The 66,370-nt window shown below is 42.7% G+C and overlaps 5 protein-coding genes and 1 pseudogene across 9 annotated transcripts; 2 read left to right on the top strand and 4 right to left on the bottom strand.

The window, feature by feature from the left end:
- Positions 1-10,922: 10,922 nt before the first annotated feature.
- Positions 10,923-21,364, bottom strand: LOC136517690 (uncharacterized). Its single transcript, XM_066511321.1, is given in 26 exon segments — positions 10,923-11,636; positions 11,798-11,878; positions 11,945-12,090; positions 12,327-12,432; positions 12,521-12,613; positions 13,532-13,659; positions 13,743-13,837; positions 15,260-15,397; positions 15,497-15,617; positions 15,718-15,836; positions 15,916-15,998; positions 16,354-16,472; positions 16,575-16,634; positions 16,637-16,687; positions 16,764-16,907; positions 17,012-17,090; positions 17,171-17,281; positions 17,355-17,529; positions 17,910-18,025; positions 18,244-18,342; positions 18,721-18,788; positions 18,871-19,030; positions 19,120-19,253; positions 19,409-19,528; positions 19,645-19,810; positions 20,864-21,364. Coding segments are annotated over 24 exon segments (2,931 nt in total). The 5' UTR covers positions 21,173-21,364; the 3' UTR covers positions 10,923-11,636; positions 11,798-11,878; positions 11,945-11,953.
- Positions 21,365-21,634: 270 nt separating this feature from the next.
- LOC136515674 (auxin response factor 2-like) lies at positions 21,635-22,165 on the top strand. The gene is made up of 2 exons (XM_066509201.1): positions 21,635-22,024; positions 22,127-22,165. Exons 1-2 carry the CDS (start codon positions 21,635-21,637, stop codon positions 22,163-22,165), a joined length of 429 nt encoding a protein of 142 aa, XP_066365298.1.
- Positions 22,166-22,453: 288 nt separating this feature from the next.
- LOC136515673 (uncharacterized) lies at positions 22,454-23,161 on the bottom strand (annotated as a pseudogene).
- Positions 23,162-23,947: 786 nt separating this feature from the next.
- Positions 23,948-24,880, bottom strand: LOC136515672 (uncharacterized). Its single transcript, XM_066509200.1, has 2 exons — positions 24,563-24,880; positions 23,948-24,481 (listed from the first exon to the last, which is right to left on the bottom strand). The coding sequence occupies exons 1-2, from the start codon at positions 24,878-24,880 to the stop codon at positions 23,948-23,950; spliced, it is 852 nt and encodes a 283-aa protein (XP_066365297.1).
- Positions 24,881-28,145: 3,265 nt separating this feature from the next.
- On the top strand, positions 28,146-33,395 carry LOC136517659 (uncharacterized). 3 transcript variants are annotated; one of them, XM_066511285.1, is made up of 17 exons: positions 28,146-28,359; positions 28,606-28,744; positions 29,247-29,297; positions 29,384-29,559; positions 29,675-29,752; positions 29,861-29,972; positions 30,078-30,162; positions 30,232-30,283; positions 30,365-30,426; positions 30,517-30,632; positions 30,898-31,019; positions 31,239-31,301; positions 31,400-31,457; positions 31,872-31,945; positions 32,049-32,097; positions 32,247-32,326; positions 32,606-33,395. In XM_066511285.1, the coding sequence occupies exons 2-17, from the start codon at positions 28,624-28,626 to the stop codon at positions 32,666-32,668; spliced, it is 1,362 nt and encodes a 453-aa protein (XP_066367382.1). In that variant the 5' UTR covers positions 28,146-28,359; positions 28,606-28,623; the 3' UTR covers positions 32,669-33,395. The 3 variants fall into 3 exon arrangements, with proteins under 3 accessions (XP_066367382.1, XP_066367380.1, XP_066367381.1); XM_066511283.1 differs by lacking the exon at positions 32,606-33,395 and having other exon boundaries at positions 32,247-32,510; XM_066511284.1 differs by lacking the exon at positions 32,606-33,395 and having other exon boundaries at positions 28,601-28,744; positions 32,247-32,510.
- Positions 33,396-34,818: 1,423 nt separating this feature from the next.
- On the bottom strand, positions 34,819-62,613 carry LOC136518497 (serine/threonine-protein kinase TOR-like). Of its 3 annotated transcripts, XM_066512156.1 has the most exons (58): positions 62,186-62,613; positions 62,047-62,102; positions 61,085-61,423; positions 60,936-61,010; positions 60,330-60,502; positions 58,599-58,697; positions 58,179-58,338; positions 57,911-58,054; positions 57,663-57,835; positions 57,379-57,574; positions 57,114-57,311; positions 53,444-53,596; positions 52,180-52,301; positions 51,979-52,078; positions 51,812-51,907; positions 51,599-51,729; positions 50,679-50,781; positions 50,411-50,593; positions 50,242-50,334; positions 50,093-50,128; positions 49,167-49,268; positions 48,961-49,071; positions 47,673-47,835; positions 47,464-47,585; positions 47,286-47,338; positions 46,506-46,629; positions 46,149-46,331; positions 45,091-45,243; positions 44,874-45,026; positions 44,723-44,794; positions 44,510-44,644; positions 44,376-44,437; positions 44,179-44,276; positions 43,991-44,100; positions 43,734-43,907; positions 43,584-43,649; positions 42,270-42,338; positions 42,082-42,192; positions 41,863-42,003; positions 41,645-41,773; positions 41,384-41,549; positions 41,092-41,306; positions 40,001-40,207; positions 39,345-39,458; positions 39,083-39,274; positions 38,743-38,823; positions 38,585-38,659; positions 38,436-38,502; positions 38,136-38,296; positions 37,372-37,545; positions 37,158-37,286; positions 36,989-37,072; positions 36,851-36,912; positions 36,698-36,770; positions 36,160-36,294; positions 35,498-35,671; positions 35,142-35,407; positions 34,819-34,997 (listed from the first exon to the last, which is right to left on the bottom strand). In XM_066512156.1, exons 1-58 carry the CDS (start codon positions 62,229-62,231, stop codon positions 34,979-34,981), a joined length of 7,401 nt encoding a protein of 2,466 aa, XP_066368253.1. In that variant the 5' UTR covers positions 62,232-62,613; the 3' UTR covers positions 34,819-34,978. The 3 variants fall into 3 exon arrangements, with proteins under 3 accessions (XP_066368253.1, XP_066368254.1, XP_066368255.1); XM_066512157.1 differs by lacking the exon at positions 36,160-36,294; XM_066512158.1 differs by lacking the exon at positions 62,047-62,102.
- Between the last annotated feature and the right edge of the window lie 3,757 nt (positions 62,614-66,370).

The raw sequence follows: 66,370 nt of genomic DNA, 5'->3' as shown, positions 1-66,370 counted from the left end.
ATCACTTTTGTCCACTAGAAAGAATACCCATGTGTATCTAGTGTAGTCATCCACTATCACAAAGCCATATTTATTACCACCGATGCTAGTGTATTGTGTTGGCCCAAATAAATCCATGTGCAATAACTCAAATGCTTTACTAGTGCTCATCATGCTTTTCTTAGGATGGGTGTTTCCAACTTGTTTGCCGGCTTGACAAGAGCTACAAAGCTTATCCTTTTCAAACACAACATCTTTCAAGCCTTTAACTAAGTCATGCTTAATCAATCTATTCAATTGTTTTATTCCAACATGACCAAGCCTTCTATGCCATAACCAACCCATGCTAGACTTAGTGAACAAGCATGTAGACAATCTAGCTTCACTAGCATTGAAATCAACCAAGTATAGATTCTCATATCTAAAGCCTTTGAAGATCAAGTTAGAGCCATCTACACTTATGATTTCTACATCATCTACCCCAAATATGCATTTGAATCCAAGATCACACAATTGTGCCACGGATAGCAAATTGAAATTCAAGCTTTCTACTAGCAACACATTGGAAATGCTCATGTCATTTGATATTGCAATCTTACCAAGCCCTTTGACCTTGCCTTTGCCATTGTCACCAAATGTGATACTATCATAGCCATCATTGCCATTGGTGTTGATTGAGTTGAACATTCTTGCATCACCGGTCATGTGTTGAGTGCACCCACTATCAAGAACCCAATGCCTTCCTCCGGCTTTATAATTGACCTACAAAAGAAGATCAATTCTTTTTAGGTACCCAAACTTGCTTGGGTCCTTGAAGGTTAGTCACTAGGCTCTTTGGAACCCAAATGGCTTTCTTCTTTGAGCCCATCTATGGTTTACCAATGAACTTAGCCTTTACACCATTTGTACCCTTAGTAAGCATATAGCATGAATCAAGCTTAATGGAGGATACATTAGCATTTTTGCTCTTATTTTTGCATTCTTGCTCTTTGTGACCCACTTGCTTGCAACTAGTATAAAACCGACCATTGTTCTTCACAAAACTAGTCTTGTGAGGAGCAAAGGCCGCTTTGCCTTTCTTGGGGGTATAGCCCAATCCCTCTTTGTAGAGAGAAGCTCTTTGGCTACCCAAGCACATAAGCAAGCGGTCCTCACCACCATAAGCCTTAGCTAGGTTGTGAGTGAGCTTAGTGACCTCCTTCTTGAGGTTCTCATTCTCAACCACTAGTGAGGCATCACAAGTGAGACCATCACTACTAGATGAGGTAGAAGTGGAAGTGCTACAAGAAGGGTTAGTAGTAGAAATAATGATAGGCATAGATGGTGATGTATCAATTATATCACAAGTTAAACCTACATTGTAAGTTTCAACATGCTTCTTTTTATTTTGCTCTTTAAGCGAAGAAGAATGAGCTTTTTCAAGCTTTTTGTGAGCTTTGCCAAGCTTCTCATGGGCTTCCTCTAGCTTCTCATGAGTTGCTTTGAGCTCATCAAGGGCTTGCTTAAGGGCTTTTACTTCCTTATTCAAGCTCTTGCATTCCCTTTCTCTTAATGTCAAAGTGTTCTTTAGCATCTTCTAGCATGTCAAATAATTCGTCCTTAGTAGGTTCATCATCATCACTATCACTATCATTTTCATTTTCATGTTCATTATCATCAACATGTTCTTCATCACTTTCATCATCATAAGATTGTACCTTAGTGGCCTTAGCCATGAAGCATGATGAAGATTCAAAGAGAGAAGGCTTCTCATTGATGGCAATGCTTGCAAGAACCTTCTTCTTGGTGGTCTTGTTATCATCACTATCATCATCATCATCACTTGAGGAAGCGTCACTATCCCAAGTGACTACATATGAACCACCCTTCTTCTTCTTGAAGGCCATCTTGTCCTTCTTATCTTTCTTTTCCATCTTGTCCTTCTTCTTGTTCTTCTTGTTGTCATCATCATTGTCACTATTGTATGGGCATTGAGCAACAAGATGATCTTTGCTTCCACACTTGAAGCACCTTCTTGACTCTTCTTTGTTCTTGAATGAAGACTTCTTTCTTCTAGCACGATAGCCCTTCTTCACCATGAACTTGCCAAATCTCTTGACAAATAGAGCCATCCTTTCATCATCATCATCATCCCAAGATTCATCTTCTTCACTTGATGTTTCTTGCTTTGCTTTGCCCTTGGATGATGTGGCTTTGAATGCCACGCTCTTCTTCTTGTCATCTTTCTTGTCATCTTTCTTCTCCCTCTTTTCTTCCTTCTCATCATCATCTCTATAAGCATCATCGGTCATGATATCTCCCAAGATTTGGTTTGGTGTCATTGTGTTCAAACCGCTCCTCACTAGTAAGGTGACCAACATGCCAAATCTTGCGGGCAAACATCTCAACTACTTATTGGAGAAGTCCTTGTCCTCTATCTTCTCACCAAGTGCCTTGAGATCATTTACAATCACTTCCATCCGATGGAACATGTCCAGCACACTCTCATCTTCTTTCATCTTAAAGCTTGCAAACTTATCTTTAAGAATATATGCCTTTGCACCCTTCATGGCTTGAGTACCCTCAAATGATTCTTCCAATTTCTTCCAAGCTTCATGAGCCATCTCAATATTCTTGATTTTCTCAAATGTTCTTTTATCAATTGCATCATGAATAGCACTTAGAGCAATGTCATTGTTTTGGAGAAGTACTTCTTCGGCCACGGTGGGATTCTCCGGATCTTCAATCTCAATTTTTGTTTCTACTACCTTCCAAACCTTCCTATTGATTGACTTGATATAAGTTGTCATCTTGGCCTTCCAATAGGGATAGTTGGAGCCATCAAATTGGGGTGGCTTCTTGGTGTTGTTGATTTGAGTCATTTTAACACCGAAGGTTGTTAAGCCTCAAATAACGGTGACCTCGGCTCTGATACCACTTGAAAGGTCCTAATGGCTAGAGAGGGGGTGAATAGGCTAATAAAATTTCTACAACAACACTTAACAAAATGGTTAGACAATTATGAGGCGAAGCAAGTGTTGCGCTAGCCTATTCAAAATGCAAGCCACCTACCACAATTCTAGTTAGATAGTGTCGATTCACTCAAGAGGTATGACACAACTCTATGTTAGTGTGCTCTCAAAGGCTAACTAAAGGGCCACACCAACCAACCAAGCAAGCTCTCACAACTAGTTACACTAAAGAGCTTATCAACTAGTTTGCGATAATGTAAAGAGAGTGATCAAGAAGATTATACCACCGTGTAGATGAATGATCCAATCAATCACGTGGATGAATAACAATAAAGACCAATCACCTCGGAATCAATGATGAACACAATGATTTTTACCGAGGTTCACTTGCTTGCCGGCAAGCTAGTCCTCGTTGTGGTGATTCACTCACTTGGAGGTTCACGCGCTAATTGGCTTCACACGCCAAACCCTCAATAGGGTGCGGCACAACCAACACAAGATGAGGATCACACAAACCACGAGCAATCCACTAGAGTATCTTTTGGCTCTCCGCTGGGGAAAGGTCAAGAACCCCTCACAATCACCACGATCGGAGCCGGAGACAATCACCACCCTTCGCTCAACGATCCTCGCTGCTCCAAGCCGTCTAGGTGGCGGCAACCACCAAGAGTAACAAGCGAAATCCGCAGCGAAACACGGACACCAAGTGCCTCTAGATGCAAACACTCAAGCAATGCACTTGGATTCACTCCCAATCTCACTATGATGATGAATCAATGATGTAGATGAGTGGGAGGACTTTGGCTTAGCTCACAAGGTTGCTATGTCAATGAAAATGGCCAAAGATGGTGAGCTAAAGCCAGCCATGGGGCTTAAATAGAAGCCCCACAGAATAGAGCCGTTATACCCCTTCACTGGGCATAACACGGGCCGACCGGACACTCCGGTCCAACTGACCGGACGCTGCTCCTCAGCGTCCGGTCGCCCGATGGCGTCCACGTGTCTCCTGCGTTCAACAGTGAATGTTTGATCTCAACGGTCGACAAGTTGACCGAACGCTCCGACAGAGCTGACCGGACGCTGGACCCTCAGTGTCCGGTCGTTTACAGTAAGGGTCCAAAACATGATTTTGCCGACCGGACGTGTCCAGTCAAGCTTGACCGGACACAGCCCAGCGTCCGGTGCTTAACCCTAAGCACTGTGCCGATCGACAACATGACTGGACGCATCCCTTCAGCGTCCGGTCGCAGAGTGACCCAGCGTCTGGTCAGTTGACCGACGCCAGCGTCATTGCGACCAACTCCATTTCACCTCTAACTTCTTCACCCTTGCTCAAATGTGCCAACCACCAAGTGTATCACCTTGTGCACATGTGTTAGCATATTTTCACAAACATTTTCAAGGGTGTTAGCACTCCACTAGATCCTAAATGCATATGCAATGAGTTAGAGCATCTAGTGGCACTTTGATAACCACATTCCGATACGAGTTTCACCCCTCTTAATAGTATGGCTATCAAACCTAAATGTGGTCACACTCTCTAAGTGTCTTGATCACCAAAACAAAATAGCTCCTATGGATTATACCTTTGCCTTGAGCCTTTTGTTTTTCTCTTTCTTCTTTCCAAGTCCAAGCACTTGATCACCATTATGATATCATCATCATGTTATGGTCTTCATTTGCTTCACCACTTGGAGTGTGCTACCGATCTCATGATCACTTGATAAACTAGGTTAGCACTTAGGGTTTCATCAATTCACCAAAACCAAACTGGAGCTTTCAAGCGTCCAGTCAACGGATGCTCGCCACGTGTCACCACTGTTCAAACACAGTCGCTCAATCTCAACGGTCAAGTGATGACCGGACGTAGCTGCTCAAAGTGACCGGACGCAGGACCCCAGCGTCCGGTCGTTTCTAGTAAGGTTCCAGTCGCGACCGGACGCGTTCGGTCGGTCACGATCGGACGCAGCATCAGCGTCCGGTCCATCTCCAACTTCTCTATGTCGCCTACTTCACCATACATTAGCCTGACCGAACACATCGTGCTAGCGTCCGGTCACTTTCAGCGCCAGCGTCCGGTCGAAGACCAATGCCCACGCGCTCTCTGCTGCCACTGACCAGACGTAGGACCCCAGTGTCCGGTCACCATGTGACCAGCATCCGGTCCACTCTGTGAGACCCTGTCTTTTCTGTATAGGGCGCCAGTGGCACCGTCGAACTATCTGCACTCTACGGCCGGACACTCCGCCGGTGGAGTTTTGAACCTTTCTCGCCTTCGTTTCATCGTCGAGTTGACCCACATCAACTCCAACTTCATCTCCTTTGTAAATGTACCAACACCACCAAGTGTACACCACCATGTATATGTGTGTTAGCTTTTCACAAACATTTTCCAAAGGATTAGCCACTCAACTTGCCACGCCACTCAATCCTAGCAACGATGTAAAGTTAGATCACTCGAGTGGCACTAGATGACCGATATGCAAACAAGTTTGCCCCTCTTGATAGTATGGCCATCTATCCTAAACCCGGTCATCAACTCCTCTACACACCTATGACCAGTGAAATGAAATGCCCTAGGTTATACCTTTGTCTTGCACATTCCATTCCATCTCCTCCAATGTTGATGCAACACATGCACCAACATGATCAACAATGATACGATCCACTTCATATCATCACGTGATCATATTGGTTCATCAATCTTGACTTCACTTGCTTTTCACCATTGCCTTCGTCCATCGGCGCCAAGTCTTGCTTAAGCTTCACCGCCATGCGGTCCATCGCTCCAAAGCCTCCAACTTTCCCTTCATGCTTGCAACCGGTCCATCAAGCCAAGTTATGTCTTGATCTTCTCCACCTTGATCATATGACTCAATGTCCTGTCTCATTTGCAATGAGCTCCTTCATCATCACATGTGTGAGCTTTGCAACATCTCCAAGCCATTTTCACCTTCATGGCATATGTTGCTCACACACATGTACCTGTGGACGAATCACCTGTGTATCTCATATAAACACAATTAGTCCACCTAGGTTGTCACTCAATTACCAAAACCACACAAGGACCTTTCAAGGGGTCAGTCCGACAAGGTGAGGCGATGATTTTTGTCGCACAATGCCGGTGTCTCTTCTTTTGGCTTTTTAGGTGTGAGAGAAGAAGAGATGAGAGATTGGAGATGTTCTAACGAGAAAATTGCAATTATAGGACACCAAACAATGCGCTTCGTAATTATAGGACTCCAATCGTCGACTTCATTAAAATGACCCTTGAAACGTTGGCTTCTTATTTTAGATGACATTTGGCGTATTTCTTCACTTTGTTAATCAAAATACATGTATTTTGACCCTCTTATGACCCTTCTTCCCTTCTGCTTTTGTATCGTTGATCAATCGTACCAATTCATCTACCCGACGTTCCTTCTTCCCTCCAAGACCGACGCCGTTGTTCCTCCTTCCCCTCCTCCCGACATCGTCGTACCCTTCCCTTCCTCGACTCCCATGGATGGATCACCACCCAAAGATGATGATGGCCGCCCGATCACCATGGAGGGCCAATCAGTCGTAGCCCTAGCGGCCTCTGGCCTTGCTGCGCATGCTGAGGGCCTGGCGGCGCCAGCTAAAGGCCTGGCTACACCGACCGAGGTGGCTGATGGAGGTGTTTCGCCGGCAGTGGAGGCCTCTCCCAACGCCATGTCCAGTGCTCTAGCCCTAGCCAGAACGTTGTTGCCCACTGTTCCTATTCCGGCAATAGAGTACAACCTTCCTATTCTTGAAGTGCAAAGGTATTGGCCTTTATGCTTTCTGTTTTTTTACCACGATAGTAGTAGACAATATTTAAACTTGATATCACTTGTTTAGGTCCCAAGTAGATCATGTGGAAAATATGGAAATATTTGATTGGGATAGCATACAGATAGTGGAGACACATGATGACGAAGGTCATATTGCACTTATGAGTGAGAATCCGTGTGGGGGTATTAACCCCTATACCCTTACGGCTAAGCTTGGGCCGGCCCGGATCGGTGGGTCCGGTCCACCAAAAGACGACGTGCGGCCCGGCCAACCTGATCGGAGTCCCGCGCAAGGAGTCAAGGCGGATTTGGCGATCAAGCAAGATCCTGGTCGGTTAGAATAGGAATCCTTATCCGGCCACATATGGCAATTGTAACCGACTAGGATTAGTTTTCAGATCTATAACCCTGCCCCCGGACTATATAAGGCGGGCAGGGGACCCCTCTAAAATCATCTCTCATTGACATACAGCAATACAAATCAGACACAGGACGTAGGTATTACGCCTTCTTGGCGGCCGAACCTGGATAAAACCTCATGTCTGTCTTGCGTCACCGTCTTGTTTGGGGCTTGCGCATCTGTCTGCCGACAATCTACTACCTTGGGCATACCCCTAGGTAGACTGCCGACCATATTTCGTCGACAGTGGCGTGCCAGGTAGGGGGTGTGCGTACTGCTCTCCAAGCAAACAAGATGGTCATCATCTCTGGCTCCATGGCTACGCCGAACGGCCTCACGTTCACCGTCGGCCAGATCACCTGGACCACCGGCTCTGATGACTTCATCGCCATGACCACGGAGGAGGCGTGGATTCAGTCTGCACCGACCACTACTTCACCTGCATCGGCTACGGCTCCGACCACGGTGGATACGACTCCGACCACGGCGGATACGGCTCCGACCACGACGGATACGGCTCCGACCACGATGGATACGGCTTCGACCACGATGGATCTAGCTTCGACCACGGTACATCTGGCTCCGACCATGCCTACATCATCTTCAGCCACACCAACAACCGGTCATCCGCTTCCCCGCTACAAAGGGAAGCAGATCGACAACACCGACCTACTCGACTCCATCGATCGTGTCGGCACCAAACTCGCTGAAACCCTAGCTCTGGTAAGTACGATTCAAAGTCAACCTAATGAGCAGGTAACCGCTCCCCACAACAGATCTACCCGACCAGCTCGGACCAGTCGTCCTGCATGACTTGGGATAGATCTCGTGGTCATATCTACTCCTGAGGGGCGCTCCGCTCATCGCCGGCCAGCCTTCGCGATGGGTCTCCGACTCTCCGAGTACGAAGCCTCGACGGAGAACCACCAGGTCCAGCCCTACGGCCTGCGAAACACTGCCACCAGCTACGCGTATAACCAACAACGCCACTTGGATTTGTGTCTTACGCACCGACCTCGACTGAAGCCACGCAACTTCGTCAACACGGTCCGGATTGAAGATTATCAAGAAGGATCTGTCCACACAGTCCAAGATGGTGACTCCAGCTCCTCGTCTGGCATCACATCTAATGCATCCGTCCACACCGAGCTTCAGCATCATGAAGATGAAGGCGTCAAATACGATCTGGATATCCCAGACCACGCCCCGGGTTTCTCACAATTCCCGTCTTTCCCGCCAAGACGAGGGGATTTGATCCATGTTGTCAGCAATGACGAACCGCCAGTAGTTGGTGAAACAGAACAAGAAAGGACTGCACGCGAAGCACGCAATATTGACCGGTTTAATCGCCGACAAATCGAAGCTGAAGCAGACCAGGAGGCACGACGCATAAGGGTCCAACCACGTGACCTCAACGATGCTTTCGACAGGGTAGGGGACAAACAGGTCTTCAGGACTCCAAGTGCCAACGTAGCCATCGCCATGGCAACAATGCAACGGCTACCCAACACCCCGGAAACCCAGGCAGTTCGCGATGAAATACAAGCCTATCTGACGGCTGCTATGGCCCAGACCGTGGAGATTGTAAACCAAGCTCGGGCTCCATCCGTCTCAGTCGAGTCAAGCCACAGCCGCCAGCACCCAAGTCATTCATAGCCACTCAACCAACGTGGCTCGCGCAACAACGACCCATCAGACAACCGTCAAGGCGGAAACGGTGGCCATGATGGTGGCCAGGATGACAACCGCCGTCGGGACGACAACTGCCACGACGTCCGGGACAATAACCACCGGGACAACCGCGACAATCGCCACGATAACCATGGCCGCAGGGCTAATCCAGATGGCAATCGAGATCGCCGCGATGGCAATAACGGTCTCCGCCATTACCTCGGTGGACGCGATCTGTGCGCTCGCATCAACCAGAGGGCCGATGATCGAGCATCCCACGAAAGCTATCGCCGTATGGAATATGACACTGCCCACGGCCCGCCGGGTTTAAAGCAGTTTACTTCACACCTTCGCCAAGTCATATGGCCCAAGAATTTCAAGCTCGAGAAACTTCAGAAGTACGATGGCAAGGAAAACCCCGAATTTAAGATAATATAAGTGTAGCATAGTTGTTCTTTTCTTATGATAGAACCTGGTAACCTAAGTTCAAATCCTTTGACTTTTTTTACGAGGTTACTATCTTATAGGAAAAACATAAAATGGTTCAAGTTCTCGACTTCGCATAAATACTCATATATTTTCAAGACTTAGATGTTTATGAGCATATGAGTAGTTGCACATAAGGGTCATGTTTACATGTGTGCACTTATAGTGGTTAGTGTTACATGTTTGTGAGTGTCACAGTATGTACCATGTACTACATCCGTCCCCAAAAGAATGCAATTCTAGCACATCGTCACGTTTTAGTACCTTAAGTTTGACCAATTATACATAAAAAAATGTCCATATTTATGATACCAAATAAATACCATCAGATTAATTACGAAATATATTTTCATAATAAATTAATTTAAAGACATAACTGTGAATATTATTCACTAAAAACTTGGTCAAACGTGAACCATTTTTCATGGCACGGAACCCATAGTTGCATTCTCTTGAGGACGGATGTCGTAATTAGTAAAAAGTCAAAAGAACTGACTTAGAAGATGTTCTTATGTGAGAGCTTCGTCCGTCATCCATGAATTTGTCAGTCTCACAAACCATGTAGGGCATATTAAGGACCACTTAAAACCGGATATGTGGCTACCCACCGCGAGAATCAAGAAATCACGCCAAAAGCCTCATAAGAATCAATGATTTTTTCCACCACTAAAGGCACAGAGACCACCAGATTGAATTAGCCCTCGCGTTTCCCATGCCGCGGTCCCAAACATGGTTGTAGCCGGATGATAAATATATTATGTGCTCAATAGTTTTGTACATGCCCTTCCCAACATAAAACACAAAATGCTTTTTTTAGCTCAGTTGGTTAGAGCACCCGTTTAGTAAGGCTGTCTTCAATGGAAGACCCATTGCAGAATCCAAACCCAAAATGGATCTCCAACATAATACATATAGCCTCCAACAGAGTATCTATATAGAAGACCCATTTTTGGGTGCCGGGAGAGGCATAACCTAAATCTGAGTATCCTCTCCTGGAGACCCATTTACAGAAAGAGTGGTCTTTTGGGTCTTGTTGTTGGAGAAGACAAAAAATGTCTTGAACCCTTTGCTTGTAACGTTACCTAAAGAACGAATGGATCTTGTATTTTGGGTCGCGGTCGTTAGAGACAATCTAAGTGGGAGGTCTTGAGTTCAACTCTCAACAAAAGCATTTGCATTTTCTGGTTTTCATTCAAAATGGTACACGCTTTTTGGAAAATAGTTTGCGGATACAATTTCTCTTTTTTATATTTTTTAAAACTAAACTTGAACAGTTTCAATAATTTGAACGACCCCTTTCCACAGACTCTTTCTGACTTTGAACAATACATGCTTTGGAAAATTGCCTTTTTAATAATAAAATAAATTTATTGGTTGCAGATACAATTTCTCTGTTTCCTTTTTAATAAAGAAATTTAACTTGAACAATACCTATAATTTGAACGCGTCGTTTTGCAAATTTTTGCTAAATATAAAGCTACCAACCCCCTTTCCAGACTCTTTCCGTCTCTTGTAAAGGCACAGTGCAGAAATGTTGCAGATGTTGCAGAAATTTGTGCATCAGTCTGACTTACAGGCGAATGCACATCCAATACCTGCTCATTCTTGTTCCATCCAAAACCAAATAGACACAAATTGGCACATCAAACTTGATTGGCATTTTCATTGCAGCAGAAGTTGCAAAATTACATGTCATATATACTACACAGTCAAAATTTCGATAGACTTTACAGCCTTTGATTTGAAGGGCGGACCTGGTGCAAGCGGTAGAGTCTTACCGCCTGTGACCGGAAGGTCCCGGGTTCGAGTCGCGGTCTCCTCGCATTACACAGGCGAGGGTAAGGCTTGCCACTGACACCCTTTCCCAGATCCCGCACAGAGCGGGAGCTCTCTGCACTGGGTACGCCCTTTACAACCTTTTATTTTTCTTTTGGCAGCTGTGTATTAGTAGTCTAAACAAAACACATCTTTACTTGATTTCTCTTTTGGCAACTGTGTAGTTGTAGTATAAACACAACACATCTTGACTTGTTTACGAGTTAAGACTACATTGCTACATGTGCTCCCCCATTGCCAGCCTCTAAACACTGCCCTGGAACCTTTGCTTCTCTTGCCAGTTGGAAGACTACACATTTGGAAGTTGTGTTGGTGTGCAAATGATACAAGTCTTCCTTCTTGTGCATCAGTTTGTTCGGTCAGGTCTTCAGTTATACCCATGTCCGTGTTAGTTTACTGGAACTTTGGTGCCTTGACAAGGTACACACCCCTTACTAAACCTTTACCAACATCTCCAACTTCCTTAAGGATAGCTGTCGGCTCTGGCGCAGTTTCATCAGCCTCCTCTCTGCCACGCTTCTGTGACATGTAAAAAACTCATACAACTTAAAATACATCTGCATTTGTGCTACGCCAAATAAAAAAAGAGTTCTTCATGATAGAGTGCTTATTGGGAAAACAGACTAAAATATTGCTTGTCCGAAAAAAAAATGTTCTATGGTTCAAGCTGTCACTAATACCTTTGGGTTCTCCCATGTAAGACCCACAGCGTCTCCTCCAATTGATCCATACCACAGCTTGAAGGTCTTGGAGAATGCACACTGTAAGTAGATGTTAAATTTTATTCCAAATGGATGAACATATTTTCAAGAGATCAAGAGCTTTACCTTCAAGTCTCACAAGAAGTACGTAGTTGGGTCAAAGTTTACCAAAAGTTTCTCTCTTGCGTCGTGCAAACCTTTCACGGCCCCTTTGTTAAGTGGCATATAGGGGCAGAAATCTTTACTTGGTTTGCCCCAGACCACCAACTTACCTGTAAGGTTGTTAAAGTAGAACAAAAAAATATGAAGAATTGAAGGTAGGCTATTGTATCAAAAGATTAATTGAGTTCTGGTCGGCAAGAAATCTCAGCTAATTTCTGTTAATTGTAGAGGTGAAATTGATTATGCTTTATAGCTTTAGTATTTGGTAGTACATTTTTGCCGAAAGAATACTTCTGTAACAACATCAGGGAATTGGAAAGCAACTGTAGTTGATAGCGAAACTGACCATCGGGAGTCTTGGCAGGAAAAAGTACATGATGGGGACAACAAAGCTTCTCTTGATGGAGGAGAATAACAGCATCATAATTGCTCATAGGTGTTCGGAACAGGCACTATAGCATGCAAAGATTCATACTGAGTATGAAAAAAAAGATACTAAAATAAGATAAAGCCAATGAAGTAGTGGATGAACAAAATTACCTCCCATGTATATTCCCCTGATTGACCATGAAGTGTAAGATTTGTTAAAAGCTCCGCACTGCTTTTAGCATAAGCAGCTATCCATTTAAGAACCTATGTTTATAATGAACAGAAGATAAACAGAAAGAATAAACAACTCCATCTATAAAACAATATAAAAGGCAAGGTTCCAAAAGGCGCTAGGACACTGTCTAGCGCCTAAGGCGCCTAAGCGGAGATTAAACACGATTAAGTGTTTGTGTCTTTTCTTTTATTCTGCTGGGATGTAAATAAGTGCATCACTACACACATTCATCCCATCCTCGATACAACATAAGGCCCAGCAGGACGGCAGTACTATCTCCTTGGCCAGAAAACATTGTGGCCCAAGCCCATTCTATTCAAAGCCTTATCCACTGCCCTATCCAGCTGCAGCCTCCTGTTTCCCTCCCAGCACCACACGTCCGCACCTCTTTCCTCTTCCCAGCACAACTTTCCTCGCCCCAACGCCAGCCACACTTCGCACGCTGTGAGGCCTTGCGTCACCAGCCTCAGGTGGCCCGAGCACGTGCCAGGGAGGGTGCATGTGGGGTGGCAGGGCGGCACTGCGCCAGCAGCAGCTTGAGGAGCTCCAGCTCACACACTCCTGCCTGCTTGTGCTGCTGCACTCTCCTGCCACCCGTCCATGCCCACATGAGCCTGACTTGCTCCCGATTTTCCCCGATTCTGTGCTACTTACCTAGGCCGCCAGGGCTCCACCTTACGCTTAAGCGCGCCTAGGCGAGTGCTTAATTGTGTTATCGAACACCGATGATAGGCTAATATACATGCTATTCATGGTTAGAGTCTCAACATGAGTGTAACCATATCATATTCCAAGAACAAATCCAATACTACTGGGAAAAATGTCATTTATGCATGAGAAATGGAAATAGATTGCATTTTCAAAATTTCTACTTTACTACCAAAGCCTTGATGCACACTTGTTCAACAGCAAGAGTAATTTCAGCTGTAAAACAATAAAACACATACCGACTTGCTTGGTGACTGTTTTGTCCATGCTTCAGATGTTTTATCATATGGCGTAGCAAGAAACATTGCAGGCTCTATATCATGAGGCTTTTGCTCATAAGATTTTCTGCTCAGCATAAAGTTATCATGTAGTTGTATGAATCAATACATTAAGAGCTATAGAGCTAACTAAAAAAATGAGAGGGAGGGAGGGGAGAGAGAGAACTGACATTGATCTCCTTCTCATCCTTCAGGGTGAAGTCATTATTTATGTCAATAACCATGGGTGAAAAGGTCCAGTCAAAACTGGATAACAACCGCAAAAAACTGTGATTTTTTAGTGATTCGTCAGAGGACTTTGACACCTTTCATCGGTCATGATTATTAGGACTGGTAAAAGGTATAACCAACTGGGGAAGCTATGTCTTCGAAACTTTCTTGTATTTGGGTCGATGAACCTAGTTTCGTTCTAGAGAGTCTGATAAATGATGTAACAATGTTTACAAATCAATAAAGTGCGCCACATGGCATTCCCTAAAAAAAACTAGGAAAGTAGGATGGATGGAGGGAGAGAGTGGCACCGAAACCTAATCAGGTGATTAATAACCTTATGAGCCTTATAAGCCTTGTATGTTTAGGTATAAGAAACTAGATGTAATGGCTTCATTATCTAAGAGTAATTGTAACTTATAATCAGCAACATATCATCACATTTGCTATAACATGTATCAATAAACCAAAATGAATTCTCTCTATGTGAAAACATTCATTCATCTATACACTCAATATTGGGATTCACAAGAAGATACTATAATACAAGGGATGGTCAGACCACATGGCTCAAGTAGTATTAGGGTACTGAAAAGGGAAATTAGAACATGGTATAGGGATAGGGACGAAATAGTACTGGTGGGAGACTAGACTCATTCTTATCCAGAACAATGATAAGTGGACCCTGGGCCCTCCCAAATCCTTAACTCTGATAATCATTCCTAAGTCCTAACTAAATACTACCCCCATTCTCTTTTATAAGGCGCACACGCATATCAAGATTCAAACTTCAAAATCTTTGACTAATAATTTGAGTAACAATTTTTAATTATTATAACATAAACTTAATATAGTTAGATTTGTAATTAAATCTACTATCCAATTATCATAAGTTTAAAAGTATAAATAATATAGAATAAAATAAATTGATGGTCAAAATGTAATTTGGGAGACCATGTCATGTTAAGCTATGCCTTATGAAAGAGAACGGAGGGAGTATGACCTTAAATATTCATAATTCCCTTTCCTGGCCGAAACCCATTACCACATCCTCCTGGCTCAGACTCCAGCTGCTATGCACCTCTTCCACATATCTGATTAACTACTCCCTCCATTCCAAATTATAAGATGCTTTGGCTTTTCTAGATACATTGCTTTTACTATGTATCATCTAGAAAAGCCAAAACGTCTTATAATTTGGAATGGAGGGAGCAGATTACAATATGCAACTTGAGAAATGGGTTTTGGAGGGGGGAAATTGTGGCTTTCACAGGATGGATAAGAAATCTTCAAAAAACTGTTCACAATTTTCAGAACTACTAACCAAACCTTTTTTCAGCAGTCAAGAAATAACAAAGATAGCTGGTTGGAATGTAGCATTAGGCATCTGTCTATGACATAACAGAAAGAATGAAGCTGATAAAACGAGAAACAATGCAGATGGTAAACCAGAGGCTGACGAAGGTTCCAGAAGTTTACCAGAGAAACCCAGCAGCCCGAGAAGAAGGAGCATGGAACGGGAATGGCTTCAAAAATATATACGCAACTACCAACTCAACTGCCTCCTCTGAGATAAATGATGAAAATAGATGTGCAGAAATCCATCTTTTTGCTAGCCTTTTTTTGAAACAGAAAGAACAAATGCAAGCTTCATAAGCATGCTTCATAGTTTAAGATATGGGGTGTTTAAATAACATTCAGAACCTTGGCAGTTACCTAACTACTGGTCCATACACCTGGTAACGGCCATGCAGACCATTGATCATACTAGAGTGTTGGCTCCGCTGAAAAAGCATCTTATCTTCTGATAGAGCACTTTGTGTCTTGTCATCTCCAACTACCAGATAATGAAATAAAGTAATGGAACTCTGCGATCTTTCTACAGTAGCCAATTAGCAAATATAGGAAATTATTTGAATACATAATAAAAGGCTAACCTAGCTTTTGCAGCACTAAACCTCTTTCATGAAATATTTTGAGTAAGAATGAATATCCAGATGTAAGGACATTCACCTCATCTTCACTGGCTGAAACAAACATTCCTCGATCCTCCAAGCTGAAATTAAAAACAATGAGCCAGTGGAACAGAAAGCAAATTCAAGCAAACAATTTTTTCCTTAAATGCTATCGCATACCTTTCGCCAATTTTTAAAAGAAATGCAGCCTTTGTCTTCTCCATGGCCACGGGATCCAAGGGCCAGTTACCAGATCCCTCTAGCTATTATTAAAATAATGGAGAAGGGAAGAAATTTGTGAACAAAGCAAATCCCAAAATGAAGCCCAGCTCTATCAGATACACATCATGACATGCAAGTTTCTGAGCAAATCAGCACCATATATGAAATTATCTACGCTTCTATTATTTTCTTGCCAGTAGGGAGGTAAAGGAAGAAGTAACAATTCCTGTGTTCTATTCTACCCACCCCCCTATTGTAGGAAAGGTCTACAAAGCCCAAAGTTCTAGAATAGAAAATGGAATGAAGAGGAGGTGTGATATACTATCTCCCATAGAGGGATAATAAGAAATTAATATTATTCTATTATGATACAGCACAACTAAACAAAGGTCGTACCTGAATCATAACTTCTAAAGATTTTATGCAAGCTGCTGCGCATTTTGGTAGCCTCTGAGAATTCGTTCCATATGCCAGTGGATGAGGTTCAGGAGGAAACACAGAAGTGTGCCTAAAAGCTGGTGTAAGAAAAGGGCAAACGAAAGGAAATGTCACATACAATGAGAAAAATTGTGAAAAAAGATCATGCATAAAGAATACAAAAAGATACTGTGTCAAACCTGCGTCTAGGGGTTGCACGGTAGATATTTTAAGAGGAATATCATCTAAGAGATGTAATGCTTAGCAATAGTATCAAAAGCTTCAAGCAAAGCTCCAGAAGACGATACTGGATCTGCATAATTACGAATAAGCTTAAAACCAAGGATATGTAAACTGTAAAGCAACACATAGAAATATCTGGAACTTACCTTGGCCATCAACTAAGAGGCAAAAGTCCAGCTGATCAACAACATGAATCAAATCATCCTTCTGCAGTAACAAATGTTTCATAAGCACATAATCAGCAATCCTTTTAATAATTGTGTGCTTCTCCCAAGATTGGCATTCCCAAACTGCAGTTAAGCAAGTAGGATTCATTAAGAATAAAATGCAACAGCTACCCGAGTAACACACTTTTTAGATAATGAATGAAGTAAAAATAAAATGCATCAGTTACCTGTGCTTTCAGCAATATTTCCATCCTTGAATCTTCTAAGCTCAGCTTTCTCTCCCCAAAATTTCCTAAATTTAATAGCCTGTGATTTAATAATGCATATCAGTGTCAGATCGCAGTAATGGCAGTTCATTGTTCCGTAATCTAGAAAAGGAAAAATACTTCAATGCGGTTCTCAGGGTTTGGACCAATATCAACAAGGCGAAAACTTTTTTCCAATGAGCTAACCATCATACCAACGAGAAGCAGACTGCTGCCAAATTCTGAGAAACCCTACAAAATTGTGCTTGTCACTGGACTGAAATGCAGGAAAGTGATCAATAATACTAATGCTCACACTACATACTTCCACTATTTTCCATTCAGAAGGTGTGCTTCTCCACAGGACTCGGATCATCTTTGTTCTATCTGTAAGTCCTCGTTGCAGCAAAGACTGAACATCTTTCTCAAGAATTCTCCAAGACTCGTCATCCACACAATAGCTTAATGCAGAAACCTTAGAGTTCCCTTTCAAGTTTATCCTGACAGAAAGAAATACAAGTGAGAACTTGATCAGCTGATGGAGAAGTCTTTAATCTGGGATGATACTAGAAGGCAAATTGGCTCAATGACACTAGGAATATGTGCAGATTGGAAATAATATGAAAATAGAACAACAACAACAACAACAACAACAACAACAACAACAACAACAAAGCCTTTAAGTCCCAAACAAGTTGGGGTAGGCTAGAGTTGAAACCCAGCAGAAGCAATCAAGGTTCTGCACAACATAACGGCAGATGCAGAATGTAACTAGATAGTCTCAAACTGAGGATGTGCTGCACTGTTCACTCAAATAATGGTTCCAGTAAAAGTCCATAATACAACAGGTGCCAATGTGATGCATCATAATCCAGCGTACCTCAAGCATGAGTCGAACTTAGCACCAAAGTCAACTTTGGTCATAAAAAGCTCTTCAAGTCCACCATCTCTGCATTTATCAAGGCAACTAAGCGCGCAAGCTGCCTCATCTTGAAGCTGAACAAGGAAAGATAGGCAGAGGCCACAATAATTGAACTCAAAGAAATTTGAAAGTTTGACTACAGATGTTGAGAGCATTACTCTGAATCTGAAGAATAAAAAAACACCAAACTAGATATCTACCAGGGATTGCTGGATTATACCACAAGGTTGTACATTTGAGTAGTTATAAAAAGGGTTTGGTGGATATAGACTAGTTTAATAATGATACATACCTCTAAAAAAGCAGACTTCGTCATCCGAAACACCAAATTTACGTGGCCAGATATATCAAATATGGCAACATCAAATGTCTTCAGGCAAGTGGCAATGTCCTGAAGCATTTCACTTCTGATCAGAACTGAAGATCAATGGGTTACTCAACGTTATTGCACTAATCAATAGCACTTTGTGCAAAGGTTGCACACAGAACTAGGTATCATGTACATCAAGTAACTCTTCAGGTATTTTTATTGCTATAATCTCCAGGAACCCATGGTGAAATATGACCAGACAAGCATTTAAGTATGGCATAGCAATTTGTCATACTCATACTGTATTACCATGTTCACACTATATGGCAAAGGACTTATCTGTAGACATTATGATTTTGTATGGAAAATAATATTCCATTTACTCTACATATATGGGTATAGATACAAATCTAGTTTGATGGCTCCCAACAATGGACTTTGTGCAGAAGGTTGGCAAACCTCTTTGGTAACCGTACGCTTCTTCATTGATTGAATCACCAATCCCTTTGCCCACACCTTGGAAGTTGCTACAAGAATACAGATATGATTCAATTGAGTAAACATGGTCAAATATCGCTAGAAAATCAACTTTTTGTTGCTTGGATGTACCCAAAAATTTCATCAATACACGGAAAATTTGTCTTGTGGTCATTGATCTAGTAATCATGCTTCCTCCAGAGTCCACAGTAAGAAACACAAGGATGGCAGAAATTAAGTATCCATTGAGACAATCATGTGTGTATATTGAAGTTCTTTGATGTGCCCAGACCTACATTTCAATTAAACATTAGGCTACTTTAAACAGGAAGAGAACACATGTACAAGCATAAACCAACTATAGTTTACAATGAAATATACCTTTACCAGCACCAAGGCCTCTTGCAAAGCTTTCCAGTTAGCAAAGGTGCTACTCATAAAGTCTGCATTTTCCTCCAAAAACATATCCTCCAATATGCTACAATTGTACTTTGGTGTGGGTAGGTTTACACCATCTGAAATGCAAATCCAATCAGCAAAGTTTCAAAGAAAAAACTATATAACTATGCTAAAGGCCAAAACTATGGTATAATGACACTAGTTTCAAAGAACATGAACTCTTATTAACATCGCATAGGAATTGAACATATATGTAAAGCAGTCATATCACCTTTTGTATATGCACAGACATTGTTTCTTGTTGATACATTCAACTTTGAAACGTTGAACAAAGAATTTGCAGTTGGGATTACTCTTACATAGAATCCAGGATGGTCTGCAATTTCGGTTTCTGCACCAGTGGAAGTTAAAAAAAATGAGGGGAGCATAATGACGAAAATGCCACTTGGAGGAGTATCAGCTTCGAGTGCACCAATGGTGTGAAAAAAGGGAAGGTAGAAGAACAACCTGGATATACATGAAGCACAGGCTTTCGGGTCTCATCTTGGAGGGTAGACCATGAAACTTTGCGGATTAATTTAGAGCACCTCAAGTTTTTCTCAACAACACAGAGGTAAAGACACCTCTTTGCATGGTATCGGTGATTTAAGAAATCCTTCTCGTGGAAGCATTCCTGTGGTAAATGCGTACAAAACAAATCACGTAACAATCTAAAACCAAAATTTTGTTTAATCGCTTCCAAAAGTAGCAGTCTTGATTCAAGTCGGCAAGCAAAATAAAAGCATGAGAAGAGTCATCTTTGTAATCATAGCAAGCTAATTTTCCATTAAAATACCCAGCGACTTATGAATTCAGAATGGCACATTCCATTTTAGGCATCTTCACGACCCTAACATGCTAATTCTGTTTCAAATGACAGACATTGGTGAAATTTGAATCTTTGTTGTAATAGGATCTTTGTATGCTTTCTTTTGTTCAGGACCCATCTTTGTAAGCTGGTCACCCCAGCAGGCCAACAGTTGTACCAAACTAGTTGCTGAGAAAACTCTTTTGGGAAAAAGAAAAGATTGACAAAAGGAGGTTATTCTGATTGAACATTGAAGCATCACTTATTCTACTTATAATCTTTCCAACCAACAAAATTTTGTTGAGAAGACTTGATTGAACAATTTTGCATAGCTCAGCAGTTATACGTCAATCAAATAAAACTAAATGTTTGTGAAGGAGGAAAACTAATGGCACGTAGAGTAAACGTACAGAAAATCCATACTTCCCAACAACACCTTCCCTTTAGTTTATTTGAGTATAAGAAGTACAATCGAATATGAGCCCCTCAACCGCTGAGATTTATTTGACAGCAGGCACATTGTAACAAAGGCTTCATATCAACTGAACTAGACATAAAGCAGAATGTTTAACGAACAAGCTGTGCATTGGACAATAACGGAACTACTACGAGGACATGGACATTGTTTTGTTTTTTTACCAAACAAGCATAAATTGTTTATAAGATAACAATCCTGAATACTGAAATCCTGAAAGGTATAAACATACACTAGAAATTTTGGGGGTAAAATGGACATCGCCCAGCTGCCACAGAGGCAGAACCACGTCAAAGAATCCCATTCCCATGAAAAATAAACAGCTCCTCTGTACTCTGTTGACGGCAATACAAAACAAGTTCTTGGATTGAATCAAACAGATGAATTCGAAGAACCCCGCATACCTTTGGCAAGCGTACGAGGAGGTCGGCAGCGACGTCGGGCCTCGCTACCGCGCCGGCCGCGTGGCTCCCGGCGAGCCGCACCACCTCCGGCGGCCGGAAGGTGAACGAAAGCTTCTCGGTCTCCAGCCCCAGGTCCCTCATGAACCCCCGCGCGGCCTCCGGCGTCGCTTGCTGCTGCGGCACCCTCTTGATGAGCTCCGCGACGGACTCGGTGGCGGCGCGCATGGCCGCCGCGCTCGGCTGAGCTTGCTCCACGAGCGCTGAGAGCTTGCGATCGATGGAGTATTCGGAGGCGGCGGTGGCGGCCATTGTGGCTTCCGTGCTCGCCGGCGGCGTGAAGGCGAGTACGGTTATGGGTTTAGGGTTTAGCCACGTGTGACGTGCTTAGGAGCGAGGAGAGTTGCCGGCGTCAGCGTGACGCGCGGCTGTGACTGCGAGCACGGCGGCGGCGCCAAAAGCAAGGAGTCGGAAGGGAGAGAGAAGGTAGTGTAGGGTTCATATCTTTTGTCTTGTTATTAGACAGAAAATTAGGACTCCAACCATCGACTTCGTTAAAATGACTCATGAAATGTTGGTTTCTTATTTTAGATGATATTTGGCGTATTTCTTCACTTTGTTAATCAAAATACATGTATTTTGGCCCTCTTGTGACCCTTCTGCCCTACTCGGATACTCCTCACTCCTTCCTCGGCTCCATCCCTCGCCGCACCGGCACTTTGCTACCGTCGTCTGCTCCTTCCGTGGAGCCAGCTGTTGCGGCCGACCGGGGCCATGGCGGGCATTGACCTCAACACCGTGGAGGAGGAGGATGAGGCGGAGGCGGAGGCGCCGCCTGTGGCTGCCAGGGCCGGTGGCGCCGTGTGCTTGGAGCTGTGGCACGTGTATGCGGGACCCGTCGCGCCGCCGCTGCTCAAGGGCAACGCCGTCTTGTACTTGCTGCAGGGCCACCTCGAGCACATCGGCGGCGACGCGGAGAGGCGGGCGTGGGCGCGGGTTCGGGAGGACGAGGACGTGGGTCGCGACGGCGAGGACGGGGCCGCCATGAAGCCGCTCGCACGGACGCCGCACATGTTCTACAAGACGCTCACGACCTCCGACACCAGCACGCACGGTGGCTTCTCCACGCCGCGCCGCGCCGCCGAGGACTACTTCCCACCGCTGGTACGGCCAGTAGCCCTGAAAGAGGTCCCCCTTCTCATGATGGTTTCGAGGTTGCTTGGGTTACTGACTCTGTTTGGGACCCCTGTTTGGTGTGGCGTGCAGGACTACAGCCAGTGGAGGCCTTTAGTTGTGTTCATTTGAGAGTCTGCATTTTCAATAATAATAATTGACCAAATGTTGGCTTTAGTTTCCAAGTAGTAGAGGTTATCGTATTTGCTTTCGTCCTGTAAATTTGAGCAAATTTCTAAAAATGAATATCTCGAAGCTAATCTAAGTGGTCAGTAAAATCAATTGATAATGAGCTCATATTATAAAATCATGATTGTAGCATAAACAAGTTCATCTCAGAAGACCATAATTTAGTTTCAAACGAGATCAAAGTCATATGAAATAAAGCATAAGTTTACATCTCATCACAAGTAAAATAATTCATCTAATGTGTAGCTTTCTCTTTGGAGTCATCTTTTTTTTTGGTGCTGCCACGGTAGGCATCCTTACGGGACTAGTGGTGTCGGTTTGTGAAGATGTGTCCTCTCCTAATAACATCGCAAGCTTGCTGCACATAAAATACGATACAACAATTAGATTTATGGAAAGATTTAATGTATGGTAAATGTGTTAATTTTTCTTACCTTCTAGTGACCCTTCCTGAACTATCCGGTATGATTTTTTCTCTAGTTGGCCTTCGTGGGGTGCTAGGTTCTGCTGGCGTAGCTTTTGTAATATTCTTCCTAGGTTGCCTACACTTTCTATAAGTAAACAAATAAATTACTATTGACATTTTTATTCAAATTTCTTGATAATAAAAATCAGTAGTTACCGTTTTTTTGCTGTCCCATTGAGTGGGCACTTGGCACTAGCTTGCCTGTGAGCTTTTTGTCCACATTTTTTGCAAGTCATAGGTCCTCTAATCATCTTTTTTCTCTTTCCATTTGTTGGAGCATTATCGTTGTCACATCCCTTCTCACCTTCATCCTCGTTGGTACATTCACCATCTTTGGAACCTTTCTTCTTGTGGTCACCTTCCATCCATCCTTTCCTTCATAGTTTCCTTCGTCTTTCAACAGGTAATTTAGCATGAGGTGCACCAACTAAAAATGGTAGGTCAACTTGTGGCCATTGTGTTTTGTCTATCATCGGCTCAATCTCTCTACCATAAGCAGCCCTGAATCTATTCACCGAGTAATAGTCATGCACAAACTGTTCAAGGTCAACTCCCCGTTGGTGGGTTACATAGGCCAATACATGTTGACATGGCTTACTAGTGTGCTACCATTCAACACAAGTACAGGTCCTTTGGTGTAACTTGACAATATGACTCTCAACTCTGCTGCTATGGTCCCACACCTCTGCACTCCAATTAGAACATGGTACAATTTTCAAGTGTCCGAAACCTCTAGTATTTGCCTTTAGCTGATGCATAATAGCTAGAAGTATCCTGCCTTCAGGTAGCCTATATGCAATATTTCTTCTCTTGTTCCAAAGTACCATGATCATTTCTCTAATCTTATCAGCAAGGTCAACAACAGGTAAGTCTTTATGGTCTCTAATCCAGTTATTAAATGACTCAGCAATATTACTAGTTATGTAGTCACACTTAATTTCTGGATTGAAAGCACACCTATACTATAATAGCTTATGATTGGTCTGTAACCATTTCACTGCTTCTGCTGATTCACTTACCATTTTTGCTATATTGTCATAGAATATGTCTTCTCTGTAAGCCCTTGTCGCTGGATATATCTGTCCAAACCCTCTAAATCTCTTCTGGAAATTTTGGACAAGATGATAAAAGCATTCTCTTTGCTCTGCATTTGAGAATATATTCTTCACTGCATTCTCCAAGCCCTTGCAAGCATCAGAACAAACACCCAGGAGTGGAGGATCACCTATTGCCTTCTTTAATTGCTCCATGAACCAAATCTAGTTGTTTGTTGTTTTAGAAGCTATGAAGCCATAAGCGAGTGGATACATCCAATTATGACCATCAACTGCTATAGCTGCGGCCAAGTGACCATTCAACCTTCCATTAAGTGCTGTGGCATCTATGCTCAAATGAGGCCTACAACCTTCCAAGAAACCATCAATGCATGGTTTAATAGCACAGAAAAAATGGTGGAAATATACTTGACCATCCACCTCAAGTACCTCAATTTCAATGACACTCTCGGGGCACCGCTTCATTACCTCGACCTTCCACCTAAACAACAGCTCAAAACTCTCTTCCCATTTGCCATAAACCTCATCAAGAGCTCTTTCTTTACCCCGCCATACAGTGTCATATGCAATTTGACACTTGTGACCTGTTTGCAACTTCTTTTGCAATTCCTTAGCACCAATATTTGGATCATCTCTAAGGATACTCATAGCCTTGCTAGCTACCCACTTTAGATTTGGAGTTGTAGTTATCTGCCTTATGCTTGACACACATGTATGTTTATCGACTAAGACGGTTACCTACAAAACAAAAAATCAATGAGATTCATATTAATTTACATGAAAAGTAGAATTAATGAAAGGAAAAAGAAATTTATTCACCTCCTTAGTGCTTTGGCCTTTATGTTTGGTGCCATTTATCCGCCAAGGGCAAGGGCAATCTTCATCACCAGACTTGCAATAAGCTCTATATCTCGTCTTACATGACTTCTCTGTTCCTAAATCAAACTCCTTATTGATGGCAAATTGCCGCACTGTCATCTTGAACTCCTCCATTATTGGGTACACTATTCCTAAATCCATGGATGGGTTTTTCTTATCATATAAAATGACCATTTCACCTGGTATGGCATCACTAGTAGGAATGGCAGCACCATCATTATCTTGTCCAAGCTCATTATCATGCCCCTGTTCATCCATTCGGCAATCAAAGCCCTGTGCAGGTATATTTGTTGTGTCCTCCTCTATCAAGCCTAAAAGCTCACAAATCGGATTGTTGACGAAATATGGTTGGCAGTCTACCTAGGGGTATGCCCAAGGTAGTAGATTGTCGGTAGACAGATGCGCAAGCCCCAAACAAGACGGTGACACAAGACAGACATGAGGTTTTATCCAGGTTCTAAAAATTAATAGCTAAAGTCAAAGCTTGAAAATTTTGACCTAGTTCAAATGTAGATATTTACGATGGAGGAATTATTTTAGTCCGTCGCATAATTTGATGAGGAGTGCGAAAGGAGCTTGAAAGCTCTAGTTTGGTTTTAGATAATTGATGAAACCCTAAGTGCTAACCTAGTTTATCAAGATGATTATGAGATAGGTAGCACTACTCCAAGTGATGAAGCAATGGCAAAGATCATGACAATGGTGATGGCATGGTGATGGTCAAACGCTTAAATTTGGAAAAGAAGAAAGAGAAAAACAAAAGGCTTAAGGCAAATGTATAAAATGTAGGAGCTATTTTATTTTAGCGATCAAGACACTTAGTGAGTGCGATCATATTTTGGATAGATAGCCGTACTATTAAGAGGAGTAAAACTCGTATCGAAATACGGTTATCAAAGTGCCACTAGATGCTCTAACTCATTGCATATGCATTTAGGATCTAGTGGAGTGCTAATACCCTTGAAAATATTTGTGAAAATATGCTAACACATGTGCACAAGGTGAAACACTTGGTGGTTGGCACATTGGAGCAAGGGTAAAGAAGTTAGAAGTGAAAACGAGTTGGTCGCGAAGACGCTGGCGTCGGTCAACTGACCGGACGCTGGGTCTGAAAGCACCGGACGCTGGCAACGTGCGTCCGGTCGAACTGGTCGGTCGGCACAGTACCTAGGGTATTGCACCGGACGCTGGTCTGAGTCCGGTCGAGGTGGACCGGACGCGTCTGGTCAAAGAAATACGCCTCGGGGAGCTTACTGGAAACGACCGGGCGCTGGGGCTTCAGCGTCCGGTCAGTTTTGCCGGTGTGTCCGATTAGTTTCGTAGCCGTTGGAATCTGACGAACATCGTTTGAAGCAAGTGACGCGTGGCGTCCATCGGGAGACCAGACGCTGAGTCCAGGGTCCGGTCAGTATGACCGGAGCGTCCGGTCAGAGCGCGTTTTGCCCAGTGAAGGGGTATAACGGCTCTATTTGATTGGGGCTCTATTTATAGCCCCATGGCCGGCTCAAGGGACTATCACTTACACATTTTCATTGACATGTCAACCTTGTGAGCTTAGCCAAAGCCCTCCCACTCATCTCCATCATTGATCCATCATCATTGTGAGATTGGGAGAGAATCCAAGTGCATTGCTTGAGTGATTGCATCTAGTGGCACTTGGTATTCGTGTTGCGCTGCGGATTTCGCTTGTTTCTCTTGGTGGTTGCCACCACCTAGACGGTTGGAGCAGCGGTGGAGGATCGGCACGAGTTGGTGATTGTTCGTGGCCATCTCCGATGATTGTAAGGAGAGTTGTACCTTCCCCGGTGGAGTGCCGAAAGGTAACTCTAGTAAATTGCTTGTGTCATTGAGTTACCTCACTTGTGGGTCGGTTCTTGCGGTGTCCTATCGTGTGGACGAGGTTTGTGAAACACCTCTTAGCCGCCGAACCACCGAGTGTTGGTCGACACAACGGGGACGTAGCGTGTTGGCAAGCACGTGAACCTCGGGAGAAAATCGATTGTCTCTTATCATTTACATTCTCCCGGTGATTGGCTTGATCTTCATCTTGTGATTGGTTCATCCCCTACACGGTGGTATAATCACCCTACTTACTTGATTACATTCTTGCAAACTAGTTAATACAAGCTCGTTAGTGTAATTAGAATTGAGAGCTTGCTTTATTATTTACATTCATCTAGTTGAGCTCTTTAGAGTAGCAAGTTTGTGTGCTTAAGTAATCATTGCAACTAAAATTGTTGGATAGGTGGCTTGCAACCCTTGTAGAGCTAGAACAAGTTTGCATTACGCTATTTGTCATACTAATCAAATTGCTCTAGTTGATTTGTAGATTTTTAAATAGGCTATTCACCACCCCTCTAGCCATATTAGGACCTGTCGCCGGGCGTTATTATGCCAAGATCCTCCACTTGAAATTCAACAATAAATGTCATTATCCCTCGGCCTTCCGTTTTCTATTCTACTCCCAGTATCGAAATTTAGAATGAAATATGAGTATGATTGTTTAGATAATGACAAAATATGAGTATGTAAAAAAAACTCAGGGATACGGAGTAGACACTCATGGGTTATTTTAGTTTAAGGTAGAGGATTTCTCACCTAGCCCGAGAAAACCCCCGAACCCATGTCCTGCCCGCACACAGGGACCCGTTAACCGGTGAGAAGACCGGTCCATTTTATCTATGTTTTAGGAACGCGGGAGCAACTGGTCTAGCAGCCGTTGGCACAGAATATGAGTATGTAGTCCTTTTTTTTAACTTGTGCGTAACTTTTGTACCGAGTTTGCAACAGTGATTTTTTTTTTTTGCAGTTTAGAAAAGGTGGTGTTGATCTAGTATGCAGCTAGACTTAGCCGCAGTACATACGTTCCAGTTCTAGTTCGTATTTTATAATGAGTCTATAATAATTCATTTATTCTTCGAGAAATGCTTACTCCCTGTCAAGCACTCCAAGAAACTGTATACTTGACAAAACGTGAAACTTAAATCACAGCATGGCTGAATCAAAATCCAGCAAGGACCGCGAGAAATCAGAAGAAATAATCTCCATCTATATACATGCTGAGCACCTACTTGAAAATAATTTCATCCATACCACTGGCGCATGGTTAGGCCAGCTAGTCCAACACGATGGGTACTAATACTGTTGGACAAAAAAAATATTAATCTAGTTAAAGACATAAATATTAATACTATTTACTATAAATTTAATCAAAGTTAAACTAATTTGTCCTGCACGTAATTCATAGTTGTATTCTCGTGGCTAGTCTGGATACCAGACGCATAATGTGGATGGCGATTTCAACCAACGACTGTACTGTCCTAGAGGGGTACAGAGGACGAACGTTATTAATGAAAATAACGGGTGGCAATATCTTATATTCCCATAAATGACCGTTTATGTTGCAAATGGGTCCTAACTCCCCGTTTCGAAACGAGGTCCAGGCCCAGCTCTAAACGTGAGTGAGCAAAGCCTACAACTAGAAGCGAGTGGACATCTTTTAGGCGGGAGCGACATCCTCTTTCCCGCCATTCTCCTACCATCTCTTTTCCCTCTCAACCCCTGCGAACGCACGGCCACCGCCACCGCATGCTTGCTCCTCACACTGCGCAGCCCGCAGCCCCTCAACCACTGCCGCCCTACGCGAGGGCCACCCCTTTCTCTCAGCGACGACTCGGCGACCGTCGCTGCCAGGTGGCCAGGTCTTCTTCGGGCTCGCCGGCGACAAGCACCACCAGGTACACCCACTCTCCTTGGTCCTCCCTTCCTGCTGTGCGTAAGAGCACCCAAACCCTAACTTACTGTTTGTGTTCGGATCTGATCCAACTCCACCCCCATCTCCAACCCATTATCTCCATTTTTATTTTGTAAAAAAAAAATCCCACCAGTAGAAACCCTTCAATTTCCCGACGTTTTTCCCCCTACAAATTCAGTCCATCCCTTTTTTGGGTCTAATTTAAATTCCTCTGTTTCGTTTAGTACAGGCAGTTTTTGATCTGAGGATGGGTAGGGACGATGAGCAGGTTGACTCTATGGAGATTGACGACCAGAAGCAGCAACAGCTAGAAGCCCCCGCTGCGGTGCCAGAAGGGTTCAACACTGACTATCTCCGTGTCTACTACGGTAAACTGATTCCCCTTTTTTTTTCGCGATCGTGTCTACTATGGTAAACTGATTCCCCTTATAATGCACGGAACGGACAAGTAAAATGAAACAGGATCCATACCATCTTGTCGGTCCATAACCATCTATTTTCTATCTTTATTCATCATTGATTCTACAGAGTTGTGATGTTGCATCACAGATTAGGGGATCTTTGTTGTTTCGATTAATTCTGTGATTGCTTTTGTTGTATGTGAATTGTGATGGAGACATCTAGCAGATGAGGAAGCAACTGGCTAGCATTTGCTTGCTGGAATAGTTTCCTTCCCCTCCCAATTGTTTGAGAACTTTAGTACATCTTGTTTTCATACTCTTTTTTTTTTTCAAGACCTTGCACATTTTGTTAATCATCTGCACCTGACTGAGGCTTTGCATTTAAGAACCCACTCGACTATGTAAGGGATACTACCGTGTCTTTGATTATTCCTGCTGCTTGCGCTAACAACCAGGGTTATGATTGCAGGAAAGCTCTTCCCATATGGTGATTTCTTCAAATGGCTTTGTTATGGAAATGGTTCGTGCTCACATCCTGGTTCTTTGATTAGGAGTTAGCCTTGCACTCATGCTGTGTCTTGATTGGCCAAATTTTGTTTTCTATAGATGGAGAGCACCCTGGATGTGATCAGTCATATGTTGGACGTCGAGAGTTTTCATTTACACTGGAGAATGACATCTACTTGCGCTTCCAATCCTTTGATAGTGCTACTGAATTGGAGAGTTCTATCAAGGAGAAGTGCCCATTCAAGATTGATATTGGACCTGTCTACAGCGTAGATGTATGATGCCGCATCGCTAAACACATAAATTTCTTTTTGAGTTTGATTCTAATTTTCTGCATTATACTCTTTTCGCAAGTTCTTAGCTACCTGATGAATGTTTGTTTTTCTGTAGCCTTCAAAGCGTCATGCTTATGCCCAATCTGGCAATAATGTCTTTGTACCAGTGGAGAGAGAACTAATTTTTGACATTGTAAGATAAGAAACTGGCATTATCTTTTTCATTCCATTTTCCTTTTACATTTGCGCTCTATATTCTTGTGCAATAGTTGCAAGCTGTCAACATTTTTATTGCTCCCAGGATATATCTGATTATGATGATGTTCGCTACTGCTGCTCTGGAGCTGATGTCTGCTTAGACTGCTGGCCCTTAATGACAATTGCTATCAAAATTTTGGATACTTCTCTTAGAGGTATGTCATTTGATTATGCAATACATCAACTACCCACTTTTTCAAATTTATCCACACGAACTACAGATGTGCAGTGCTTATTATAATTGAAATCATTGTTTGCAGATGATTTTGGTTTCAGTCACATACTATGGGTATACAGTGGCCGTCGTGGTGTCCATTGCTGGGTCTGTGATAGCAGAGCAAGAAAGTATGTTCGAATTTACTTTATCTGTTTCCTATGCTTGTTGATCCTAAAACACATATGTTCTCGTGTTAGGCTCAGCAATGAACAAAGGGCTGCAATTGCTGACTACTTTCGAGTCTACAAGGTGACACACTTCATCATGCATCACTTTTGGCGCTGTTTCTTTCCCTCCAGAAATCTATTTAACCCTATGAATCTATCTCAGGGTGGTGAAAATGCACTGAAGAAAGTATCGTTGGCTGGACCTGTCCTCCATCCCTTCCTTGCGTATGTATTAACTGTCACACCATTTTGTTTGATCTACCAACGAAAATTGGAAGAGCTAAATTGATTATGATGTAATTTATGCTCCTGCAGCCGGTCATACATGGATGTTCTCAAAACCTTCTTTGAAGATAGGTTGCTCCTTAGCCAACAACTCTTTTCATCAGAGGAGAGATGTCAGAAGATCCTTGATCTCATCCCTGATGAAAGTAAGAAAAGGCACCATGAGAAATGAACGTTACTCTCTGACATGCTCCCTCCATTTCAAATTATAAGACGTTTTGGCTTTTTTAGATACATTGCTTTTGCTATGTATGTAGACAAGTGTATATCTAAGTGCATAGCAAAAACTATGTATCTAGAAAAGCCAAAACATCTTATAATTTGGAATGGAGGGAGTAGATGATCTACCGGCCCTTGTTTAGCATGCCATAGATCTGTTCACCATCATTCTGAATTGGGTTTGATTTCTAGATGTTGCTAGTGAGGTCCATGACAAGTGGCAGGGAAATAGACGATCTTCTATTTCAAAGGAAGATGTCAATGCGACCAGATGGGAGCAATTGAAGACGACTTTACACTCAGGAAAACACAAGGTTCATGTTTGATCTCCTACCTACTTTTTTTTTCTGTGTTTTATCCCCTAGTTCCTATTTACTTTTGTTCGGACATTTGTCAGTTTATCGATCAATGTTTATTTCTTTTGGTTACACCAAATCATTTATAATATTCCAAGTTCTCAGTTACAATCATATCTGCTAATTCATCTGATTATGTTACATAATAGCGCTAATTGTTCTATGTTTCTGGCTCAGGGGCTTCGTAGATGTGTGGAAGAGATTGTCTTCTCGTACACATATCCTAGACTTGACATGGAGGTAAAAGAAAATTCATCAGTTGTCTGTGTTTGCACTGGTAATAATGTACTAATGTTCAAGGTTGTTCTCACTCCTAATCAACTTTATACCCATGCCAGGTAACAAAGCACATGAATCATTTACTAAAAGCTCCCTTTTGTATACATCCAAAGACAGGTAAAAGTCATAATGCATTCAATTCCTGTATTAGTTTGTAATGTGATAATAAGGTGGCAGGCTCTTATGCTCAAGACAGAGGGTTAGGCCTGTTTGGATCCTATGGTCTAAAGTTTAGTGGCTCAAATTTAGATCACTTTAGCCCTTGAGGCTCCGAACAGGTGGTCTAAAGTGTTGTCTAAAGTTTAGCTAACCTCACAAAAAAGCCATTAGTTTTTTAGACCACCATGGGATCCAAACAGGGCTTTATATTTACGCATGGCATGTCCTTTTGAAACCTCTGGATTCCAGAACAGATGCATTCACTCAAATACCTTGCCATTTTTCATTTAGTTTATTCTAACAACTGCAGGAATAATGTTTGTCACACAATGCACCCTATTGCTGACAATTGACTGTTGTTTATTTTTCTAGGTCGTGTTTGTGTTCCAATTGATCCCAGTAACTGTGATGATTTTGATCCTGCAGCTGTTCCGACTCTATCACAGGTATGGTCCATAGAGCCTAGCATGAGAAACACTAACATTTCATATCCTTCTCCCAAGCATCATGGTGCAATGCTGATTTGCTAAAACAAGTACACTTATACAGCTTTTAGGAGAGCTCAATGCTACTGGTTTTCAGGCAGATTCTGACAATAGTAAGTGATTATAACCATGCTCCTTTTGTGATTTATGTAAAAACTTATTATTCCGTAACTGCAAAAAAAATAAGGCATTCTAGTACCAACATGCAGCCTTGCCTAACAGGCTAATATGCCCTCTTTGACAATCCTATTGGGGGTTTCAGGTTTGGAAAGAACGTCCCTTGGGAAATCCATCAGTTTTTTCAGAACTTCCTTTCTGCACCCATTCCTGAAAGCATGCAAGGTATGGACTCTTTCCTATTTCATTTCTGTGGCAATGCTGGCATCCATATGCATATATGTGAATAATTGAAACAGTGCAAAATGTCTTCGGTAGCAGAAACTTAGGTACTATATGATTCTATATTTCTATTCATCCCCCAGCCCCCACCCAAAGAAAAAAAAAAGTTAGGACCATTTGATCTTGCTCTCGAGCATTCTCTTACTAGGAATTTAATGTCTCATGGTTCTGACATTTCCTGAGGCATAAGTCCGAATCTTTCTCTGGCATGTCATTTTGCAGGAGGAACTGGAAAGTGCATATAATGCAAAGCTTCAACAGTCCAAGAATTCCTTGAACTGGTAAAATCTAGGCATGTTTCTGCCTCTGTTATCAGCCCCCGTCCGGTCGTCCCTGAGCATTCCAACTGTGGCATGGACCTGGTGCTAGGTGGATTATCTATGTGACGCTGCCAACCTGTGTTGGATGCCTGGGATGCATGCTACCATGTCAGTTTGAAGTTGTATCTACGAATGTGACCTGTTCCGGTGCAGGAATTGCTATCGTTAGGTTTCAGTTCCTCCCAAGGGGAAATGAATGTAACACTTGCTGGCCGACGGTGGCAGGATAATCATGCTACCATGTCAGTTAAGTTGCATCTACGAGTGTGACCAGGGGTAAACATGTACTGGTGCTGGAATTGCTACCATTAGGTTTCTGTTATTCATTGGGAAATGAATGTGGCCGACTGTGGCAAGATAATCGTGCATCTTAGGATTCATGTGAACTTGGAACAACTCCCAAGTACATGCTCTGGGGTGTTTTCCCTTTTAGATTGCTGGGAAGCGGGCATCCGTCCGCCCGCTCTGTTGGTGGGCCACGATGCTAGCCCAACTATCATCTCCTATTTGCTCAGGATTTTCTTAAAAAAAGAAGAAGAGGAATTGGTCTTGCCTCGCGTCTCTCTTTTTTCCCTACCGCGTTGCACCCCGCGCACAGCGCGCCCCCATCGCCTCCTCGCTGCTTCGACCCAGCGTTGCGCCACCCTCCCCGCCCACGCTTTCTCCCTTGTGCCCCGGACTGCCGAGGACCGTTGGCTCCTTGAACTTGTGGTGGAAGCCAAGGACCACCGATTGCCCTTCTTTCGAGATCCGTCTGTCACCTCTTTGAACTCGATGTGGGCGCCATTTTCTCCGCTCTTCCGCTCGCCGACCTATCTCCGCTCCTCGCCCTAGGCCGCTACCTTTGGTGAATTTCACACGCCGACAAGCCTCTATTCTCCCAAACAGCAAGGAGGAGATGTTGAGCTGAAAGCGCATGTTGCAACGTATGATCAAGTATTTTAGATGTTTCATAGGTATGTTGCAAGTGTTTCATATAGATGTTGCAAAAGTGGTTGTACACGTATGTTGCCAACGTATGTTCCCAATGTTTCAACTGTTTTTCAGACGTATGTTGCAAGTGTGTTTATCTGGATATTGCAAGTGTTTTATTTGCATGTTGTTTATGTTTATGGTTTTTCTGGTGTTTTTAGAAGTGTTTTAGACGCATGTTTCAAGTATATCATCTATCTTCTTTTGTATGTTGCTAGTGTTGCATCTGAATGTCTTAAAAGTAGATTATGTGTTGCACATGCGATGTGCGTAGGAAGCGGGAAGGGGCACGAGTGATGCCTACGTGGGCGACGTCCGGGCGGATGATGTCCGGGCAGCACAGGCCCAGCGTGGACGTGCGAAATGGGGCACGGAAACAGACTGCCACGGGCGAATCCAGACGTACAGGCGCTAGCGGTACAGATTAGTATACAGTCAAATGGATGGAGTCATGCAAGTTCGTTGCTCAGCAGATACTGATTGGGCTGCTTGGTTCCCCGACCAGGTATTGCCTCACCTTGATTGCAGCGCTCGCACGCTCAATGAGAAGCTTGACCGGATGAGCAAGCCAATTTGGCTCTCCTTCACGAGCAAGAAAAACCTCACCAGTCTTCAAAGCACTCGCTCGGCGAGGCGTCACAGAGCCGAGAATGGAACCAAACAGCCACTCAAGCCACCTTTGCGTGCAACTCTCCCTCGGTAGCAAAAGCAGAACGCGACAATGCTAAGGCCAGTCTCACGTCTCAGGAGTTTCAGACTTTTAACGGGCTCGCCGCTGCTAATAGAGGGAATTTTACTGAAGTTGTCTTTACAGCATCATCATTCTACAGCCACAGCAAGCACAGCTGATCAGGCTCGTTGTTTTTAAGACTAGCATTGTCATAGATAAAATAAAACATCCTCTTAATGGAAAGTTTTATTCTATGGTTTCATAGACATTTAATTTCATCACTAGCGGAATCATGTCAAGAGTCACCTTTTCTCTTTCTTCCTAAAAACGTGGTCACATCATAAAAAAATGTCTATGAAACCTAAAATGGCCTAATCATGTCAAATGAAACTCCCACTAAGACTGGACTAATTTTTTAAAAAACGAAACTGGCCTAATATTTCCAGTCAAGAGGCAGGGAACAAAACCTAAGATGCTGAAAAAAGGATGGTCTAAGGCATCTTTTATTAACGAATGAGGTTCTGCTAATTACAGAGCTGCACAGATTAGCTACAAACTGTCACCACGAAAACCCTATGTACACGGTATTCACAATATTTACATGCTATAAACTGCTACTGTTTCCAAGAGAGCTCACCAGAACGGACACCACCTGTGAAACAAACAAGCAAAAAACAGTAACGTACAGTCAAAAAAAAAAAAGATGGCTGACCCAAAATTACAGAACGGGGGGGGGGGGGGGGGGGGGGCAGGCGGGCAGCCGCAAGAAAAGAAGAAGTGCGAAATAGATTCATACCCGACAAAGTTTTGGCACAAATTTTCGTGTGAAGTCGCTTGGAGTATGAGCTTCTGAACCTGAACCTTCACTGAAAGACAAGGTTGCGCATCTCGGGCATCTCCTGAAGCCAAGTGCTCACTGCCATGTTGGGTCGAGCTACCTGCTCCAGCCAAAGCTGACCCAGAAGAGAAGTCACGCCCTGTTAGCTTGTCACTCATCCGTGCCATCACAGCTACAGCACGCTCATTCAAAACCTCATTGACATCACCAAGTTGATTGACGGGCTGCATGGACAAAACATGAATGGTTACTCATCCAGGTACGTGGTAAGGTTTAGTGCAATCAGACCATGAGGATGGAGAAGAGCAGGCAACCTGTAGCAGTTCCCTCTCACGTGCTCCTCGCTGAGGTTGCATGAGTTCTCGATTAGCCGCTGCTTCTTCACTACTGACAACCGTGTGAGCATGAGCATTACCATAGTTTGACACTTGAGGAACCTCATTGAAATTGAACAGACGCCAATTGATTAACGGGTCATGTACAGATGCCTGGGGAGATCAAAAGCAAAATATTTTAGAAAGAAAGGCCTAATAAGCACAAGATCACCAAGCATGTAGGTAGGTGGTACAAGAAACACACAACGAAGAACTGAAGGGAAAAAGATGAAGTCATCTTCCTATTCTGTTTTCCAAATTATTCCCACTACAAAATCAGACCTTTGTGGAAACATTGGGAGCATCAACTCAAAATATGGTACACAGATATGACAAATTAGTTTGCTACTTAAAATTTCTGCTAAACAAGGATACGAGAATTTCTTTAGTGAGTGGCAACTTGCTTTACCTAATCAAGCTCTTTATTTCTAACTGAATCCAGCCTTAAGAAAAACTAACTCCTAAACATTATTTCTTTTTACTTTTCAGAATTTGTACTGGGAATAAAAAAATCTATCCGCGTCTGAAGTGAAGAAACTAAATATTTGTCCAAGATAGATGCTCTACTCTGGGCCATACGGAAAATAAGGCGATCATCTCACCTCCATCATGGCCATAACGCTGTCTCTGTTTGTGCGAAGGACTTGCATCACATTTTCACAAGTTTTTCGGAATGTACCCTCAATACCGCTAACTTCCATAGCTTTCACAAGCATTCTAGTCAAACGGAATGGTACCTATACCACATTGCAAACTGGTAAGATACTGTCAAATAAAAATGCAATGGCTAAGTCACAGTTAGGAGTACAAGCCATGAACACATTTCTAAATGTTGGGCGTGTCTCCAAGGCAAGAATATACTTTGACCACTAATTTCTCTTATAGTAGTCTATGAATATAAAATCTCAGGCATGGACCTCTGATTTCTCTTACAGTATATTGTCTGACTATAAAATCTTAATCATAAGAAACCACTTTCGAATCAAATGGTGCAAATTTTGTGTAACGCAATCTACACACTGGTATATTAATTTCTGCTCAAAGTTTATAAAGTTTGAATGTTGAAGCACCTACACACCTTATAAAAAGAAATCGAGGGAATAATTAAGGTATAATAATGCACACAGCAATATTACTTACTTTTTCAGGGAACTTTTCTCGATTCATTGAAGCCTCAAAGCAATCTCCAAAGTCAATGTGTAATATTTTTCCACTGAAGCAAAAAGAACAATCTTATTACAGAAGTAACTGCATAATACATACACTAATGGAAGACTAGTTCTGAACATGTACCTATAGCGATCTAACATAAGATTACTTGGATGCCGATCTCCTAAACCAAGCAAATACCCAACCTGAAAATTACCTTTTCAGCATTATAAAGTTATGTAGATTCCATTTGAAAAATCAGAATAAGAAAGTAACTCATACCATGCTCATAACAGCCAGGCTTCTAGCATAGTTTGTGCGGCGCTCAAGCCATACTTCCGAAGTTCGACTCTTCAGCCACAGAACCTGCCACAGTTTATTTATATAGAATGACGCTACAATGTTGTAAATATAAAGGGGATACTCATTGAGAGAAGATACAGCACAATACCTTCGCAAGGTCATTTCCCTCAGTATTTTGCAAAGCATGCTGAAACACTTCCACCTTTGCAATGAGGGGTAAGTGATCATAATCGGGTGCAAAAGCCAACATAAGTTTGTGCTCCTGATTCAAGAAAATCTGGAAAGGGAAACAAACAGTAATTGCTAAATAAAAGAAAGCAAAATACATATAGCTATGAAACAAGAGATTACAGCAGACAAACCTTCCTGGCATCTCTATATTCACGGATCAGAGCATGAAGTGTGTCACAGTTTGGAACCCATCCAATTAAACCACTGTTAGGCGACAAAGGTATAACAGCATATCTTTGGATTGATAAATCCTTCTCTGATGTTTTCCTTGAGTTCTCTAGAAGAGTATTCACCAGACCAAAAAGCTAAATGGAGAAGAAATAAAATTAGATATTGTACAAGAACAAAACTACACAAGAAAAAGGTAAGAAAGAGGTAATATTTATGCTATTTCCACTATCAAGAAAAAAGCATTGAAACTAGTAAATTCTTCTTAAATGAGAATAACTGAATGCCCAAGGGACTCCAGTTCCCTTACTGTGCTTTTCAGAATCACAGTTGGGGCAAGACAGTGCTATTTATGCATATACATTTTTAAACCACGACTAGCTGCCAGTGCAATTTTTCACCTAGTTTCAGAATGAGTATCACATTTATAAATTATAAGGCCCATTCGATGTTTTCTTAATGGACACTTGAACTGACTTTGTCAAAGATTTTGGATTTGTGGTGTCCCTCAGCCTATTTTGGTCTCAAGTAAAAAAGCCAGATCAATACTGCTGAGGCATAAGATAACTGCTCAAATGTAAAGCCTCAGCTGCACTAAGATTTATTTTCGTTTAGAAAAAAGGAGCTGGGCTATCACAATTTTATGGGAACACTACACAAAGATATGAGTGCTAATCAAGTCTATACTACTAACAAAAGGACCATTTAAATCAGTGTAAATACAGACCTGCATTACACGTTCATCTTGCCGCAAATCTTCATGGCCTTTAAGCAAGAATGCATAATCATTGCCATCACTTCCATGAATTGTCAGTTTTCTTGGTCTTTGTTTGGATGTTATAACAATCAATTGGGGAACAAAATACTCAATCGTCACAAGTGGTGAATCTGGAAGTAAAATGTCAATCTAAATATTAGAATTCTATGAAGCAGAATCAAAATCCAGGGTTCTATGAGCTCAAAGGTGTAAGAAACACTGCCTGAACAACAGAGCTATATTAAATATTCTAATCAGTAACTGGATAACCTGCAGCATAAGTTCCTGGCACAGCAAGTTCCAACTTTCGACATTTGAGTAGCTCAGGCGAAACAGACTGAAAGAAAGATTAAATACTTGATCAGGGAAGAGAAGGTAAAAGCACTGCTTTCTCATAATAAAAATAATAATATGCTTACGTGCAAATCGAGAGTTGTAAGACTTGGAAGCTGTTTGTCGATTCTTCTGAAAACATGGTAATACAAATCCCAGGCCTAAAGAATATAGTTGTCATCCTTAGATGCATTATCAACAGAAGACAATACGCAAGCTATCAAAATGGCAAGTTTTTATGTACCTTAGTTAGTTCAGCATCCTCTCCTGTAGCCCGATATTTCGAACAGCATTCATGAGCTTCCAGTAATTCATGTCCATAAGCCTGAACATGTTCTTAATAAACATTAGTTACAAAATGTGTTGTAGATTAAATCCATTTCAAAATATGAAATTAAGCCTTGCTACTTCAATGAGGTGCAGCATGACCTACTGTTACAAAATCAAAACAGATTGAGCAGCTAACATATACCAATTTTTTTTTTCATGAAGTAATACCCAAACGGTATGGTGGTTAGGGCAGGCAACTGGATAAGCAATGAAACATTTAAACTAGAGCATATAATTTTTCATGAAAACAATACCTGAATGAAGGCATTTTCTTTAATTGTCTCAGGCCCCCTCTCAAGCATTGCATGCAATGGCTCAAGTACAGTAAGCATTCCTTCAATATTGTGCTCACCAAAATACATCCTGCTAGCTTCCTCAAGAGCCTCATGCCACATTTCATGCCACAAAATTGCTACCCGTATCAGTTCCTTTGATACAAGTTGTGCCTGGTGGAACAAAGTAGAATTAGAATGATACACATCTATCCTTAGGAGATCCACAACTAATGATGCAGACCTGGTCAACAAGACCTCCACTGTGCTGGCGGATCTTATCGACGACCTCCTGCGCTGCACATTGTCTCAATATACTTATTGATTTGCAGGCAACCAAGAGAGGATACATCAAAGCCTGATTAAGATGGTTCAAAGAGGATAATTAGAAGGTAAAACAAGTCCCTGTTGGGTGTCGGCCAGTTAACAGACATACTGGTTATAACCGGTAGCCACAGTTTCATTGCTACGGGTAATATATAAATCTGTTTGAAAATAAGCTCCAGGGCACTGGAAAATTCGTTAAAACATGGGGAACAAAGAGAAAATGAAGAAAACAATTGTGATCAAGCAATAACAAAGAATAGAAAAAAAAAGCAAAGGAAAAAAGTGAAACATGAAAAGCTAATAACTTCATAGCCACGCACACCATGCAAATGAACAAAGAATGTTAAAATAATTTTTAATTTTGATCCAAAATGAGGATTTCTAGTTGTTTCTAGATTGCTAGATATGGAAGTTTATTTTGCACCTTTTTCCATAGTTAAACTGAAAATGATACTTCCGTACAGCACTATGGTTGATGTAGTGATGTACAACGATGGTAAATTACATGAATAGCCTGCGTATACAATACCAGAAGCACACAGTCACAGAAGAAGTAGCTAACATAATACATACCTGTGGATGCCCCTTTCCAATTCGAACTAGCAAAGATCGTATCAGTTCTCTAACTACTCTAGTGTTCGAATGAATCCTTGCAATTATCTGGGGCAGCACAACCAGCCACATCTCAATCTTGACAAGTGAAAAGCCTTTCTGCAACGCTGTTTGAACTTCTGAGGTAGCCCCATGGTTGAACCAAAGAGTTAACAGACGAAGGATATCCTACACAAACAATTAAACAAAACTCAACTTCAAAAGTCCAATAACATCTAACCAGAATTCAATCAATAAATAAAGCATTAGGGAATGTTATTTTTTCTGCAGTCGAATTACAGCAGGCAGGGTGTTTACAGGCCATGAAAGTTGCAACATCCTGTATCAGCCAACGCTAGAACTTCCAAGTTATCATCAGACTTAAAAAGTGTTCATGTTTGCAAAATTTGGACATCAACTGGAAAACAATGTAATGGAGGGGTAGCAATAATGTATGGGTCGCTGCATTTATCACTGAAAAAACACATAAAACTAGTTTCTACAATGCTTGAATTGTTCAACATAATGAGGCAGTAACTCGAGAACTGTTAGCAGCTAAACTCGAGAACTGTTAGCAGCTAAACAGCTAGCCCATGAAAACTGGATCTGGTGTGCTGAACTGGACCATCTGGTTTTAAGCTCCAACCGGTAGAAGCACAATTACTACTAGTTTTTTAACCTTCCAAACCGTAATTCTCTTTTCCAACCCTAATCTCTGTTCTCTTCGACTCGACAGCGACTTGAGGCGTTCTAGGTGTCCTTTACCGTTACTCTTTCTAAGCAATTGTTACTGAAATCTACCAAAAATCAACTAATGTTTTTCATGTGGCAAATCTTACTTCCATTGTATGCTTGGAGCCATGGACATATTAAACACTTCATAGAAAACAGTAAGATGGCGACAAAAAAAGAAGCAAACTATTACCTACAATAAATATATGCATGAAAAGGTGAATCCTACCATTAAAAGGGTGAGATAAAAGCATGTCAAGGCTGGTCAATTTTGAGTTCAAAAAAGAACCTTTGGTTAAAAGAAAGCTTGCAGAACAGAACTAAGAAAAGAGAAGATTCACCTGTAAGCTATCATCAACCCCTTTCGTAGTAGATGCAAAAGCAATAGAATAGAAATACCCAGTTACTGCTGCAACAACATATTTTCCAGCAATATCTGGTCGGCCTCGGAAAGTATAACGTGACATGACTTCTGTGTTGAACAAAGCCCATGTGTGCCAGGCCTTCCCCCAGTCCTTTGCACTTAGCGTGGCATTATTGTAAGAAATCAAAATTTCTGGAGAGAAAAAAGTACAAATATTGTTTCAAATAAAAGGTTAAAGTGCAAAGCGAGAAAACTGACATTGTTGGTACCTTGAATGGAATCATCATCTAATGCAGGTGATAGTGCCTTCTTCCAGCTACCAAGTGTCAAATAAACACGAGCAATGAGTGGCACTACAGCATTTGACATGGTGCCATGGTTTGTTGATGTTCCAGGGAAATTGCCCATGGTGGTAGCAAGCTGCACAGACAACTCCTATCCCCCAAAGAAAAAAGTATGATGTACATTGTACAACACTTAAATGTGCATTGCAATGTACCATCAAAGTACATGGACAAAAACAAACTTACTTGCAATCTAGAAAATGCATCCCTCCTTTTAAGCTCATCACCAACTGCATACTGGTATTTTAGATAAGCCAGGGCTACTTGTGGATGTGCATGATACAGTGTCAATTCAGGAGAAGATTCAGGATCAAACTGCAAGTGGCGTCAGAAATTTAATTTTGTTATAGAGAAGTTAGACACGCACATTCCAATTATCGATGACTGCTAAGGACCTAACATACCTGTAAAAGTTTGACTAATGTAGATCTAGCCTGACTAATACGACCATTCTTCCAGCAAAGTTTAGCAAATCTTATCCAGGTGTCTCTGTCTTCGTTAGGAGGAAGAACCAACTCCCTGACTGCAAGTAGGGCTTGCCACACCTGAAATATTTTCCGAAGTCAATGCAGACAGTAAATGCAGCACAGATCAGCACTCAATAGCAGAAACATAATATCAACCTCCACATTCCGTTTTGTTCCTTTAATGCGTTCATTCCACATATTGCGAATAAGTTCCCTCCGTCCGTCAGCAATGGGGCTTTCCACAGGAAGAGTGCAGTAATCAATCACCTAATTGACAAACCACTCATTTTTGTTAAAAAAGAGCAACTTTATTCAGAATGTACCCAAGAGAACAAGAAAAATACCTCTTCCAGTTCTGAAAGTTGTTGAACACGCACCATGTTATTATACGCGCGCTCATAACTCTCAAGTACCTGACAAGTATTGTCACATAAAGAGAATATACAATTACGATACAAATAATGAATTTCAAAAGTGAACTGCAATAACATCTTATTGCATCAGTAGAAATACACAGAACAGGTAAGCAAAATAATTAAATCTAGATACAGCAGATGCCAGCTAATTGTAGCTATAACTCATTACAGAAGTGTGAAGACAGATACTGCAACCGAACACAGTCTCCTACAATAAAAGGGGGCTATGCAGGCAAACCAAACAACACCTCATTGCATGCAGTTATACAGCCTAAGGCTATGCTGCATAGGGCGTAATGCAGGCTTATCATAGTGCAGGCAAGCAATCATGCCCTCTGTCCGCTTGGCTAAAAAAAAAGGGCAGACCCAGTGTCGGAGGCTCCCACATGAGTGGGGTCTGGGGAAGGGAAAAACCGAGGCAAGCCTTCCCCCCGCAAAATCTACGGAGAGGCTGCTTCGAACCCACGACCTGGTGACTCAGTGAGACAGCTCTCACCACTGCACCAGGCCCGCTCTCTGTCCGCTTGGCTCCCTGTACAAAATTTCAAATTGTTTTATTCCTAACTATGTATACTGGATCAAACCACCCTGTCTGGAAATGCTTCGTTTTCATAATCAAGGGTGTTTGGGAGTAGGCCAGTCGGAAAAAAATTGAAATGCTTCCTTTTGTTTCTCCCTGTACAAGTTGGTTTCTATGTTCAACTTTGTGGTGGAACGGATGGCATCATACCCCCATGTCAGAAAAATATTTTAAGATTTTTTCGTGATCAGTTTTCATGCATCTTTGTAACCATGGTTATGTCAATATTGGATACTTCAAAGCTATGAAAATAATCATGAAATTCTAATCGTTTTGTAACATAGGATGTCAGCAATCATGCTGTAAAATTTGAACTTAAAAAAGGGCAAAAGCGCAACTTGTACAAGGAGAAACAACAAAATTTCATTATAGGGAAAACTGGGCCAACTTAATAGTTTGGGGGAGTTAAATGGGTCCAAAAATTAACAGGGGGGTAAGTGGACAAACCAAATAGCTGGGGACCTGGGGTTAGTAAACAAACTTTTCCGGTTTCCCTAATTCTAAGGTACATTGCAGGTGAACATTAGGAATTGCACTATAATACATTCATACTGATTGCTTCAGATAGCATCATAAGATCATCCGATTGGGGTACAAGATGTAACGACAAATTTAATAAAATGCTGCACTATATAGTACCACAGATAGGTGATAGGTCTTACCAGTGCTGCAAGTTCTGTAGCTAAACACCGACGAGCTCGCTCAACAAATATCCGAGCTTCATCATACTGTCAAAGAAAACATAAATTTGTCAATGAAAGTAAAATCAAATAATGAAAACGATACAATCACACAAAGCAAGGGGCAATTACCTTTTTGGAACGAACTGAAAGAACTGCCCGGAAGAAAGCACCATTACTGCTTCCATCACCACTGGCTGTTGTGTTACCCAACATACGGAGCTTATTTTCATCCCCATCATCCAGGCGAGAAACATATTCTGCCATATGGTCCCACTCGCCCATATGCCAAGCAGCATTTGCAGCCTATGAAAATAAAAAGAAGTTCAAAGAAATTAGATTACCAATTACCATCTACAACCAAATGGGTAATCAGAGGTATCCACAACCATTGGAGCCATTTCCAGTCGAGCAGATGGTTCTGCACCAGTCCATTGCTCTCTGCACAATGCACTTAAATCTTCCCACCGAGCCAAAGCCGCTAGACACCTCATTCGACCTAAAATATGCATGAATTTTACTTAGTTACCATTATCTTTGAAGGAACCAAAAGACAGAAAACAGGATTTTGTGCTACCTAATGTAGCATCCAGGTTTTGTAAAGGACCAGGTGCTTGAGATGATTTTACGGTGTATGCTTTAAGGGCCTCATCCCAACGGTGCAATTTTTCATACCTGCATTACACAAAATTTAGGAAAGGTCATGAATTGGTAATGGTATTGGAAGCACCATGTTTCTGGAAGAAACTAAATAGAAGAGCAATAAATCTATACCATGATTCTTTCAACTGAACTTCCAAATTCTGCTGTGAGTAAGTCAATATGCCAATAGCTGCCTGAAGAAATAGTGGCAGGTGTCAACAAACTAAGATGATTTTTTTAACCTAGCACATGACATTCGAACCAACCTCATGCTGGTGTAGTTGATTGTTAATATGAATAAGGGATTCAACCACCGTAACAGGATTTGCACCCATCTTCTTGGTGCACACAGCTTCAAACTCCATTTCTTTATAATGGAGGGCTTTTGCAAATGCTCGACACTAACAGATAGTTTGAATGAGTATCATGTGATTGAAAAAAAAATGTCAAACCGCACAAACAGCAGAAGCAAAACTCACCTTCTCAGCAAGTGCACCAAGCAGCCTTGTATCAATAGGAAGTGGCTTCTCATCGTGTTCCATAAACTCTGCCTACTTACAAAATGGAAATATTAAATAAAAGAAATGAATGTCAAATCAACTATGTAAGTTAAACACAAGATCAACTTACTAAGTTCAGCAGTGTAGCAAGAATTTCAGGAGGAACGTTTTGAGATGAGAAGGCTGTCTTGAGACTTCTCACTAGTTGTTCCTGGGCAGATTCACTCATTTGGGCCCAGCAACTTGCAAAACCCGCAGCAAACAACTCACGGCCAACAGAAGGCTGGACAATTTGTGTCAGAAAATACTCATAAGATGAGTGACATATATCAAAAGAACTACTTCACCTGAAGCTGAGCTAGCCTTGCACAAGTGCGTAAAGCTGGAGATGGTGACTCTTTGAGAAGTGCAATACTGAAATGTCTCATCCATTCAGCCCAGTCTTCCCTAGTACTCCTCTGAGAAGCCTCACCGGCACTCCGCAACCGGACATCATCGACCTGGAGCAGTCAAAAGACTTAATTCTAAAAATACCAATAGAGATAGAGGCTACACGTAAAAGAGAGAAGCATTGCTACATGTCAGACATGATATGAAGAAAAATCAAAACAGAACACTGATGTATATCCAGAATAGCTTATATTCTTCATGGCATTCCAGAGATCTTTTTGCAACTATTTGTTTGCTGGGAGTGGGAAAAACAACTTCCTACTTATGCGCAACACATTTTTATTGATGGGATAAGTCTCATGTGTGGGCTGGTCTTTGTGGGGCTGTGCTGGTCACATGGTCCTTGTGGCTGCATGGTCTGTTTTTAGGACAGCATCTTAGACTAGAGGACAGCATCTTAGAGGACAGCATCTTAGCATCTAGGACAGCATCTTAGACTAGCATCTTAGACTAGCATCTTGGCATATGCTTGGTTGGCTAGCAGCCTATAAATATGTACCCCCAACCCCTCAGGTTGGCATGGCATTTGGAAATAAACCAGAAAATTGCCCCAACTCCTAGTGTCATCTTCTCTCGATGAGAGTAAGAATTCTGCTACTACCAAGAGTAAGAATTCAGCGACTAACATTTATCATCACAAATGAACATCAGGAATCCTGTGTGTGGTACAAGCTCTTTCAAATATTATAAGTCATCATATACTAAAAGGCTGTGCCAGAGAATATGGTTATGTCAAAGCCCAAGCAAGAGGTAGAACTATGTGCCTTTTCCTAATACCAAAATCACTGTGATACCATTTAGAATCCATTAAAACATTGTTATAAGCAGTATAGAAAAGTACCATTTTAGAGCTCGTCAAGGCATAATAAAAGACGTAGGGTACAAGAGATGAAATGTATAATGAGTAAAAAGCTAAGCAGGAAATGTATAATGAGTAAAAAGCTAAGCATATTACTTGATGACTTCTTGCTTGTCGCTGTGTTTCATCAGCTATCTCAGAAGGTGGACCATCAAAATCATCAAGGGGGTCACTAATGACATCAGGTGGATATTGTGTGTACTTTTGTACAGACAAGTTTCCAGTGATGAGTAGCTCTCGCCTCAGTAACCGATTTTCAATCTCATCCCATTTTCTGTACTGTAAGAAATGACAAGCATAATTAGACAAACATCCAAAATGGTACAAGCATGAAATCAAAATGGTATAAACATTGGTGTTTCTGCTCTCCTCTTTGTACTATATTCCTCTTCTTAATGAAATGATATCCAGCTCTCGTGTGTTCGAAAAAGGGAAAAGAAGAAGATAAGATACCCGTAAATGGTGCTTCACAAGAATTTTGCGTATTGATGGTATGAAGATAGTAAAGTCTTCTCCAAGGGCATGTGCGAGGCAGCAGAGCGCTTCTGCAGCATCTTTCCGCAGATCATCATTGTTGCTAGTCATAGGAAGATATAAAAGAAAGTTTAGCTAACAACAATTGTGTGTGTGGGTGGAGAGGGGGGTGTGGGGGGGGGGGGGGGGGGGGTGCAAAAAAAACACAGCAAATGAAGCATTGTCATAATGAAAAATAAGCTAATCATGCAAACTTCTTGCAGACAAGCCACAAAATTGTACTTGCTCCATTTATTTTTATAAGGCATATTACACTTTGAGGACATCTTTCAAAGTATGCTTTGACAATTACAATATGCTATCAATTACTACAAAACCAATTGTAAAACACATGTGGCATAAGAATCTGTTGGTGCATCTCTTGTGTGCTAAACATGAATACATTTTGAGAAATTGATTGATGGTCAAAGTTTACAATGTTTGACGTCTCCGAATAACAAGTAATTGACTGGGAGTCCTTTACTTTTGAGTAATTGATTGATGGTCGAAGTTTACCACTAATGCAAAATATACTGAGGACTTCTAGTGTTAGCTGAAAAACCAATATGGTACTGGACTAAATCTAACAGATAGTCGTTAACTCATTGTCAACACTCCGAGCAACAAGAATCAACGCACCATGATAAATAACTTTTTTTTTTTCAAAAGACAGACACCATATAGAAATTAAGAAAGGGCACTTATAGTAAAAAATCTTACCCATCTAAGACAAGCTTCAGATGATGCACTAAAGCCGAAACATGAGTACCAACCTGTTCAGGATACGTAAAATGCACACGATGCGCATTAGATACAAAAACCTAATGTTTGACCATTTTGGTTAAAATTACATAATTTGTTTGACAAAATATCAAGCCCAATAATAGCATCAACCAACCTGAACCTTAGGTATAAGATTAGTCAAAGTAACAATAGCACGCCGTCTGATATCAACCAGCTCCACTTTAAATAAACGAACAAGCACTGGAGCAACCAAGTGCATGTGCTCATCCAAATTTCCTAAATGTCACCATTCAATTCAACATAAGTTATAATCAAAATAACATCCATTGTGAACATGAAACTAAGTGAGAAATGGGGACACACCACCAAAAACTTCAAGTGTGTGTAATATGTCAGGAACATAGTAATAATCATTGCAACGTTCAGCGTCACCTAAGACTTGGATACAACTCGGTAGAATGTGAAGTAAATACATTCTGAACTCATCATTTAAAGCTAAGCATAGTTGCTCAACAAGGTGAAGAACCTGAAGAGAAAACAAATAGTTAAACTATAAAACCATGGTATGAAATACAAGGATCAGAGAAGGTAAACCTTCAGCAGGTAATATAAGAGTGTAAAGACAATTACAGATATGCCAAAAGGTTACGATGATGATTATCCATGCACAAGAAACCTTAAAAGAAAGAAGCAAGAGCACGATGGGCCCAGTTCTTCTCAATGTTCAGAATTAACAATCACTCTAGAAAGAAAAAGGCAACATAAAGTGAATATGCGAACTGATACAGGGTTCCAGCCTAATAATCATCCTATTTCCTCACTAGTGACCCAGTAATGGTTTCCAGTGGTTACCAGCAAGGTCAGGATATGATGATACTGATCACCATTTGAGGCTTACTGAATACTCACTCATACAAGGCATACTTTGGTTAGGCCTGACCACCAGAGGACTAAGGAGCTTACAGAATCAAGAGGATAGAAGAGATATTAAAGAGAGAAAAAGATCACTAGAACATAAACTAAGAATGTGAAAATAAAAGGAGATATGAAGAAGCTCATGGGTCATTTTCAAGCTTTTCTTAGGGTCCAGTATTAGAGAAGGTATGCCACGCAAATTGTAGATGTATTGCATTGAGCCCCATGGGTTGATTATATATAGTGCATAGGACTAATACCCTACGTTAGCAGGCAATGCGGTACAATTCATATCTACACATATGCAGCGCTGGGTAGCTTGGGCTGTTAGAAAAAAATCCAGGATATATATAAAAAGAAATAATGTGAAAATTAACTATCTACCCACCATGGCAGAGAGGAACATGTTAAGATAACTACGTTCTTCCACAAGATACCAATGTCAATTGTTAAGATGAGATACTGTGCACTATGATGGAATCTTTTTTTTTCTCGAACACGCAGGAGAACTGCGTATCATTGTATTAATAGAAGAAAAAAGAGTCATACATAGACCCAAACCCCACACACTACAAAAAGCCATACACTATGATGGAATCTATAAAAGGCCATAGTTTGGCAGACATGCTTATGCTAGCTTAGATGATGGCATGGTCCAAATAGATTTGCCCACTGTATCAACAAAATGCTTGAAGACAATAGAACAAAAGACAGCACGAAAGTCAAACACAATTACCGGTGAACCCTGTGGGCCCTGTATGGTCCGATTTGGTGCAGCCAAGCTGAATGAGGAAGTCCACAGCTCAGAGATGAGGGAAAGTATGTCTTGTAAATATTTCCGGATGTGCTGAAAATAAGTAACTTTAATAAAAATACGCCAGACATTAACTGCAACAGAAAGAATCTAACAATAATTTGCATCAATAAAAAAAGACAGACTACCTGCCGGACAATAGATATCAATGTTCCAAGCTTCCAGGTTATGAACTCTTTTAAACCACCATCTTCGCACATGCGAACAGCACGGAATAGCTCAGGGAGAACCTTTAGAAGCAAAAGACAAAATTTCAGAAATTTATGTGCACTTATCCTATCTCTTCCCAGGAAACACAAGCATGCCCAGTTGTATTACATCCAACCAATTATAATTGAAAGCTTAAAACTACAAAGATTTAAATCATCAATTCAGCCACCACAATTTCTTGAAAATAATGTCTGGACATACTAGGCACAACCATTTGAAATTCCATGCTGAGTTGTCAAAAATAGAAAGATGGAAACACCAAAGCCTGAACATTTTACAATGCAAAGCCAATAATAAGAAACTGTATCACAAATGCTTAAGTGAATTCTAGCATGGTGTCAAAAATTCAGCATTCTTAAGAGAAGCAGTCTAACTTTTATTTCATGTGGCATATTAAAACTTCTAGTAACAAATCATACAGAAGAGATGTATTGATAGTCCAAGGTTTGAAGATGCTTCTCCACATTATTCTTCCTGTGACATTTATTATTGGACAGTGGAAAATGAAATATCGTGGAAACACCAATACTTTTAGAATCACATACAATCATGAATTAGTCCCAGGGATCAAAATACAAAGACTTCAAGAATGCAACAAGCGCTTGTTAGCCAGATCAGTTATGATACCAGGCTTGAAGGTCATCGATGTCTACATTAGTTAAATTTAGCATAACTGAAGCTGAAACATGTGGCTTGCTGTCAATTAGACTACATGGAGCATAATGAAATTTTAGATCCTACTGCGGTCAACACAAGACATATAGGCACTAAATAAATGAAATAAACAAATCTATAGAACAGCATAGGAATGACAGTAGAGCAAAGCAAATCGGGAGGCTCTCACCTTTGGTAAGTATGGAACACAGCCAAGGCCCATTGACTAGATGCCAATTTATCATAGAGAAAAAATAATAAATAAAGTGATTAAATTGTTGAAGAACAAAAGGTTGTTGAGGAAAATAGCTATTTAAAATAGAAAATTAGAAGTATTACCTTAAAAATAAAGATAAGAGAGCCAACCACCATTTGGTGATAACTTGAAAGAGAAGGATCTCGAAGAATTCGCATGAGGGAACTAATTGCAACCTAGCAAAATGGGAATAAGCTGAAATAGGGTAACACCTGAATCTCAGATGTCTAATGAAGGAACATGAAACCATACTGTTGAATAATAGTCCTCGGATGCCGAAAAAGATGGCCAGAAGTCAGTCGGTAACTCTTCCATGGAAACAATATGCTGTGCAGTCTCGATTGTTGGCCGTAGGACCTCTCTATGTTGACCAGGTAGATTATGCTGATTTCGCTTGTGTGCATGAGGGTCCAATGCACCCATAATCCCTAAAACCTGAGAAAAAACATATTGCCTTATTACTTGGCCACGAGTGTTATACAATCTTTTTAAAACTTCAAGCAGAAATTGAAACAAATACCTTCAGCACTTCTAGTCTAGTTGACCATTCCAATTCACCATTCAGCAACTTCAAGAGTAAGCCAAGCAATGGCGGGTACTCGTTATAGGGGGCAATAACATAGCTGGTGAATCACCCATACAAAAGAACATAAATCATGTTCAAGATGCAGTAATACACTTAATATAAAATGGAAATAACTACAGAGGATTATCACACAGCTGTGTTCAATGTTCTTAAGAGTCGAACCATATGCTGGGTAGGAAAACATGTAATTTAGGGAAAATGCAGCAGACTCAAAGAGAGAACATCTACAAATGGCAGAAGCAAAGCACTAGAAGCAGTTCCTTGTCGTAGGAGACCACAGCAACATTAAAGAGACAAACAAGATGACTGCAAAGTACTAGGAAAACATTCAGTGCAGGACATCAAAATAAAGTTGGTGGCAAAAAAACATGACTTTGTAAAAAACCTCTAGGAGAGTCAAGACTTATTGAGGTCATAACTATAGTTTTAGACCTCAGAATTCTGTACTTCCTCCAGTCACAAATATTAACGTTTTGAACTATGCAAAAGTCTCCAAAGCCTAGCTTTGACACTATTTTCTCTTAGAACATGTCCATAAAATCTGACAAACTTACGGAATTATGAAAGTACTTTCCAAAACAAATCCATAAAGATAATTTTCGTGTTTCAAACCATTTTTTTAATGATATTGCAGTTAAAGTTTCACTAAAGTCTTGTTCAAACAGGAAGAATCTGTGACTGGAGGGCATATGTAAAACATGAACAATTATAAGCTCAAAGTGGCAAGAAACTTCACAGACAAACAGGCAAAAATGCTAGTTGCAAAAATCTCGCAACACAATACAGAAACCTATGTTGGAATGTGAAATACATAATCAAGGAGGACACAAAAAAGGGAACAAAGAAGAATATACCCTGTGCTTTGGATAATTTGTCCCAGAGTTGACACAGCCACTTCCCTTTTACTAACAGCACCTCCATCTAAAAGAGCATCCACAACTACAGGCATCAGCTCAGGAAGATATCGCCTCATAGCAAAGCCACCCTATAACGCAGAACATATTATTAAAAGCTGTGCGATTATGAGGACACAAACACCACAAATGGAGGAACAGATGAAGACCAACCACTTTGGCCAGTTCTCCAACAGTGGCAAGCACTCCCGCAGCAAGAGCATTATTAGCATTTGGTCCCGTTCCTTCACACAATCTAGTCACAAGCGCCTAAAACAAAACCAATGTAAGAAGTCAAATTTACAAGATAAACACAAGTACTGATTTCACTTCTTGCTAACCTTGTGAACTGGAGCAATGTAAGGAAGAATGAGCCGTGCACAGCTCCTAATTAAACAACCCAATAATCTAGCACTTTCCTCTCTACACTTGCTATCCATACTGCAAATGACAAACTTTCATGAGCAAAATGCTGGAGCAACATGATGTAACTTTGGAAACCACATTTATTATCAAAAACATCAAACATGTGTGGTTTAAACCTCTGGTCAAGATATGTGAGCAACTGTATAAGATAGCGACGAAGGGCAGGCAGTACATATGCAGGATTCTTTTCAGACAATCGGCCAGCAACAGAAATCGCCAATTCTCTGACATCATATTCCTAAGAATTCAAACAGTAAAATAGATCATTTGTCAACATTTTAAAGGGTCATTGAACATTAAAAATGTACTTATAAGCAAGAAAACAGAATAGGAAACAATATTACAACAGTGCATGTCAATCGTCAAATTTATATAAGTGTACTTCTTAATGAAATAACGCGCAGCCCTCCGTTGTTTGAGGAAAAAAAGTTTGACCGACCTAGTGTATGGGTTCACGTCATGGTTTCAAAGGCGACTAGGCATCCAGGCGGCGCCTAGGAGACAAGGCGCCACTGTTCCCCAAGGCAAGCTTGGCACGCCTGGACACCTAGGCGACTCCTTTGAAACAGGGGTTCACCTATGGACATTGGAACCCATATCTTGTATATAAGCCTCATTGCTTATGGAATAAAGTATATTGTGTCAAATTAAAATCTACTGTAGTACCAGATTTCTCATGGAAGCCATGCAAAATTGGGACTTTGCTGCTTGTTTAGAATTTAAGACACTGCGAATAAAAGCATCTGCATGCAATTGAAAGTAACTCCATATTATAGAATGAACCATATTGAGAACCTTTCTCTGCTCTATTATTTCACAAGTCCTCTTCTTGTGAGAAAGTCATAAATTTACTACTTCCTTGTGGTGGGAGTTAGAATTTCAAACCCACTATTAGCCACCAAAACATCAAAAGGAAATAAACCATACTAAAGGGCGTACCCAGTGCAGAGAGCTCCCGCTCTGTGCGGGGTCTGGGGAAGGGTGTCAGTGGCAAGCCTTACCCTCGCCTGTGCAATGCGAGGAGACCGCGACTCGAACCCGGGACCTTCCGGTCACAGGCGGTAAGACTCTACCGCTTGCACCAGACCCGCCCTTCAGGAAATAAACCATACTATTCCCCTAAATGATGGAACACACATGATTGGTCAGGAAAACAACTTAGTGTATTAGGAGTATACTAAAGGGGTCCAATCTCTGCCATTTAGTTTGTACAACAGTCAAATTAAACACCCCACCATATTTACTTTTATAAACAAAAAAAAAGGGTGAATAGATGTTGCGTTGAAGCTGTGGTAACAGATCTAGCAGGCACCACATAAGATAAGCTGGTAACAGATGTAACAGGCCCAGTTAATGAGATAAACCTGCAGTTCAGTGTACCTCATCATTTAAGGCAACAAAAATTGAAGTCAAGATGTCAGCTTGGGCCAAGAAATCATCAAAAGCTGGATTTCGATACAAAGCCTTGAAGACCGAACTTCTAACACCAACATCAGCATCAGCAACTGCAGCCACAAGAAGTTTCTCCACTATCTGTGGATGAAGGTAAGAACGGGAACAGATATAATTATTATTATTATCATCAGAGCACCTATGGCAAAAGAACATAAAGTGACACACAATAACCAAGTCTCAGATTTTGAAGATTCTCATCTCAAGTACGACTAGTTCAAAACAGGGATTAGATGCACACCAGACCAACAAAATAACACTGATCACAACTCAGTTGTAAAGTACTATATGCATAGCCATTTCCCATTTATGTTTGGTTAAAGGATCCTAGTAGACGTCCAGATTTCAATAAATAGCTCTGAGTCTATCATGTTCTGCCTCCCCTCTCCTCTTTGCTCACATAATCCTCTTCCATACACTTCAACATATTCAGTTCTAATGTTCCATATGAGAAATTTAACTCGGTTAAAATAACTCCATTCAAGCACAACTAAGATATTAAAGAAAGCATGCTGACATGCTTAAAATAATCACATATATTCAGAGAATTGGTAATAACTTCATGAGGGCACACAATGTGGTAAAAGGTTTGTTATTTCCATTTAATTCAAATAACTATTATAGTTAGCCTCCCATGATAAACGTAAGAAGATTAAACCAAGTTTATAATATATTGTGTCTCATATTCCGTGTAAGCTATGCACTTCAAACCAAAGCATGTGTTAATTGACATAGCTGGATATTCCAATGTCTCTAATATGCAGCTTAAACCACAGAGATTAGTTAGTGTAAGGAATGCCAAATTAGCACATTTACTAGAAGTTGCATCAATGGTACTGTTAAAAACTTAAAACTCCATCCATGTTTTTTTCTCAAATGACAGTCAATCCATGTTGTACAGCATAATAATGTACATCTAAGCCACGTCAAAACATGGCTGCCAAAGGGCTACTATGGGTGTGTTTGGTTTCCTGCCAGGCTAGCCCAAGCCTGTCCCTAGCAAGCCAAGGTGGACTTGTTTGGTTGCATACACTATCTAAGCCTGGCTAGCAGCTAGTGTGTTTGGTTGGCTGGTTTGGCTTTGATAGAGTCACATCTTCTTTGTGCAGGTAACTTCACCACCTTTGAGACAATTTGTCGAACACATGGTGAGCGCCACTTAGCAGCGGAGATGGAAGGCGCGGCCGATTCCGGCCGGCAGCAAGGATGGGCGGTGCGGCTTCGCAGAGCCCACACGCACCAGACGAAGGGGCTCTGCTCACCCGGTGGTGGCCGGAGGCACCCAGGCCGCGCGCACGTGCGACCCTGTCGCGGCAGACCGGCGACGGCGGCTTGCTACTGGAGGCTACGGCGATGGAAGCAGACCGGCTTCAACGCTCTACGGAGACGCGGGGAGGTGGAGGAGGGTGGCCGCAGCGCTGAGGAGGGGAGGTGGAGGAGGGTGGCGAGCGGCAGCGAAGCTCCTGCTTCGTCAGCGTCCATGGCGTGGCACGCTCTGGAGCGATAGCCTAGAGCGGAGGAGAGAGGAGAGGGAGCGTGAGGCGATTGAGGAGGGCGATGGGGAGGGGGACCCTGCCCCAAGCGCCCGCATGGCGGCGTGTTCCCGTCATCTTCACCGGTGGACAGGGAGGGAAGGGGAGGCGGTGACGGGAAGCTGAGCGATGGCTAGCACAAACCTGGCTCCCAGAAAACGACCCCCCGCTGCGTTCTTTCAGAGCCTGGCTAACAGGCCTGTTTGGCTTATCGGGGCCTGGCTAGAAGGCATGTCCGGGCAACCAAACATGTCCAACTTGGCCCCATGGAGCCTGGCCAGGGTGGAGGCAGGGAACCAAACAGGCCCTATATGACCCTTCACAATGACTAGAAGCTCAACTCGCAGTTTTTTTTAAAAAGGGCCATGTTGAAGCTAAGTATTACTATTATTTACTTCTGCATAAAAGTACAAACTGTTCCAATGCTGTCCCGTTATTTTCTAGTAACAGTTTATAGTAACATAAAGTTCATAAGTTCCTATGAAACAATATTGCATGACGGATTCTATACATGATTAACTTCACCTCACATAAAAGGTTTGCAAGCACAAGTCCTCACATAAAAGGTTTGCAAGCACACAATTGCAACAACAACAACAAAGCCTTTAAGTCCCAAACAAGTTGGGGTAGGCTAGAGTTAAAACCCAGCAGAAGCAATCAAGGTTCAGGCACGTGAATAGCTATTTTCCAAGCACTCCTATCTAAGGCTAAGTCTTTGGGTACATTCCATCCTTTCAAGTCTACTTTTATTACCTCTACCCAAGTCAACTTCGGTCTTCCTCTGCCTCTCTTCACGTTACTATCTTGGCTTAGGATTCCACTACGCACCGGTGCCTCTGGAGGTCTCCGTTGGACATGTCCAAACCATCTCAACCGGTGCTGGGCAAGCTTTTCTTCAATTGGTGCTACCCCTAATCTATCACGTATATCATCGTTCCGAACTCGATCCCTTCTTGTATGACCGCAAATCCAACGCAACATACGCATTTCCGCGACACTTATCTGTTGAACATGTCGTCTTTTCGTAGGCCAACATTCTGCACCATACAACATAGCAGGTCTAATCGCCGTCCTATAAAACTTGCCTTTTAACTTCTGTGGTACCCTTTTGTCACATAGGACACTAGATGCTTGGCGCCACTTCATCCACCCTGCTTTGATTCTATGGCTAGCATCTTCATCAATATCCCCGTCTCTCTGTAGCATTGATCCTAAATATCGATAGGTATCCTTCCTAGGCACTACCTGACCTTCTAAACTAATATCTTCCTCCTCGCGAGTAGTAGTGCCGAAGTCACATCTCATATACTCAGTTTTAGTTCTATTGAGTCTAAAACCTTTGGACTCCAAAGTCTCCCGCCATAACTCCAGTTTCCGATTCACTCCTGTCCGGCTTTCATCAACTAGCACTACATCGTCCGCAAAAAGCATACACCAAGGGATGTCCCCTGGTATGTCCCTTGTGACCTCATCCATCACTAAGGCAAACAGATAAGGGCTCAAAGCTGACCCTTGATGTAGTCCTATCCTAATCGGGAAGTCATCCGTGTCTCCATCACTTGTTCGAACACTAGTCACAACATTGTTGTACATGTCCTTAATGAGCCGACGTACTTCGTTTGGACTTTATGTTTGTCCAAAGCCCACCACATAACATTCATTGGTATTTTATCATAAGCCTTCTCCAAGTCAATAAAAACCATGTGTAGGTCCTTCTTCTCCCTATACCGCTCCATAACCATGTGCAAGCACAATAGAATTAGCCAAAAAAAAACAGAGAGAAGTGTATGCAGTAACGCAGTACACAGTGATACTGAAGCAGCATAGAGAATATTTCAATAAACTAACATCAAATAATTAAAAACCCAAACAAGGTATGCTTCACCATATGTTACCATCAAAAATGAGATTGACCTGCAGTTAGCTATACCCAAATGAATTTTTACCTAACACTACCACTTATGCATTTAATTTAATTGTCCTTATCAAAATGAGAAATATTGTAAACACATAAGGCAAAGTAGCAATGCTTAAATACATGTTAAACTATAAATTTTCATACGAACCTCCTCCACAAGCCGGCGGCGCTTAGCTCCTCCGATACGATTTGACCTAATTGAACCGAACTGTGAAGTTGAGGAAGCAGAAAGGGAGTGCGCAACTAATTTGCAACAACACAACGAGGCAGCTTTTCTGGTACTGCTATCTTCATCTTCCAAATAAAGTATGACACTCTCTCTAGCGAATTCCAGAAGTTCATGGCCCTGAAACAAATGCATATTTAAGTTTGAAAGACACTACCATAAGTCAGCTTACTAGAGCATTTCAAACCTTAAAGTTGAAGTTTGCTAGAGTCCACAGTGCAAGTTGCACAAGAACAGGACTATTAGAGTCCACAAACTGTTGCAAACTGTTTGACCTGCTTGCTCGACCAACAGAAGCACCTGGCCTTATTGATGACTTTGGTAATGCTTGAGATATACAATCCAATAAACGCTCCTGTATTGTGGGTAGTAAAGACGGGATGCTGTACGGAAATTTTTTTTGTCACATAGCATCCCTATAGTAGAGAATAAAACGAAAGGAACTAATTAACTAAAGCAAGAAAATCTTACCTTGTGCTTATAGACTCGAGTGCATCTACAAGTTTATCAGAAAGACCAGCACAAACCATAGCATCTAGCAGTCCGCTACGAATATGAGGTTCCATTGCAGGACCCATAGCTTTTGCAAAGCTTCCTACACAAGAAATTGCCTCAAGAGATGGCCTTCCTCTGCGAGGAGCAATCTGCACATACAAGCTCTAATAAGCACAACAAATTTCAAGTAAACACCTGAGTAGCATAGGGCTGCCAAAGCATACCGCATCTTGCAAATGTGGAGTAATTGCTGGTAAATAAGGCACAAGTTCAACACCCAGAGCCCCAGCCATTTCTCCAAGTGCAACAAAACCGCTAGCGCGCTCGTCTGGTGTACGTAGAACAAACAAGATATGATCCATGCAAATCTGGAAAGGATAACAATACTCATCATGGAACAGCACAATTTTAACATTCCTATCTTCTACTATGACACTATGTTAAATGGGGAAAGGAAAACAACAGGACATGAAGTGCGGTACTAAGAATAACCTTCAGGTAATTAGTCACAAATCTGTCACGCAGGAAGTGGGCAATTCGAGGAAGAAGTGATGTTATACTACGTCGAACAAGCTGATCTCGATGCTTTAAATAATCGAGGACAATATCAGCCACTTCTCTGTACCGAGACATCATAAACTCCCCCGTATTCCTATAATATTTCATGCAAAATTAGACGATCAGATATTGGACATTGTTGTCAGAACTAAATGATGTTGTCTTACTTCTTTCATGATACACGATGTATCGCTGTTCACAAATTACATAATTAGACATGCATCTCATAATTGAAGAAATGCAATAAGTGTGAAGAGGATCAAATAAGGATGAATTATTCTCAGAGTGATTACTAATATCATGGCATCTTTTTTTCTAAGAATAAGAAAGGCATCCAACCAAACAGTAAATTACCTCAGCAATTCTCCAACAGCCAATAATGAGCCATGAATACTATGAACAGAAGCATTCCTGCCAAGTCCAACTTGTGCGGCTTCACACATGCGGTAATACCTGATAGAATCCAAAAATTAAAACGTAAGCCAGAGAAACCGCCATAATTGTATAGCAGAAGTGAATTGATGAAGAGTTGTGGAAATTGATGTGCTTTGGACACAACAAAAAAAGGCCCTGAAAGCAGAGTTATCCATAACAGTTAGTCCCAAAAAAAAGAACTAGCCACGAAGAACCCCATACATTAAACTTTTAAAGACCACAACAACAACAACATAGCCTTTCAGTCCCAAGCAAGTTGGGGTAGGCTAGAGTTGAAACCCACCAAGAGCCCCAAGTCACGGTTCAGGCACTTCAATAGCTGCTTTCCAAGTACTCCTATTCAAACATAGATCTCTACGTATATCCCAAGCTTTTAAATCTCTTTTTATTGCCTCCCCCCATGTCAATTTCGGTCTTCCTCTACCTCTCCTCATATTATTAGCTTGGCTTAGGACCCCACAATGCACTGGTGCCTCTGGAGGTCTCCTTTGGACATGGCCAAACCACCTCAACCGATGTTGGACAAGCTTTTCTTCAATTGGTGCTACCTCTAGGCGATCACGTATATCATCGTTCCGAACTCGGTCCATTCTTGTGTGACCGCAAATCCATCGCAACATACGCATTTCTGCAACACTCAGTTGTTAAATATGTCGAATCTTTGTAGGCCAACATTCTGCTCCATACAACATAGCCGGTCTAATCGCCGTTCATACAACATACTCAGTTGTTAAACTTTTAAAGACCAAAAAATTAAATGTCAACATGCTCTTAAATCTTGACCAATTAATTTATGAATTTAGACCAGTAGATTGGAAATGCTGGTTCAACCGTTCAAGAGACTGAGGCTTGCAAAAGCTTTAGGTAGAAAGGGTGGCTGGTACGGATCATATATGAGCTTGCATGTAACAAGTTACTAAAAACTTGCATCTATTTCATATCTAGTCAGTCTGCAACTTTTTCTAGTGAACCATTTTCTTACGAAATGGAACTTTTGTAATCGAAGTACAAATCTGTTGGGAAGCAAGCCATCAAAGTCATTGTCTGGTGAGGATGACTTTTTTGGCGCACCAGAGCTAGCTGCACAAGCATGGCTACATACCACACAACAGCTGCAACACAACATTGGTATCATTTATGGCAGCACTTTCCATAACAAAGTACAAACAAATTTCTATTACAAGTGGCTCAAGTGGCTTTGGAAGCTACAAGGTCAAAAACACTAACAACTCACCCTAAATAAAGCTCAAAGCAATTCTCAACATTCGATGAAGTATACTAGTATATATCTTTTTTTTTATTCTTTCCTCTTCTTCTAACAGTTATGGTTTTCAGTTATTTACCACGATCGACTCTTGATAGATTACCAAATACACATTCCAATTGACAAAAACTTACTCTATGTGCCAACTTTGGGTTCATTTATACACATTGTACACAACTTAATTCCAAATTGACAACCAGTTCCCTTAACAAGAAAACCAGAGCGCTACTTCATCAGTGGTTAAATAATACATGCAAAAATGAGTGACTACAGAACTATTCAAATTAAATCTCCAAACCATTTAAAGTGAGTTAACACACATTCTGGTTTAATGACAAATAGATACCAAATTTGCAAAAGAATGTGAACATAAAAATTAGGCTTACCATTGTACACGCCAACGAGTCTCCCGTTTTTCAATAACATGGAGACAAGCACGCAAGGCTTCAACTGCTTTTTCACGAACAGCCTGTTTAGGGTCTCTCAGTGCTACCCATATAGCATCTACGAACTCAGTAACATGAACATTGAAAACTGTTGATGCATTTTCAGCCATCTCCTAAAGTATGGAAAATGTAGATTTGTAGAAATTAGAGAGTAGCACATATGGGAATAATGCTGACATTAATTCAGATACACCAACATAAATCACAAATGCATATATCGTTTTCACAAATCACAAATCTGGGAGTATATATAATACTCCATGATTCTAGTGGCAGTATGTGATCACCCATGACTCATTACAGGGCAGATGCTAGTGGTGGATTTGGTAGAGAGAGAGAAAAAGATTGTATGCTGTGCTAGTATATATATCCAATTCAGCCATGCATCAACGAATGAACAAATGATGCACTACTTTACACACAAAGCCACCCATGTTTAGTAATATATGAAGAAATAGTAAGCAAGACAAAAATTTGTGACTGCATTCACGATGGAAGGCTTATTTGCATGTAAAAGATTGCAAAAGGTTGATCAGTTCAACTTACTTTGAGAATGAGTACAGCTGCAAACCGGCGATATTCCACTCGATCACCAGTAAGCCACCCCAAAGCTGTTTTAATCTTTTAAAAAGAAAGGATGTTGGCAAAAAAATGAAAACATAATTGTCAAGCAAATCTGAGCCAGTATCACTCACCTGTCGCTCCACTTCATCTGCAGTCATTGCTCCCCCCGCTTTTGCTAAATGACCCAGCACTGCACTCGCTGGAACTAGGATTTCAGGGTCGCGCTTCACTTCAAATACATTTCTCAAGAAGCTGGCGAACTTAGAAACTTTGGAAGCACCTTCTCCAAAGGGCATATCAATTAAAGCATCAATAGCACGAAGAGCCAGTAAATTTTCAGCGACATCGTTGCTCTGCAGTAAACTAGATATCTGCTCATATAGCTGATCCATAAACCTTAAAAAAGCTTCACCACTAAGATCTCGGGCTTCCTCCTCAACATGTTTACGGAGCGCAGCAGCAATAACATCCTAGTGCCAACCAAAAAGCACAATTATATATAGCTACAGAATACATAAAACAAAGAAGAGAATATAGTGTACAGATCAGCATGAAGTATTTGTTGACGCCTTGATGGAATAAAAGAATCATGCCAAATACCAAATAGTTCAGAGGTTTAACAGTCCAGAAAGCTTAAACCTGGAAATAAACCCTTCCAGTAACAAGGCCATCGAAGGAGCGTTACAATCAACATACAACGCATATATATACCACCAAAATGGAAGGACGTTACCAATGAACGTAAACCCCACGCGTGCCCCCACCGTTACTAGTTACTACCGTGACATAGAGATAGAAACAGAAGGAGGAGCAACAGCAAGTAATCCAACCAGTATCCAGTATGAAAATCAGAACAGAAACCCACGCCCATCCATCCAACACCAGCCAGAACTAGCTTCGTGGCCTACTGAGCAACAAAGAACTAGTGCAATGCGCACACTCAATTATCCAAGCAAATTAGCATAACATCCCCAACAAACCCACAACAGAGCAAAACCCTAGCCCCAAACCTAGTCGTTGAGTCAAGCTCTAGTCGAAACGCAAAAGTAGAGGACTCTGAGGAATCTGGGGAGGAGGAAAGCGAGGCACGCACCGCTCCAGACGAGATGTAAACCGCGATGTTAAATGCGTGGTCCTTAGCAATCAAATCTGCGTACAAGATGGAATCTCGATAATTTTCAGCGAAACCAAGGGATTCCGTGAGCGCATCCGGGGGAGGAAGCTGGGTGTACCTTTAGGCTTCTTCCCGATCTCCGGGAAGTGCGGCGAGGGCTTCATGGCGGTGTTGGCGGCTCCACAGCCGGCGCGCCGGATAGCGGCGGAGGCGGGGGGACCGACAAGGGTTTAACTTCGCGAACGCGCACGGCAGGAATGGACGAGTTCGCTCTCTCAAATCGGCCGAACGCGCTTGTCCACCGAGACGCCGTCTTGCTCCGTCTCTCTGTCTCACTCACGCGGACGCTCCACGCGAGCAGGCAGGCCGAGGAGGGCGGCGGCGCGAGGAGGGAAGGACGCGCGGCTCAGCGACGGCTCGGCTGTGTGGCGGCCCAGCTGGGCGGCGGCGCGAGGAGGGCGACGGCTGCGGCTGGGCGGCGGCGCGGTTTTGCCGCGCTGGCGGAGAACGGTGAACGGGAGAAGAACGAAGAAGAGAGGAAAAGGAGCCTTCGCAAAAAACAAAAAAAAACAGAGAGAGAGATTCGTGTCGTTATAATTTTAGATGTTGGGATAAACGACATTACTGTTCACCTATTTTAAAGCATGATATTATAATTCTTCGTTTCCCATAAAAATGTCACTGAATACGTATGGATACAGCCCGAGCCAAGCTGCAGGCGTATACGAAGACGTATACTTTATCTCCCCTGTCACTGACACGCGGGTCCCATATGTCATCTTCTTCTTCCTCTCCTCGTCTCTCTCCGGCTCTCTCTCTATATCCCGACGCGGCCACGGCGGGCGCTGCAGGCGGCGCCGGCTGCGGGCGAGCCGACGAGCCGCTATCGTGACCCCGCGCGCCGCAGGCGAGCAGCCAACGACGGGAGCGCCACAGTCGTGATCCCGGCCCCGCGCTCGTCGTCCTCGAACTCCGCCGCCACGCCCGAGGCCTCCAGCATTGACGCCGCCACGTTGAAGGCACGCGCGTCGGCGAGGACTCGGATGCTGCGAGGTCGAACCCGGTGGGGACGATGAGGCCGCTCACCGCCAGCACGCTCAGGTTGTACGGCACCGCGGTGATGGCGGCGAGGACGGTGGCGTTCGAGCCCGGGAACGGCGCCGGCGAGCGGACAACGACGAGGGAGGCGGCCGCGGTGGTGACGTTGATGGTGCCTAGGTCCGTGGGGGCGCGGGCGGTGGTATGGAATAGCGTGGTCACGAGCTTCCCGGAGGCGGGAAGGCGGCGGAGGTCGGTGTAGGGGTATTAACCCCTATACCCTTACGGCTAAGCTTGGGCTGGCCCGGATCGATGGGTTCGGTCCACCCGAAAGACGACGTGCGGCCCAGTTAACCTGATCGGAGTCCCGCACAAGGAATCAAGACGAATTTGGTGACCAAGCAGGATCCTGGTCGGTTAGAATAGTAATCCTTATCCGGTCACATATGGCAATTGTAACTGACTAGGATGAGTTTCTAGATCTGTAACCATGCCCCCCGGACTATATAAGGCGGGCAGGGGACCCCTCTAAAAAACATCTCTCATTGACATACAGCAATACAAATCAGACGCAGGACGTAGGTATTACGCCTTCTTGGCGGCCGAACCTGGATAAAACCTCGTGTCTGTCTTGCGTCACCGTCTTGTTTGGGGCTTGCGCATCTGTCTGCTGATAATCTACTACCTTGGGCATACCCCTAGGTAGACTGCCGACCATATTTCGTCGACAGTGACGCGCCAGGTAGGGGGTGTGCGTACTGCTCTCCAGGCAAACAAGATGGTCATCATCTCCGGCTCCATAGCTACGCCCAACGGCCTCACGTTCACCGTCGGCCAGATCACCTGGACCACCGGCGCCGACGACTCCATCGCCATGACCACGGAGGAGGCATGGATCCAACTTGCGCCGATGACTACTTCACCTGCATCGGCTACGGCTCTGACCACGGTGAACACGGCTTCGACCACGGTGAACACGGCTCCGACCACGACGAATACGGCTCCGACCACGATGGATCTGGCTCCGACCACGGTACATCTGGCTCCGACCACGCCTACAGCCACGCCGACAACCCGTCATCTGCTTTCCCACTACAGAGGAAAGCAGATCGACAACACCGACCTGCTCGACTCCATCGATCGGGTCGGCATCAAACTCGCTGAAACCCTAGCTCTGGTAAGTACGATTCAAAGCCAACCTAATGAGCAGGTAACAGCTCCCCACAACAGATCTATCCGACCAGCTCGGACCAGTCGTCCTGCGCGACTTGGAACAGATCTCGTGGTCGTATCTACTCCTGAGGGGCGCTTCGCTCGTCGCCAGCCAGCCTTCGCGACGAGTCTCCGACTCTGCGAGTACGAAGTCCCGACGGAGAACCACCAGGTCCAGCCCTACGGCCTGCAAAACGCTGCCTCCAGCTACGCGTACAATCTACGACGCCGCTCGGATCTGTGTCCTATACACCGATCTCAGCCGAAGCCATGCAACATCGTCAACATGGTCCGGATTGAAGATTATCAAGACGGATCCGTCCACACGGTCCGAGAGGGCGACTCCAGCTCCTCCTCCGGCATCGCATCCAACGCATCTGTCCACACCGAGCTTCAGCGTCACGAAGATGAAGGCGTCAAATACGATCTGGATCTACCAGACCACGCCCCGGGTTTCCCCCAATTTCCGTCTTTCCCGCCAAGACGAGGGGATTTGATCCATGTTGTCAGCAATGACGAGCCGCCAGTAGTCGGCGAAACAGAACAAGAAAAGACTGCACGCGAAGCACGCAATATTGACCGGTTTAATCGCCGGCAAATCGAAGCTGAAGCAGACCAGGAGGCACGACGCATAAGGGTCCAACCACGTGACCTCAACAATGCTTTCGACAGGGTGGGGGACAAACAAGTCTTCAAGACCCCAAGCGCCAATGTAGGCGACAATGCAGCGGCTGCCCAACACTCCCGAGACCCAAGCAGTCCGTGATGATATACAAGCTTATCTGACGGCTGCTATGGCTCAGACCGCAGAGATGAATCAAGCCCGGGCTCCATCCGTTTCAGTTGAATCAAGCCACAGCCGCCAATACTCAAGTCGCTCACAGCCGCTCAACCGACGTGGCTCGCACAACAACGACCCGTCGGACAACCGTCAAGGCGGAAACGGTGGTCATGATGGCGGTCGGGACGAAAACCACCACCGGGAGGATAACCGCCATGACGTTCGAGGTGACGATCGCCGTGATAACCACGGTCGCAGGGCTAATCCAGATGGCAATCGAGATCGCCGCGATGGCAATAACGATCTCCGCCATTACCTCGGTGGATGTGATCTGCGTGCTCGTATCAACCAGAGAGCCAACGATCATGCATCCCATGAAAGCTATCGCCGTATGGAGTATGACACCGCCCACGGTCCGCCGGGTCTGAAGCAGTTCACTCCACACCTTCGCCAAGTCATATGGCCCAAGAATTTCAAGCTCGAGAAACTTCAGAAGTACGACGGCAAGGAAAACCCCGAATTATGGGTCATGCTCTACGAAACTGCGTGCCGATCAGCCATGGCTGACGAGCACGTCATGTCTAACTACTTCCCAGTCGTTGTTGGTCATGCAGGTCACCAATGGCTGGTTAGCTTGCCGCCGAACTATTTTGACTCTTGGCAGGAGCTCAAGCAGGCCTTCATCGACAATTTCATCGCTACTTGTGAACAACCCGGCAACAAGTACGATCTGCAACGGATCCGAGATCGGAAAGATGAACCACTGCGTGAGTACGTTCGGCTTTTCTCGGAGATGCGCATCAAGGTCCCATCAATCTCCGACAACAAAGCAATCGAGGCTTTCATCACCGGCCTCCGCTTCCCTGACGCCCTAAGAGACAAGCTCCTCCGGAAGAGACCTGAATCAGTCACAGCGCTTTTGGCCACCGCTAAGAAATACGCGGACGCTGACGACGCTAAAAAGATAATCGTTGAAGAAGCAGCAAGGGTTCCACGCTCCGACCACCCTCCACACCGCGATGATTACCGCGGCAATCGTGGTCGGAACGACAATTTTGACCGCCGCAACCAGCGCAACGACTCCCGCGACCACCGTGAACAACGTAATCAGCGGCGCAACCACCGTGACGATTACAGGAGCAAGCGTGCTCGGGAAGACGACGGCGAGGTCAATACCGTGAAAAAGGGTGGCGGACGTCGTAACTACGAGGACGACTACGCCAAAGCATTGAAGGGGCCCTGCCAGCTCCATCCTAAGTCGAACCACACCAT

This window comes from Miscanthus floridulus, chromosome 17 (assembly GCF_019320115.1).
Source record: "Miscanthus floridulus cultivar M001 chromosome 17, ASM1932011v1, whole genome shotgun sequence".
NCBI classification, from domain to species: Eukaryota; Viridiplantae; Streptophyta; class Magnoliopsida; order Poales; family Poaceae; genus Miscanthus; species Miscanthus floridulus.
This window is presented reverse-complemented; position numbering and strand designations above follow the sequence as displayed.

Coding starts and splice junctions, on each gene's coding strand:
- LOC136517659 (XM_066511283.1), top strand. CDS start 28,624: ATGGGTAGGGACGATGAGCAGGTTGACTCTATGGAGATTGACGACCAG. Junction 29,753..29,860: donor GAGAACTAATTTTTGACATT/GTAAGATAAGAA, acceptor TATTGCTCCCAG/GATATATCTGATTATGATGA. Junction 31,020..31,238: donor TACACTCAGGAAAACACAAG/GTTCATGTTTGA, acceptor TTTCTGGCTCAG/GGGCTTCGTAGATGTGTGGA.
- LOC136515672 (XM_066509200.1), bottom strand. CDS start 24,880: ATGGATGAACAGGGGCATGATAATGAGCTTGGACAAGATAATGATGGT. Junction 24,482..24,562: donor AAGGCCAAAGCACTAAGGAG/GTGAATAAATTT, acceptor TTTGTTTTGTAG/GTAACCGTCTTAGTCGATAA.
- LOC136518497 (XM_066512156.1), bottom strand. CDS start 62,231: ATGAAGCCCTCGCCGCACTTCCCGGAGATCGGGAAGAAGCCTAAAG. Junction 45,244..46,148: donor GACAAGCAAGAAGTCATCAA/GTAATATGCTTA, acceptor TGACTGCTCCAG/GTCGATGATGTCCGGTTGCG. Junction 45,027..45,090: donor CAAGGCTAGCTCAGCTTCAG/GTGAAGTAGTTC, acceptor CAAATTGTCCAG/CCTTCTGTTGGCCGTGAGTT.
- LOC136515674 (XM_066509201.1), top strand. CDS start 21,635: ATGGCGGGCATTGACCTCAACACCGTGGAGGAGGAGGATGAGGCGGAG. Junction 22,025..22,126: donor AGGACTACTTCCCACCGCTG/GTACGGCCAGTA, acceptor TGTGGCGTGCAG/GACTACAGCCAGTGGAGGCC.